The following is a 65,953-nucleotide window of genomic DNA, read 5'->3' on the forward strand; positions in this document are numbered from 1 at the left end:
CAGTGGTCCTTTCGGGAGTTGTGGTTTTTCACTCAGGTTCACTTGGCCTCTTCAGGCGATATTAACTCCACTCTTGTTCTGCTCTTATCCTGCGTACACTCACACCAGACGTCCTTTTCTTTCACTGCAGACAGTTCAACAGAAATTATTTATTTTCACGAGTGTTAAATGTGATTTTAAAACATTTTTTTTAAATCAAAGGCATGTAAAAGAAACATATTTCCTGCTCTCATTAGTCTCAAGTCTTTCGTAGTTAGATGTTTATGCTTATCCAAACAAAGATAATAAATGCTAGTTTTTTTGCAAAAAAGGAGCCTCTTAATGGAGGAGTTAAGACAAGTGCCTTCCTTAAAGGCATTTCAGTGCATGACCTCTTTTTGCTCTCTCCTCTTATATATATATATTTATATATATATATATTATATATATATATATATATATAAATATATATATATAAACACACACACACACTCCTGCCTGTGACACCACTCCTGACAGACTCAGCGGCTTTTTAGATGCAGGACAAACATGCCGGGCGGGACCTTAAAGCCAGAGATTCGTGGGTTAATGGGACATACAGAGTGGAGCAAAAATGTTTGAGGACTAATCTCCTTCATCTTATCTCATTTCAACTTTACACTCATAAAAGAATCTGTTTTAACTGCAGGTTTCAGATCTTCAGATTTTCATCTACTCTTCCTTGACTGAGTAATCTTAAATCTGCAGTGAAAGATAAATCAACAGATCTGTGTGATGTTGAATGAAGTGTTTGTCAGCCATGTATTTGACTCCCTGAGGCTCTACAGGTCAATTCTCTCCCTCAGGGCAGTACCTGATACCTGGGAGATGTTATCCACCTCTGTGTGTGTGTGTGTGTGCTTTCGAAGGTGCGTTTTTCTTGATGTCTCCCAGTCAACAGTAGCTTCCTGCCTCCGGGGCCTGTGTGTTGTTTAATAGGCCGATCTGACACAGGGCACCTGTTCAGGCACAAAAACACCCTCTGTTTGAGCATTTTGCTGTGTTTGAGTGGCACATTTGTTTCAGATGCTTTATGTTAAAATTGGGGGTGAGATTAGATAGCCTCTTGAAATTTGAGAAAGGTGCCATCGTTTAAAGTTTGCTCAGGTGTTCTCAGGTCTTTTTTATTTATTTTTTTTACTGTCCCTGGATAGCAATTTCTTTTAAGTTTACGCTGTATAATCTAGGTTCTAAAATAGTTACTATGATAGAAGCTTTGAAAGTCCATTTTACAACATGTCTGCAGTTAAAACTCATGCCTACCTCCCATCTGAGAGGTATACAGGCTACTTCACTTCCTGACACTACTGAGAGTTTGGTGTGTCTTTCCTGCCTGGTTTCATCACTTTATCTGAGCATCTTCACGACACCCGGCTCATCTTTTAAAATAGTATGCTATAGCTGTTAATACCTTAACATAGCCAGGCTGTACAGGCACCAAAAACCTCCTGCCAAGAGTTAACAAATTAAAAAAGTAAAGCTGAAACTTAAATCACAGGAAGCACAAGAGAGATGGGGAAAAAAAAACAAAACAAAACATAAAACCAAGGACTAATGACCTTCTCAATTCACCCTAACAATTTATAAACTGAAGACACTTCTTTCTGTAATTTTTTTGTCTATTGACATGAAATTTTTAAAATAAATACAAAAGTCACGTCCAATCAATGGGCCAGCTAATCAATAAATACTATACAGTGGTTTAATGAACTATCGGAGTGGTCGGTATCAGTTCCTCACTGTAAGCGTGTTTGCACAGGCAGAAACTGCTAGGTGCATCAAACATGGCGGATGCTGGGAAACTGTGTTGCAACCTAAGAATGAGAATAAATATGTGTATAAGTAAAATGCTGTTTAGTTTGAGTAACGGTTAGATTTTCAGAAGATTATCAAACCCTAAAGTAACCACCACGACTGTTAAAACAAATACAAGGGGAACAGGGCTGGAGTTGCTAACATCAGTAAGCCAAAGTAAAAAAATACATGTGATGATGCAGGCGATCATCGCTTGAGTGTCGCCATGCCAACTCATTTTCATCTTTTACATTATTTATATTATTTCTTTATTGGTACTAAAACAGTCTTGATCATGATACAGCATTTAAACAGCCCAATCAATCCCAGGTCCAGGTGCCAGGTCCCAGTAAAAAGACGAATCTGACTGTTTATTTTTAATATTTTGAAGAATGGAAATTTGTAATACCATTGAATGTGAGAAAAACACCAAATTAATTGGTGTTAACACTGATAAAGCTTCTGATTGATCTCAACCCCCTTTATTAAACATGTAACATCGCAAGTCTTTGCACAATAGCAGTTAATAAAAGTCTTATTGTAATAACTGTTGAAGTCATACTTAGTATAGTAAGTTAAACAGCTGGATTCGAGGTTTTAGAGATCATTTACATGTGCCGCACTTTCCATGGCCTCCCTTTCTACACACACCCCTGCTTTTTTCTAATATTTAGATGAGTGTAGAGTGGATGAGAGTATGATGTAACTACATTAACATTTTTTGAGGCTGCTTTTGTAATGTTTACTGTTGTAACTGGCTTTAAAATGTCACGATGCCCAGAGAACAAATCCTAATGAGATTAGTGTTCCTTTGACACCTCTTGGATGCTCACCTTGATGGTCCTAAGGGTGTGAGGGTGTGAGGGTGTGTGAAAAGCTGAGGACAAGCTTACAAACATTTTTTTTCATCATGTCAATGAGAATCAACGTAGGGTTTATTTTAAAAATAAGAACACAACTTTAAAACAGACGGTCTTCCTTCAAATCAGTTTATGAACACAATCTTCCCCACAGGCAAAATAAAATCCTGTACCGGGTGGGGCCGACACAGCAGTGCTGCCATTCACGGTAACAGTTCTGCAGCTCATTTGGATGCCCAATTTCTGTCAGCCCACATAGTACTTATTTTCTGAGCTGAAGTGCTTGGCCTGTATCTCAGGCTCAGACATGAGTGGAGAACTTTCCAGATGACTAGCGCAGGACAACCCCGACCTGTCATACCACTGATTGCCACACACTCCTCTGTTGCCTTTTTGGCAGCAGTTTCTCCAGGGGCCCCTGATACTGTCTTTTGATTTGTGCCCATAATGGTGATGGGACACATGCCTTGTCCATCACACTCACACACACAAACTAAATCATCACACAAATACGCTCATATAGTAGATAGATATTCTGTCTTTCCACCTCTCTCTCTCTCTCTCACACACACAGACACAGTTTTAGCATTGCTCTGTGGTAAATGTATAAGTCCCAGTCGCCCCATCCTGCCAGCTTTGTCTGCCCTCAGCTGTTCCGGCCCGTTGCCTATATTGTGCTGCTGGGCTCATTACCAGAAGCACTGTGGCCCGAAACCTCCTCACTAATAGGCCCAGAGAGAGACAGAGAGGAGTTATTTCTACTATGGCTTGTGTGTAACAGCATGATATATTTTTTTTAACTCTTTTAGCAGTGGAACTGTTTATGTTTAACACTTATTTATTTTTATATGTGACTAGCTAACAGTTTTCTCATCTCTAAACAGCTAAAGCTCCTCTGTACGTATGAATGTATACTGATGTGTGCGTCTTGTCATGCCTGAGCAGGGACCTGGAAAAAATGAGTGTCCAGTCAGTTAACTGGAGAGAGCTGGGCATTTGGACAACAATGGGATGAAGTGCAGCTTTTGTTTGAAGTTTACAGGGCAGAGTGTTGAGTGTACAGCAGGACAGCTGGAGAAGGAGGGGATAATGAAAAGAGGTGAGCCAGAGAGATGGAGATTCAGACAGAAAGAGAGGTGTTAAATTTCAGGGTTTATCAGCAGATCCAGCTCTGACTGAACTGATGAAAAGCACTTTAGGTGTATTCAAGAGGTGAGTAACTCACTTAACATTTCTTTAAGAAGATATTAGTGCATAGTTGTTTGTTTCATTCCAGAAAAGAAAAAATAAAAAGAATTAACGACATAATATGTTAGATGTTAAAAAAAACATTAAAATAATATTAATCCATATAATACAATACCACAGCTAAATGTCTTCTTCTATGCAAACAAACATATTTGTAAATTAAGAAAATTGAGACTTAATCTAACCCACACGCCTTTCTGGGTTTGTTTGAACGCAAGCCCACCGCGGTGTCCCGCGTGGTGGGCACCAGGTGGCTCGCGGTACCGCCGAACCGTGGCCTCGTTAACGCACAGCAATAATTAGGCTACAATAAAAGAAGACGAAGGAAAAAAAGGACCGAAATGATTGCAAATAAAACTACATGATGCAGAAAATAAAAACGGAATTAAGCAGATGCGCGCGCTTTCAGGATCATTGATCTCGTCCTTTTAATATGTTGAGAGCTGCACAACAATGGACAGCATGTCAGGCTGTGCAGAAAACTACGACCCTGTCAATAATAATAATAATAATAATAATAATAATAATAATAATAACATCACCTATTTAAGTACAATGGAAAACAACAAAACAGCAGCATTCATTTTGTCATGCTTTAATTAAAATAATTCTTTAAAAATTCCATATTTACATTTGCAATAATATTAATAACAGTATAAGAAAAAATAGTCACTGATTTTTACTTTCTTTTTTATTACCAAACATCAGAACTTCAGCATGACAACAAACTAAATTTATCTTAAGCAAAAGAAAATGTATTTCAAGCCTTGTTTAATCACTTGCCCCCGTTTTACCCCTCAGCTCATCAGTCATTCTCTGAGTAAAACTGCATCACCTCCTCATAAGTAAATCATCATATACAGTATGTACATTTTCCTGGACTTAAAGTTTAATTGTCTTTTTGGGGCAAAATTTTATATGTGGTCAGTTTTTGCTGTAACTGTGATTCAATATGTTCACTAGAGGAAATCTGAATTTACATAAAAAATAAATCACAAATTCAACTTGCAAGCAGATGCAGATCAAGATTATAAATGAACTATTCATGGTTGGAATCAGCTTTTCTTTAAAAGAAAAGAATGTAAACAAAACAGGCATAGTTTAGTATAAAGAAGTTGCATATCCCTATTCACTCAGTCAGTGGAGTCAAGTTGCAGATGTGCCAGAAAAAAACAACAACCAAAAACAGTCTTTGGCCCAAACAGCTGTAAAGATATTTAAACAGAAAGTATGCACCATGTGAGACATCAGGCTGAGTCTGTGAAAATCGACTCTAGAGGAGCATGTAAACGTTATTGAGCCACCCTGCAAAATGCTATTAGTAATGACAAATAAATAACATAGAAGTAAGTGCGGTGGACCATGAGATTATGTAAAAAGAGTCTCAAGTTCACATTGAGTTTTGACTTCACTGCCTCAGTATGTGATCACATGTCTCAGCTGATGTTAAGTTTTCTGGTCTTGTTGGGTCGAGTGAAGGTCCTCTCGCAGTGAGCAGGTCGCTACAGCAGGGACTAGAGGTGATCATAGGCGGCTGCAGATGGGGGACCTGTACGGGAGGCTGAGCTGTAATAGTAGGGTGAGCCTGTGCAAGGAGGATAAAGACTGTCACAAATGGAAGGTGCTAATAGTTGCATCCATCACATACAAAGATTTGGAGCAGCTTAAGACTGTGGTTAGAGTCTGAACTTCTGCTCATCACTCTTAAGTCACCAAACAATTTCAGCTATAAAGATATTGCCTTTGGGAGTACCTCAGCTGACTTTCCCCTGCACTTAAATATAACTCCCTGTTCACAAAGCAGCATTCACTCACTTTGGATGTCAGTTTAGTTAGCCTGTAACCATGCGGTGATGACATAAGTTACATTTATTGTCAGACTACAGGACACACACAGACACACAGATATATATATATATATTCTAACTTAAAAGTTGATTGCAAATTTGGCAAATGTTCTTTGTTCACTTTAGCCTTTTTCAATTTTGCAACTGTCATTTGCCTCACCTTTGTTTTGTTTTGTCTGCAACTACTAAAGTCGTGAAGCACATTAATAAGAGTTTAATGATAAAATTGAGGTTAAACAAAATTCTGTACATAAATGAATGTCATGTGAAGCATAGTGCCTAAAGTAATGTTACAAGAAATAAAAAGTGCACTATATGTCATGTGATTGTGGCAGTTTATGCTCCATTTCCTGGCAGTCATTTATATTCCAGTCATGATTAAATGTTTGTGAATCACAAGGTCAGCAGAGGTGAGTCTTTCTAAATTCACAGAAAAATTTCTTTTTTTTTCTTTTTTTTTGGTAGATGTAAAGTCACTTTTTAATGATTGTTTAATTGGTTGTGTAAAGCAGTTTTCCAAGCAAACAGACAATAAAGTGACTTTTTACTTTTGTTTCAATGTCCTATTCAACTTTCTAATACATACTAAAAGAGATGGGGTGCATAAGCTTGCCAGCAGTAAAAAAAAGAAAGAAAAATGCTGTATATAAACACTGTCACTGATGTCAGTGTGTACTTGTGCTCACCCAGTATGCTTGAGTTGGTGAACCTCCAGGCTTCGCTGTAGGAGGTGTAGGGCGAATGGCTGTAGGACTGACCCGAGTAGTCTGCACCTGCTGCAAATAACCCCAAAACAAAACAATAACTTAGGACAAACATCATAAATTAAACTCATGAAGATATTAAAAGAGAGGCTGAGACATGCTCTTCAGAGTCAGGCTATTTGTCTGTGTGCCAGCATCTGCTCAGCCTTAGCTCATAATTCACCAGCAGTTAGTGCAGCATGTAAACCATTAATATACGTGGCAGGTGGATGGTTGAGGGTAAAATCCCTCAGCCCAGTGGTGCGTGCACACAGCCAGACTCTACGCCCTCTTTCTTCAACACTTGGCCTCTTATATCGTTTCAGCCTCTGCCCTCTTAGATGTCCTCCTCCTCTTCCTTTCTTCGTCCTGCACTTCCTGCTTTAGCCTCTCTAACACTCCTCTTTCTTTCTTCTCTCTCTTTTTTAACATTCCAATATCTAATTGGTAATTATGTTGGCTGGAATGAATCCCTGAGCCCTCCACCTCCTCCTTCTGTCTCACCACCCCACACACACACACACACACACACACTCTTCACTCAGTAATTGTGTATCAACGCTTCCTCACAGCGAGCCCACCAGAAAAATAATAAATCAGACCCTCTCATTTCGCGCTTCGGAGGGCAGACTTCAAATAAAAAAAGCACATCACACACACACACACTCTCTCTTTCTCTGGTCACATACGGGCATCTTAACACACAGGCGCACACTGTTTTCATGTTACCCACCCACCCACACATACACACACACACACACACACACACACACACACACACACACACACACACACACACACACACACACACACACACACACACACACACACACATTACAAAGACCTGCTTCTCGTTCGTATCCAGACTTTACATCCCTTCCCGCCCACCCTGCATCTCCCTCCTGGGCTCCCTGGTTCCCATGGCGATATGTGGTCAGAGGTGTCTGGTTGGGGGGTGTGGGCAGCAGGGCGGAACCCCCAGCCTGTTCCCTGTACCCCCTGGGCTTATGTGCACCCGCACGCACACCCGCACACACACACTTCTCCACACTGGCAAAGCAACTGATTAACTCAGCCTGTCTCCCTGTTAATCTACAAGCCATCCAAGCCTCTCTTTTTCTTCTCCTCCTGCTTTCATCGCCCCTCCTCCCATCTTGTTCTCCGTACCTGTCTGACTCATTCATTGCTCACTAGTTTTTATGTTGTATCCTTCGTTTCTGGTCATACATCTTACCTGCTACCATTCCTGTGATGGCGGAGGAGGAGTATCCTGTCTGGGCAGGGGAAGGGATGTGGGGTGGGTAGCCCGGCAGGGTGGAACTCACCATGTCACGCCCTGAAATCACACACAAACACACACCTTTCACATTATGATAACAGCTCAGTTACTGTCTTAGTGGTAAAAGCTGCTGAAGAGAGACCAGTTATAGTCAGAGGTGGTCATGTTATTATGTTATGAACATGAATGAGATGGATGGCTGCATTACCTGAGATGATAGACTGACCGCTGAACTGTCCATACACTGGTGCATGATGGGAGAATGAGTTGAAGGCGTTGGGGAAATGATTAGAGCTGCTGCTGTTGCAGCTGCTACTGACAGAAACGGGTTTCTGCAGTGCCTGCAGCTCCACAAATGCCAGGTTGGATGCCGCCATGTTAGGGGAGGGGCTTGTACTGGTCACTTCTGGGGACATTTCCTGTTTTAGACAGAGCGGCAGGGTCTGTAGGGGCTCTGAGGGGGTGAGGGCAAGTGTGCAGCAGGAGGGTAAGAAAATGAAAAACAAACAAAAAAAAATGTGAACATGAGTGGAACTACAAACAAAAGGAAAAAGTTAAATGACAACAATAAAGGAGAACTGAGCGGTGGAGGTGAAAGGTAAAACTGTTCAGTCTAAAACAAAGGTAGGCAAGTTTGGTCCTAGAGAGCTGCAGTCCTGCAGGTTTTAACACACCTGATTCAGATGAATGAGTAACTGAGCAGAACTTGATAAGCTGTTGGAACCACTTAATTTGAATAAAATGTGTTAGAGCAGAAAACATCTATAACCTGCAGGACTGCGGCTCTCTAGGACAGAGTTTAAAAGGTTTAAAAGATGCAGAAGCTTCAACTTTTATTTCTGTGGTTGATCTGGATTAAAGAACATCGTCTCACCCGTCACAACAGTGTAGCTCTGGTGCGCTGACAGATTCCGTCCAATGACAGAGCTGGGTGTTGAGAGGCTGGTCTTGGCCTCTTCTAGGCTACCATTGATGAGAGCCAATGGGTACAAAGTCTGGGGATGATAAACAGAATTAACTATTGGTCCAGATCCACTTAGGTGAGATCCAAAGTAAATATGCATAATGTACAAACACTTAAGGATGAATTTTGGTACACTGTTAATAAATAATCAAGAAAAACTCCTGAAATGGACAGTAAACTGGAAAACATAGAAACGTATAACACTCAATAATAAAACTTTCATTTCTACCTGTTCTGTCTTGCTGCTGGAGGCAGAGCTAAATGAGTCTGGTGGATAGTGATGACGATCAAACCCACAATCCAGATGTTGCGTAGCTGCAGAGAAGTGGTCTAATCTCATCTGTTTCCTTGGGACGCCTCCACTGCCCTGAGAGTCCACACTGTGTCGACAGCTCTCCTGATCACCTGGGTGACACATTGAAAAGGGAAAGAAAAAAATTAAGAAAACGCAAATACTTTTGTTAATGCAGGGTCTCGCAGTAGAAATGAGCCCTAAATCACCCTGACTTGTGGTGTCCGTCAGGGCTCTGTCTCAGACCCACTTCTCTTTAGTCTCTCTTGTGGTCATACAGTCAGAAATAACATCAGTTTCCAGAATTAAATTAGGTCATACTAAAATTTAAATTTCTGTGATTCCCATCAACAGATTGTCTTGACTCCTCTGACTTAAAGACTTAACTTTAGCCTATCAAAGCCTGATCCCAAATTTGGATTATGCTAATGTTACTCATGTTTTTTTTTTTGTTTGTTTGTTTTGTTTTGTTTTTGTTTTTACAAATATAACAAAAAACACAACAAACAAAAAATCTCTTTAAAAGACACTCCATTGAACAACAGAAGTTATCAGAAACAGTGAAAGACTAAAACATGATTAAAGAGCCTGCATTACGCTAGAGTGACAATGTTGATAATTTTACTTTAATAAACTTTAATTTCATGTTTAAATGCTTAATCTCTGGACATTTTATGTATGAACTATATGTTTTAGTAACTGTCTTTTTAAGCTCTTCCCCCTCGCCTAAAAGGTACAGTTTGTTCTGATTGATCAGCTGATTTATTTATATATAACCAATTCACAACAAAGTCCTCTCAAGGCACTTTACAAATAAAACCAACTCATTGTGATTCAGTTGTAATCAGTTGTAATTTATAACTATGTTCATGCAAACCAATTCATAAATAAAACAGCCTTGCAAAGGAAACTGATGGATTGCATCGAACCTTAATTTCGATTCAATTTCTCATCCTGAACACTTGTCCTGATAGTGAAAAAGTCTTTATTGTGAGTTTGTGACAAATATGACATACCTTATCTCATATTTGTTGAGAGGAAGATAATCTTAGTATGAGATGTACAGTACCATCATTACTTTCATTAGGAAAATATTTCACCAATGTATGCTTTTACAGCGGCTACATGCCTTTACATAATAAATATCTAACTTATATATACCAACTTTTTGTTCAACCATGGTCATCAGCTTAATGAATCAACCTGTGAGTACTGGATGGCTCTAATACATGTGTTGTGAATTGTGTTGTGTGAGAGAAACAATTTTGAGTCCTGTTGGAAACTTGTCTTCTCATAATCTTTTACCTTGGATATCACTTTTTTCACACTCTGGTTAAATCCTGTTGCTGTGTTTTTTTAAATTTTTTAAATTTTATTTTATTTAAACTCTGTTCTTTGGTGAGATATACAGTGTAAAACCCCTTGTTAAAAAATGCCAGGTTAGATTTATGAAAAAAATAACTCCAAACAGTTGGTTTGGCATTAAATGCATGACTTACTGTACATAACTACACATTTCTGAAAATCCATCACTGAGTCATGTGATGACACACAGAGGGGACTTTTAGTTGAAAAATCAACATATGACAAATAAATTTTCTTTTCGTAAAGTTAAAATAGCAATATCTTTTTCTGTTCATTAAGCTGAACAGTAGCCACTCAGCAGGTGTTACAGAAAAAGTGTTGCATGGTGATGTACATAAATACTACTGTAGAATAAGCAAAGCATTGTGTTCCTTCACTGATAGTCACTTGTTGTGTGGACATAAGAGTTTGCAGCCAGGCAGACTTTTTACATGCATGAAAAGCAACATGTCACATTAATCCAAATGAAACACCCAGAGATAATAAAATGGGTTCTTTAAATAACCTTGATGAAATTGTTATACTTAAGTGTGAATGGCTGCAGATGTCAAAATATCCATACAACATATTTAGCAAGAAGGCCAGTGTTCACCTTCAGAACTGAAGGAAAACACTCTCTTCTAAGAAACAGTTAATGATTCAGCTTCAAAACTGCAGTGATTCATATACACTGCTTGGTAAAAAAAAAAAAGTCTCCACCTGGATTTAGCTAAGCCTTAACGATTTAACGAGCCTCCTATTGGAGAATTACTACATGGGCGATTTTTTTTTAGCTGGCAATAAGTCATTTAACCCCAACTAATGCAAAGAATAGCTTCTCATTTCTTAAACAACCCTGTGGAAAGACACATCTCGTTAAGGGTTAAGTCATTGCCATGCATCAAGCAGAAAAAACATCTAAGGAGATTGCACAAACTTCTAACTGTACAATGTATTATTAAAAGTGGAAAGATAGTGGGGAAGAAATGAAAGAAACATGGTGTTCAGCAATCACTTAAATTTTGGTGAAATCAAATCAAAGAAAAACAACATTAGAACTCAGGGCTATGTTTAAAAGTGAAGTAAGAACATTTTTCACATAAACAATGTGAAGGAAACTCGAGGTTGTATGAGGTGAGGGATTGGGAGAGACATCATTTTCACACATGGATTGACCACCACAGAGTCCAGACCTGAAAGTCCTTGAAAACAGTGCTGCCGTAATCAAAGCTAAAGGTTGTCCAAATGAGTGTTTGACTTTTTTTTTTTTAAACAACTTATTTTTTTTTTTTTTTTATGGCCGGGTAGTGTATCATGTAATCCTTACTGTCATCGTGGCTCCTCTTGCCGTCAGTGTTGGGTTGGGGGATACCTAACAAGCCATTGATTGAGTAGGTGGAGCCCAAAGAGTCTGACTGTGGAGATTCTGGAGGGGTGACGGCTGAGCTGGGGACTGAGAAATAGATAAAAAAAGAAGAGATTTTAAATGGAAAGCAGAAAAAATACAGTATACCTCAGTGGTTCTGTTCCTGCAAGTGCATGAGTTTAATCCAGCAGAACAATCAGCAGATTTTAAACCTTAATCCTTCTGCCTCCTATGATGATGCTGGGTGATACAGATGATAAAGTCTATTGAGAATATTGTAAAAAGTAGAAACTTACTTAATGTTTGTCCAGGACTCAGACCTTTTCCATCCAGAGGGAGATTAAATGGCTGCTGCACTTTTGTTCGAATTATTCTAAATGAGAAACAATATTTTAACACTTAATGACACCTCTAAATGTTTCGAGGAGTGTGTAAGCATCATCATTATCAAGTCAGGTATTCATGTATGGGGAGTCATGGAGGCATACTTATACATGATTTCATTCATGATTAATTCTTTTTCACCTGTTAATGGAGCTCACGCTGGGCACTGTGTCGCTGTCGCACACACCCTCTGCCAGCAGTCTGTCTCTGATTTCCCAGGCAAACATGGTGGGATTGTGCCTCTTGTACTCTGCGATCTTCTCTACAACCTTTGGGGTGGCCACTTTTGGTTTGGAGCCACCAATCACACCAGGCTTGATGCTGCCTGTTTCATAGTAGCTGAAAGAGGTTGTGTGAAAAGGAAGGGTTCATTAAAGTGTCCCTGATAAGTAAACAGGTAAAAGAACAACAAGCGGCTGATTTACAGTAACAGAAAGTTGAGCAAGGCTCTAGTCGGTGCACTCACCGTCCCAGGATCTTGCTGACGCAGCCGTGACTGACCCGAAGCTGCCGGGAGATGTCACAGGGCCGGACGCCCTGGTGGGCCATGTCCACGATGCGTTGCCGGATCACCTCCGGAAGCGGGCGGCCATTAACAAACATTCCACCTAGTTGGTTAAGACCCCCATGACCTGGGGGGGGAGGGGGAATGAACACTTATAAATGTCATGGAACATGAGACAACTCAACTTGTATATACACACCTGAACACACACACATACAGGGCTACTCATTTATAACTTTTGGGAAAAGACACAATAAGCCCGCTCTTTCATCTGAAATTAAAACCTTCCAAAATCAATGTCCAGATTTCTTGCAAGAAGATTACATATGCACACTCACAAAAGCCTAATTATTGTCTATATAAATTTATTTGAAATGTTTAAATGAAGTAATTGAAGATGTGGATGAGAAAAGTATTTAAATGTTGCAGTGACACATAGTTCAACCTCAGCCTTTTTTTTTTTTTTAGCTAAAAGTGTAATATTTCTCTTTTTCCTTTAAACATGCAGCATTTATCAATAATTTTTTAACAGATGGAAGATTATATGTAGCTTCATAAAAATACCCCAACAACATTAAATAGATGCAGCAATTAAGTGCAGAAGCCATAGGAGAAAAACCTCATTCAAATATTTGTTTAGATTTCATTTAGAAAAATTAAGGTCAAGGAAAACAAATCCCATTCCTTCAAAGCAATAATTATTTGATTATTCTTGCAGGATAATCACCTCATTATGAATAATACCTACTGGCTTATTCTCCTACTTCTCATTTATATGCCACTAATGTGTTTTGAGGGCTGCAGCCTCAGTGGGAGAGACTGATGATAGTTTACCTTTAATTAAAGAAAACATTTATTGTGGATACTACACAATCATTTTAAATACTCAAATAAATTCAAAGGTTTAAAACAGTAAGATTTTATAATTTTTATTTTTTACAATAAATAGAAATTTGACTTCTTAAAAATAGATGATCAATGTGATCAGATGTTTAAATATGCCAGCTGAATTTTAAAAATGGATCCGAAGCGGATCATTTTCATGCTTTTGAAAATATTTCCACTCAAAAAACATCTTAAATTAAAACTCTTTGTCCTTTTTAAATTTTATTTTACATTAAATATATAATGATTGCTCTCTTTTACCGATCCGTCCACAGATCTGAGTCACTGCTGCTATAACCAAACAAAATCAAACAGCTGTTTTTCCCGGTAAACAGCGGCAGAGACGGCGGTCCACGCGCTGCTCCTCTCCACACAGAACTCACTGCTTCTAATTTAACCCATTGAGATGCTCTTTTCTCTCAGCCTTTTCCCAGCTTTCATTTCCACTTCAAACGGCGGCCGGACGAAGGAGGGCGGCCTCTATTAACGCTACCAGCGAAGTGTGGAAAAAATCTCCCCGCCAAGCTTCATCAACCTGCAGGATATTAAAGCCGAGTGACCCCAGGGGGGATGCGCGCGCGCCATCACTCGCGTGGTGCACAGAGATGCGCGCGCGCGCACACACGCACAAAAAAAACAACACAAGACTAACCACAATTTATATATATATATATATATATATATATATATATATATATAATGCAAATAGTTGAAAAGTTATTATTTAAATGTTAAATGATGTAATAACGTATTTCATGCACAGATTTAACACTTTTTTGTGACTAATGAGAGACACCTTTTTCCAGTGTGGCTTTTGTGTGTGGGGGTGTTTGTGTTGATTTTGCAGTTGTCTTCAGTATATATATATATATATATATATACATTTAAAGGCTACAAAGATTTAATAAATGGCTTATAACGCACTGTCATAGCTACATATAAACAAGAATAAGTTTGCAGTGATGTGTTAATATTTGCCTATATTTTACAATTTCTTCTTCTATGAAACTTATTGTGTAATATATTATTATGTACTGTATAGTCTTAATGTTTGTATGACGTCTACCAAACACTGACAAGTAAAGACCCACTGTTAACAAATTCTTTGTTTCCATATTTAAAATCAGAGGAGAAAAGTCTTATTAGATAGATAAGTCTTAGCAGATTATCGTCATGTCATATAGAGTAAGATGCCAACAAGGCAAAGACTGTCCAGTTGAATGTTTTTGTTGCAGTGTTTTATTATTGCCAGAAAATGCCAAATATATTCAAATAAGCTGATCAGATGGCAGCAGAAGGAAGACAAGACAGGCATCTGAGGGGAGCAGGTCAGCTTGTGTTGCTTATTTACCTCTTCCAGAGTTACTGGACATATCCCTGAGTTTTTGGTCCTTGCTCCACCAGCTGAACGTGATGCTGTCCTCCTCTACTGTCCCAATTAAAGTGCTTTTACTGTGCGTCCTGCCTCGTCTGGCATGAGTGTGCCTCCCGAGTACACCACCAATCACAAGCTGCTGGAGGACAGGGAACATGAAACTGGCTGTCATATGTGATGCCTCACAATACACAGCTGGTTTCCACACATCACATGTGTCTTCTCATGAGCTGCTTGTCTTCAAAACACATGTACCTGTCTAGTTGTGTACTAATTGGCCAGATTACAAACAGCAGAAACCTGCAAGGCCTGTGGACAATTTGTGTAAAACAGTAAAAATGTCCTACCATTGCAGATATGTTAGTGTTTTCCCTGTTCAACAAAATAATTCCTCTTCATTCTGGTTTTGTAATTAGAATTGATTGGTCTCATTATTCACAATGTAATTATCAAAACTAATAAATCTGTTTTAACTTGGGTCATGAACTCTAAAATCAATGAGTGATTTTCATGTGTGTGAAAATGTAAAGTTTTGCTTTGGATGGAAAAAGTTAAAGGACATTTTTGGGATAAGCAATTCAGGGTAAATATTAAAAAAAGGTATTTGTTATCATCCATTAATGACATTTTTAAACAAAACAGCCAATCAAGTTAGGAGGTGAACAGTTAAAGGATTTCCTTTAAAGATCAAGAGGCTGCTTTTATGATTTATTACTGCGAAGAGTCAACAGCATGTAAAAGAGGAGATATGGATTAAGTTAAGAAATTAGACAAACTGTCAGGCTCTTAACTCTTCACCTAAACAAGTCAAATCTGTTGTGAATGTGGTGGCCATCTGCTCTCCATCTGCTCAGCTGCTGGTGCAAGAAGACTCAAAAATTAATGTAAAATGAGATGTCAAAGCAACTCGATAAATAGACATAACCAAAAATAAATAAATAAATAAATAAATAAATTTTTTTTAAAAATACCAATTCACTTTGATTAAAAAAAAACTTTCTCAAAGTATTTTGTGCTTAACAAAGCTGAACAATTCTTTGGGAAGGACACGACGAGTGAATTTGTCAAGTTTGCTTTTTCTTCTATAATTTCAATACACTATTAAGTCTAATGTTAAAAAGCACAAGAAGCAGAGTTAAGGATTAAAATAATAAAAGCCACTGTTATATTCACTGTGTGGATGTGTTTAAAGCTGTTTATTTCTGTAGTGTGTCACGTTACTGATGTCATGTCCTGCTGGGTAGCAGCTTAGATAAGTAGCAGGCTGTCACATCATTTATTGAATGTGAGAAAACATCATGATTCTGAATCATTTTGGCTTCTGGCTAATCACATTGTTGGATGTTAGCAAATGTCAAATACAAAAAGTCTCCCTTTGTTTCTGATGTTTCAGTGTGAATTATTTTTATGACACTTATTGGGGTATGTAAATAGTTTTAATATTGTTTAACAATTAAAAAAATAAAAATAAATATTTAATTAGACTTTTATTTGTACACAATGGACAAAATTAGTCAATATATTTTAAGAGGAAAATTTATCTGCAGAGCATCTGAATAAATTTAATTTACTATATTACTAATGTTTTTCTTTTAAAGTAGTAGTTCAGAGTTTTTTGGTTTTTGTTTTGTAATATTACTGTCTTAGTGAATTATTTAGGTTATCACATTTTAGTTGATTTGCTTCGGATTTGATATTTTGGACACAAATGCAAACAATAAAATGTAATAGATAAAGCTGCTCAAAATATGTTTAATACGGTAAGCTGTGTTAGTAGCTAATTACTGCTATTGCTGCTTGTCTCTTCCACTTTTGCTAAAGACCGTTTAAATCTAACGAGTCTTACACATGGGTTCAAAAATAAAAAAGAGTCATACCATAATGTTACATTTCTTCAGTAATAAATTATGATTTACCATCTATATGATAAAATATAAATGAGATATAACTAAGCTTTTACATTAAAACTGAGTCAGGCATTTACCAATTTAATTATTTTTAGTCTTTTTTTTATACAGGGAAGCTCAAACTATCCATAAAAATGAATAAAAATTATCCATTTCAGTTTGTGTTACACCTGGATAATCTCTGTTCTTCGCAAAACGTTGCCGCTTATGCGCTCACATCTTTACATCTAATTTATAATAAACTGATCTATTTCTCAGAGCCACATCCTTGTCGCGGTAGTTTTTTTTGGGTTGGACACTTTAAGATTCAACTATAGGTAATCCTGTTTTTTCAGTATTGTGATTCACTATTTTCTCATTCCCCACTTCTTCTCATCACAGAGATACACACGACAAATTCCAGCGAGAGGTTTTGAGGAGAGCTTACCTTTCCACGATGGAGCTCCAAATAAAAACGCTCCTCTGCAGATGTTTTTGTACTATCCAAATTATGTGGATCCTGTAGGTTAAACGCGGTGTGCGTCCAGGCTGTACTGAAGGAGGGAAGACTGGACTGCTGTCGTGTTATGTTGTATGGTGCGTTTGCAGCCAACACTTGCAGGTTTTATCCAACAGGGGCTGCGCAGAGGTCTGCGCGCTGAAGCCATTGGACAAATAGGATGGAGGAGGCGTGGCTTTGTGGAGACCAACAAGAATACCTTCTAAACTATATATATATATATGTATATATATATATATATATATATATATATATATATATATATATATATATATATATATATATATGACTGACTCTGGACTCTGTTTTGGAGGTAATGCACCCATTGAGTGACTGCACGGAAACGCTTGTCAAGGAGACGGCTTGTTTCCATTCTGCGCTTTGATGAGCCTGTTTCAGGCTTATGACGCCGTTTCTAACATACGCAGTTTAGTTTCCTCCTGACTGATAAACTGCATCTGACCGAGGAACAGACCTGCAGCTTGGCACAGGTTAACCACTATCTGAAGGTTTCAGAGCTCTTTTTTAAAACTGAACACTCAGGTAACAATTACGCCAGCCGGGTTTTACGCAACTCCAAACATCGCGTGCAAAAAAAAAAAAAAAAAAAAAAAAATCAAGGAAAAAGCTGACTGACAGATAAGTCCTTGACATACTGCTGTAATTATATGATTATTGTCCCATAATCTAACTGATGTATCTGTTTGCAAAAAGGCATATTCTCACCCATGTCTTCATATTTCAGCTGTTGTCATTGTAAACTGTGCCGCGCAAAGAAAATGTATAACAAAATTTAGTTGATCTAGTTTCAGTTAATCAATCTTAACCGAGTTTATGTTCTACAAATCTGATCCCTCTTTTTTATTATTATATTTTCAAAGTTGGGCCTTATCATTATGGCACTGTCTGCATTCTTTTCCATAAAAGGATTTGTTTAAATGTCTCAACTTGTGAAATTTAGGTGGACTTATTAAGATTAATGCAAATAATAAAAGCAAATAGTTGTAGAAACTTCATGAGATACGCACAAAAGTGTAAAAATAGTTGAAAAACTGCAGCTCTATCATTTTCCGTGAATTTTGCAGTTAATCAAAGCCCCATCTTCCCCCTTTGACAATCTTTGGATCCAGCACAAAATATTTGTGTTAATGAGACAACATGTTTAGAGATGAAAGTAACTTAAAACTTCTTGGTTTTTGCTCTCTGCACCCTGCGTCACGCAGGCCTCATGGTGTGCGTGATGTCACACCAGGGTGTAAGGATCCCTGCGAGTTTAAAACGTTGTTAATGTTACTATTACAAGCCTGTAAAACAAACACAACACCTCTAAAGACTGTCTTCCATGGCACCCTGTCGTCTGCCATAAAACATCCGCACTTGTTTAGCCACGTAGATTTAAGAGAAATAAAAGAAAAGAAAAAGGCTTTGACAATTTAAAAAATACAGTCACCGATAACTGTGGATCACCGACTGTTATTTGGTGAATAAACAAAGCTACAGAAAGATGGATGCAAAACTCTTCGCAATGCAGCTGCGCTCCTTATCTCGTCCGTTTGTGGTTCGACGTCCTTCATCAGAAGATCTGCCACTTCTTCAGCGCCACTGCAGGACAAAAGGAGTCTGTTTTAAAATAAATAAAACTGTCAAGAGACTAAAAGGAATCATAACATTGGCTGGAAACAGAGGCAGTCCTCTGTGAAGAGACCAGAGCGTAGAAAAAATGAAAGGTGCCTGCAGGGAGAGGAGGCACAGGACAGGCTGAGAGGTTACCGAGAGTTGAACAAGGGATTAAAACTCACTGATCGGTATCTATCACCACGATAAAGAATGTGAATTAAAATAGTGCTTTATTATATGGGCTCACTTGCCAAGGGGCAACGTTCATCAACGCCCCAAATCGGACCTTCTTCTACAAAAAAAAACCCATTGAAAAAAAAAACCACTGTAATGATGGTTTTCCCGTATTTAAGTGAACCGTTCAATACAAGGCTGTCAGATCATTTAGGGTTTGTTAGGGATACAGGCTGTTGATTTTATGATCAAAATGCTCCATTTATTGTCCATAGGTGTACTGACTGTATAGTGAATTACCTTTTTGATCTTCCGCAGGGAATTCGGAGGAGTTAAATAAAGAGAATTTCTTTCTTTATTATTTTTTTTACGAGAAACACATTTTCTAAAAAGCCATCCCTAATATCTAAAAAAAATAACTAAAATGTGATAGACAATTTTATATGTTTTACCACTTCAAAACTTCTTCTCTTTTTTTGTTTGTATGTTTATTCGTGTATTCAAGTAATATGAACTTTAACCGAAAAGAGATGTGGTACTATCAAATAGAAGATGGAAAACTGGGTCGATATCTGGGCAGCAGTCACAAATATTTACAGACACATTTAATTTGTTTATTTTTGTTATTTTAAAAAAGTGCAGGCTTCTGAAGTTTACTCAGAGTTACAGGGGTGCCCAAATCCGGTCCTCAAGATCTCCTAACTTTTAGGTGCAACCCGTCTCCAACACACCTGAATCAAATGGCTGAAATCCCTGATCCTGTTGTCATTCAGCTCTGCAGAGGCGTGATCACGAGCCATTCATTTGATTCAGCTGTTGGAGAAGGGATCCATCTAAAAATGGCAGTATAATAGCTCTCAAGGACCGGACTTGGGTGCCCCTGAAGAAAGCTGACTTCCTAAAAACAAACTGCCCTTTAATGCACTGTTAATGAGTTTCATCCTATTTCCAAGTCTCAGAGTCACTCATTCACCTTGCAACCCCCCCCCCCCCCCCCCCCCCCCAAAAAAAAAAAGACTAAAAATGAAAAAGGCATATTTTGGTCTTTCATATGTCAGCGTAACAGGCGGGATCATTGTTGTATTTTCTTCGGGCGGGTCTCGCTCGTTTATCTCTGGGTTTACTATCAAAAGCAAGGCACAGTAAAGCATAGTAAACCTTGCTTTACTATGCTTTACCTTGCTTTTTCGGGGAACAAAAAGAGCGGGTAACCTGCGGCGACAGGTGGCAACCAGAGCTGAGTTTAAAAGGTCAGAGCAGGAAGCATTTCCGACTCCAGAGATAAGACATCTGCATACCCTCACTGTTTTCCTGTTTACTGTAGGGCCTAAGTTTTAGTTTCTGTCTACAAGTAGAAAAACTTGATTTTCCATTAATAGTTTTAGGTTATAAATCGATCATCTTGATGAGCCTTTAAGAATAACACATTTTTAATTTAAGATCCTATTTGACAAAATCCAAACATCAAAAGGAAACATAGATATTTCAAGGAGACCATAAAATAGTTAAAAGTTTGTTGGTTAATAGTTATTGTAGATAAACCAAAAATCCTGACGACAAATTTAGATGATCAGTGACAGTCTCTCTCATCCTACAGGCCTCACTCAAGCAGAGGTGCGATGTGCACGCTCCCGCAGTGGTGCCTCCTAATCGCTCTTTAGCGCGTTCTCGTAAACATAAAGCTTTCAATAGAAATGCGCCCGCTGACAAGTTTTATAAATCTTGTCGAGCCAGCGCATGTCTGTTTGAGGTCAGCGGGTCCAGATGAGACACATAATTAGGTCATAATAACTGGAGAAACAACTCAGTATTGATAAACCCATTAGGGTAATGATTTTGCACAAGTGCTGAACGGACGTATTTTCTACTCTTCTTGGTTAAAAAAAACTCTCCCACTCTGCTGTTTGCTTGATGTATGAAGCATTTCTCTTGGTGATTGTTGATGTTAATTCACCTGTGACACTTTGCTGTCCAGTCGTGGAGTGAGAGAAACTATGACATATTTTTTCTCAAAAGAGAGTGAAATTTGTACAAGAGAAAGATCCAAACACTGTGGGGTTGCCACACGGGATCAGGTGTTTTTTTTAGGTGCTGAGTCTGTCTTCTTCACTGTTACTGTCAAGATGAATGTATTGCCAGTAACTTCTCATCCTTATCCTCCCGGTGCCGCCCCTGTCTGTTCGACCTGCCTTTACCATCTGCTGCTGCTCCCCTCCATCCCGTCCCCTCATCTTTTTCTCCTCATCTTCCTGTGTTTTGTGTCCTATCCACCCTCCCTCCAGCTTCGTCTGCCTTAGTCCATCCCAGTCTTTTGTTACCCCTGTGACCCCCATTTCCGCTTTGGTGTTACCCTCTGACCTTGCTCCTTGCATCCCCCTTCTTTCCCTTTCCATCTTGCTACCCCCCTTAACAGCCACCCCCACCCTTCAACTAGGACCCCAAATCTTCTTGTTCTTCTCTTGACTGCTTCCTCTTTAGATTTCTTTTGGGGGGCTAATAACTGTTACCAGCAAGCCCCACACAAAATCCCAGCATGATTGCTATTGTGAGGCCCACAATGGCATACAGGCAGTAATAGCCATTAGCAGCTGAGGGGTTTGGTGTGAGCATAATGTTTAGTTGTGTTTAGCCCACATGTGACCTGGATTGGTGGTCAGAAGTGAACTCTTGCTTTATCACACTTAAGTTTATAATTTCTTCAGACGCTTGGTGTCTGTCACTTTTTATTTGTCTCCAAAGAAATGATGGAATATTTCAAAACGTGTGGCCATTGCTTCAATGATTTACATGAGTGAGCTCAGTGTGGGTGATACAAGCTACAAACACACACATACTCTCTGATCCACACACACTAGTAATTGCAGGAGACTTTGATCAGAGCGGCTGGTGGACCTTGTCGTCATGCCTGCCAGTTAGAGGCAATCACCATGGAGACAGGCATCACAAAGTTGGCCATTGGCTATAAGGTTTGGAGGGTTGTGGAGTCAAGTGTCCTCATGGGAACTCAGGTGGTACTCTTACAAGTCGATGGACAGAAAGCTGATCAAATGGATGGTAAAAGAGCCTCTTTATCAGCAGAGAAGTATGGAGCAATAATGCAGAAAATTAAAAAAATCTGAACACTGTCATATTCCGGATTAGTATTTTATTTGTCACTGCTTCTGATGAACTTACTAAAGACTCAACATCATGAATGTGGTATGCTGAGACCAATTAAACAGAAGAGATTTTTTTTATGCTGATATGTCCTTGAGAAAAGCTCTACATTTACATTTAAAATCGAATCAGGCAAACTACAACACATTTTCTTTCTTACCCGATCAGCTTCACTGTCAGTTGCACTTAGGGAGTCTGCCATTTTCAGCAGAAAGTATTGCAAGTGAAGACCATCAAAGCAAGGTCTGTGGAGAATGATGAAGAAGTTGTTTCTGGAGAGAAGTTGTTAACTTCTTTCTTTAATGTCAGTTTTTATTGCTGCATGTGGCGAAATTGAAATTGTATTAGCTCGTTTGGTATTTAGGCAGCAGTGTTAATCCACTTTGATGTGTATTTGTTAGATCAGACTAAAACTGGAGTCCTCCTAGGCAATTCTCCAGACACTCGAGGAATTGCCAAGAAATTGAACATTTTATGATACAAGAAGATGATTGTTAAAAGTTAATTTATTTTCTTTCAATGAAATGTCCTGAATAGTTTCCATTGTGGATTGCTGCGGTTATTACAGTTCATTTAAAGGTAAAGTTAACACAAACCTCATCATCTGGCCAATTTCAGATTCACCCAGCAAATAATCTACATGACTATGACATCTATTTGTCAAGACAAGTCAATTATATTTGTAAAAAATCAATCTCAGTTAACCAAAGTGATGTACAAGACAAAAAAAAGGAAGAAAAAACATGCCTAAGTCAACAATAAAATAAATCAATAAAATCAAACAAAATATAAACAGTACTATAATAAAATAGATAAAATAAAATAAAATAAATGCGTATAAGAACAGAGGCACATTAAAAAGCCAAATGAAAATGCTGACCAAAATAAAAAATCACACCAGGTTTTTCACAAAGTGTTGACAGTTTAGAGATAATGGAACAACTACACTGATATGCCCATCTAATAAATGTGACTAAAAACAATGACTTCTGTATTGTCCTTATTTAAACTTAGGAAGTTTTTCCCCAAAAATTAATGAACTTCCACAAGACACGTCAACGAGGTGTCTATAGACCCACTATCTTGCCCATGTGGGCAGATAGATTTGTAGGTTGCAAAACAATGGAAGGCGACGCCATGCGTTCTAAAAATGGAACCCAGTTGAAGCATGTAAAAAGAATTGGACCCAGAATGGAGCCCTATGGGACCCCACAGCTAAGTGGGCATGCTGCTGAGGAAAATGGCCCAGACAGGCAGAGTTCATACTTCAGTCATAGCTGGCAGACTTCTGTCTGCCAACATGTGTCAAGATGAGATAATAAAATTTGATGCTCAACTGTGTCAAAGGCTGAAGTAAGATCTAAAAGAATCAGAGCAGAAGAACTACCACAGTCACTAGACAAGAGCAGGCCATTAAAAACTCTCAGCTCTCAGTTTCTGTGCCATGAAACAGTTTAAAATCAGACTGAAATTTCTCAGAAAACAATTAAAATCAAGGTATGACTGCAGCTGGTATAAACTGTCTTTTATAAAACTTTTGACAAAAAAGGGAGTTTAGAAATTGGTCTGTAGTTTGAGAGAATAGATGTATCAAGATTTCTCTCTTTGATGAGAGGCTGCACAACAGCATGTTTCAAGGCAGCTGGAACACAGCCAGACCTCAGACATGCATTTTGTGTGAATGCCTGATTAAAACTAAAAATAAAACAAGTCAACTTTACACTGAGCAGATGTTAGCATATCAACTTTAGTAAAAGCAGTATTGTGCATGGGGACAGCCAGCATTTCCAAATATACATATATTTTTTCTTTTGTATGATAAAAAATAACAATGTCATAATGTTAGACAATTTGGCCATTTTGTGACTTTTAAGGCTCATTTATGCTTGACGCAGAAGGCGGACACACAGTTGGATGAACAGTTTTGTCTGTCTAATGCATTGGTTACACGCGTAATTTGGTCCGTTTTCAGGGAGCTTACCTATCCGAGCATAAATGGGCCTTTAGTCAGCAACTGTAATTAGGCTGTATCATTTTAGCTCTGGAAATCATGGATATCACATCTGCCTCCATCTCACATGATTCATGTTGACTATTCTTTGGGTTGTTATGAGTAGGTCGATGCCAGAATCCACCAACATGTAGTTATCAGAGGCTGTCTCTATGTATGTTATATTGTGCCCGAATGAAATATGGCCCTTCAAGTACATTTTACAAGGGTCAGTCTTTTGGATAATGTATACCTGGACCAAATTTAAATGCAATAATAAAGCTTTAACATCATCAGGTGATATACAAACGTGTCAAGTTTGGAGCAGTGTTCCAAATATTGACATTTGGCTGCATGTTTCTGAAAGAGATTTTGTCCCTGTGCAAGTACAGTGTTGTGTAAGGCTGTTAATCTGATGTTAGCTTGAAGCTACATAGCAGTGTTAATCTAGTTATACAGTAGCACCAAAAGAGTTTTAAGATACTGTGAGGAAACTATGTTATACTGAGTTTTCAGTGGATATAGGTGAACCTCAGAAAATTAGAATATTGCAAATCTTAATTCATTTCAGTAAGTCATCTTAAAAAGGGAAACTAATATATTATATAGATTCATTATAAGCAAAGTGAGATATTTCAAGCATTTATTCATTACAATTTTAATGATTATGATGATGATTATAAACCCAAAAATCATAATCTCAGAAAATTAGGATATTACATGAAATCAATTAAAAAAAAGGATTTAGAATACAGAAATGTTGACCATCTGAAAAGTATAGTCATGCATATGAACTCAGTATTTGGTTTAAGCCTCTTTCGCATGAATTATTGCCTCAATGAGGTGTGGCATGGATGTTATCAGGCTGTAGCACTGCTGGGGTGTATGGGAAGACCAGGACCTTCAACTCTTCTGCATTGCTTGGTCTCATGCGTCTTATCTTTCTCTTGGCAATGTCTCATAGATTTTCTATGGGGTTCAGTCAGGAGAGTTTGCTGGCCAATCAAGCAAAGTCATCCCTTGGTCATTGAACCAGGTTTTGGTTCTTGTGGCAGTGTGGGCAGGTGCCAAGTCCTGCAGGAAAATAAAGTTAGCATCTCCAAAAAGTTTTTATGCTGAAGAAATTACAAAGTGCTGGAAAATCTCCTGGTAGACGGCTGTGTTGACTCTGGACTTAATAAAGCACAGTGGACCAACACCGGCAGATGACATGGCTCCCCAAATCAACAGACTGGAAACTTCACGCTGCACTTTAAGTATTTTGGATTGTTGCCTCTCCATTTTCCCTCCAGACTCTAGGACCTTGATTTCCAAATGAGATGCAAAATTTGCTCTCATCAGAAAAGAGCACTTTAGACTGCTGCTCAACAAACCAGTTAATTTTTTCTTTATCCCAGGTGAGACGCTTCAGATGTAGTGTTTTGGTCAGGAATACAGCATTTGAAGTCCATGTCCAGGATCCGTCTGTGTGGTGGCTCTACCTCCAGCTTCAGTCCACTCCTTGTGATGCTCCCCCACATTTTTGAATGTCCTTTTCCTGACGATCCTCTCTAGGCTGCGGTCATCCTTGCTGGTTATTCCACCTTTTTCTTCCACACTTTTCTCTTCCACTCAACTTTTTATTGATGTGCTTTGATGCAGCACTTTGAGTGCATCCACCTTCTTTTGCAATGACCTTTTGAGGCTTTCCCTCCTTGTGGAGATTGTCAATGATGGTTTTCTGCACAACTGTCAGGTCAGCAATTTTCCCCATGATTCTGAATTCTACTAAAATAGATGAGAGACCATTTAAATGCTCAGGAGTCCTTTGTAAGTGTTTTGGATTAATTAGCTGATTAGAGTGTGGTACCTAGAGACTGAACCTTTTTATTCTATTCTAATTTTCTGTGATTTAGATTTTTGGGTTTTCATAAGCTGTAAGCCATAATCATCAAAATGAATAAATAAATGCTTGAAATATCTAACTTTTGTATATAATGAACCTATATATTAGTTTACTTTTTAAGTTCTATTACTGAAATTAATTAAGTTTTGCACAATATTCGAATTTTCGGAGTTTCACCTGTACCACATCAACTCAGTTAATCAAGATATTCCCAGTTGCAAATGATCCAGATTATTGGTGTAAAGATTATTTATTTATCTATCACATCTCTAATGTGACCACAGTTATCACAGCAATGTATGTGAGTGTGTGTGTTAGAGAGAAAAACACAGTCATTTCCTTTCTAAGCATACGGCTCCCCTGATAAAGTCTTGACAAGGAAAAGTAGCAGACAAGCCTGTGCAAACCATGTAAAACCTATAAACAAGCTGTTAGGGAGTTCTGCTGTGTGGTCAGTGGAGGCAGAAATGTCCTGGGACAGCTCTAGGTGAGTGATGCAGATAGTTGCATCCTATGCCATGCAACAAATGGACCCACATACTTCCATTCAGAAAATTTAAGCAATAAAAAGTAAGCATGGCTGACTTGAATTTATTTTGGTGCTTCTGTTGTCAACAGAGGTTAACACAGTAATGATAACAGGCATTAAGAGAGACAGAAAGGGAGCCTGCAGATTTACTTCTGCGATGTCCCACTGATGCCTCATATTTGACGATTATGGATGGCCTGGGGTAATAGCAATGTAATTATGCCTTTACTGTCGTGTAATTCTCCGTCAAGCACTCTGTCGATATCTTGGTTGATGAGGTTGAGAGTGAGATTGGAATCCAGTGACCCGGGCCAGCTGCTGCAACACACATTCATGCGCACACACATGATGAGGTGCCAATGCTGTGATATTTGCTTTTGTCCCAGTGTTGATCTAAGCTGACATTATGCTGTATGGCCCTGATCGCTGTTTGTCTGAATGTTACATTTGTCATCTGTGGGAGGGCAAACGAGGGATCAGGAGTGTGAGTGGGAGGGAGGCAGGTGAAGAAGGGAGGAACTGGTATGTGTGTGTGTGCTCATGTCTTGTGTTGCAGATCCGCTGGTGTGAAAGCAGATCTTTTCCCTCAGTGACTCTATTAATTTACCTCATTTATCTTAACCACCTCCCCCTCCCCCCAATAAATACTGGAGATCTCACAAGCGTGCGTGTGTGCGCACATGAACAAGCGCACATCTGGATGTGTGCGTGTGATGGAATAAAAACACAGCAGCTCCCCTTTTTATTCCCAGAGGACAAATCCGTGGCGGAAAAACTCATTTTCCTGCAAATAGTTTGTCAGCCAAGCTAGGAGGAGTGATAAATTATCTCAGACGTTAGGTGAGGGAGAACGACTGAAAGAAGAGGGAAGCCCCCTCTCCCTCTCGCTTTCTCTCTCTCTTTCACACACACAAATTTCTCTCGCTCATCACTCACACCCTCTGTAAACTCCTCCCTCTGTTTCTTCCTATCATCCCTATTTACTGCTGATTTTACTCATCTCGGTTCCAGCTTTAAACACAACAGGATACATGTGTTTCATACCTATACTCACATATACAGTACAGGCAGGACACACAGTACACATGGCAAGTTGGGGGAATATGGTTGCTCCTACAACTCAACTGTGACTCCCCATTCCAAATGATGAATTGATGGCCAGAAAAATGGATTTGTTTTCAACTAGTAACACATCAAAGAAATAATAATTCTGTGAGGCGGAGAGTGGCGGGATGATGAATGGGCTGGACAGCTGGATCACAGGGGAGCAATGGAGTGAATGACTGAGTGAGATATGCAGCGGTAGGATGCAAAAGAGAAACTGCAAAATCAACACATACACACACACAAAAGCCACATTGTGGAAATAGGTTAGTGTATGTGTTTTTTAAACAGGCTAAATCTCTCATTAGTCACAAAAAAGTGTTACCAAGCTGGAAGTATATCTTTGCATGAAATACGTTATTCCATCATATAACATTTAAATAATAACTTTCAACTCTTTGCATTTTATATATATATATATATATATATATATATATATAATTTTTAGTTGGTAACAGGTGTGAAATAAAACAAACATCTCTCTCTCGCTGAGCTCATGTAATTTTAAAATCATTTGTAGTCATCTCAGATCAGACTCGTCACCTGCTGTTCTGCTGCTGCAACACATTTTAACTTAGTTTTTGCTCCCACAGACTGAGAAAAGAATGCTTTCAGGCACCACATATTGGTGAGTCAACAATATTTGACTGCCTGCTACTCAGTACAGTCAGTTAAAGCTTAGTTCTGATAAATAGTGATGATCAAAATAGCTTTTATCATTGTCCCATAGCTACCTAAACTACCAAGCAGCCGCTTAGTTTACTTATGCCTTGGGCCGACTCTGCTCCCTTCCAGCCTCCTTTTGCTTTGAACATACTTCTGAGGGGCCTGTAGGTAAAGACCAATGCTGTGATTAGACGCCACTCCTTTAAATTAGGCAGCATGTTAAAGAGCTAGAAAGATTTTTCAGACTTTGTTGACCTTTATTCAACAACTGTAGAGACAAGAAAGTGGGCAGAAAGGGTGGACATGTAGCTAAGGGACAGAGGTTGGCAGTTAAGATACCAGTCACTGTAAAAGTAAAAATTTTAAAGTTGCCAGAACAATGAGTCAGAGATTTTGAATGCTCTTCTTTATAAAGTCACAAGAGATAACTTATTTTTTTAGTGTAACTGTATATTTTGAAAACAGCTTGCACATCCCAATGTAGTCATTTTAATGGAGTGTAGGTTCTGCTAGAGAAGCTGGACTATGCAACATTTGCAATAATTTATCAGTAGAAATGCAAATCTAGATGTTCATACGTATATTTGAATTAATCAAGGGAATTTGTTAAAGCTTTACACATTGTTTTTTCCTGAGATTTCTCTACAAATCTCTCTGGCAGGAGTTGTACATCTTGACTGAACCCAAACCAGATGCTGTCACTTTGACATTGATTTATTATTCTGATGGTTTTCTTGCTGAATATCTGAGTTGAACACTTACTTTTTATGTCTTTGTTTATAGTGGACAAATGGGGAACTTGAAAATATCTTTTGAGTGTAACAAGTAAGTAATCCAGCTATTGATTGTTTTGTGCTAACTCCTGTATGGTTACTTTAGCTATCACTCTGGAGAAAACAGCTCTATATGAGAGTATTTCTACATTCAGAGTAAACAAATCTATAGCTTGACAAATTTATTCTTCCAAGTTCAGTTATGGCTGACTGAGAACTCAACTAAACTGAAAAATTGATCTAATCAGTTTAGGAAGTGATTAAATTTAGTTTATTTTGGCAAAAGAATCATTCTCCTGAAGTAAACTTTCACACTCTAACACTTGTTAGAGAGGGTGCCTTTCTCCGGAACCCAAACTGGATCCATAAGAGAGGGGCCTGATAGCAGATGGCTCTGCCTCCCATTGTACTCTTAGAGACTCTGGGAACCACAAGTAGACCTGCAGTAGAGAGTGAAGTGCTCTGTTGGGACTATATGGAACTATGAGATCCTTGATATACAATGGAGCTTGGTCATGGAGAGCTTTATATGTGAGGAGAAGAATTTTAAATTCTATCCCAGACTTAAAAGGGAGCCAGTGAAGAGAGCTTGAACTTGAGTAATATGATCTCTCCTGCTAGTTCTCATCAGAACCCTTGCTGTAGCATTTTGGATCAGCTGGAGACTTTTCAGGGCATATTTGGGACAGGGAAATGCAGTGGTCCAGTCTGGATGTAATTAAAGCATGACTTAGTTTTTCACTCTGTGACATCATGTCCCTTCTTTTAGAAATATTACGTAGGTGGATGAAGGCAGTTTTAGAAACCTGTTTCATATGCAAGCCAAAGGACAAATCCTGGTCAAAAATAACTCCAAAGTTTCTCACTTTGATGATGCCATCCTAGTTAGTTACATAGCTAGACAGTTTTATCTGCGGTTTTCAGGTCCAAAGACAATAACAATCTTGTCTGAATTCAGACCATGCATTTCAAACTGTTCACCATAATGGACAACACTGCATTCCTTCATTAACAAGGCTCTAAATTAACACCTATACCAACCTGCCAAATGTGATCAAAAATTAATTTTGGTGTGTATAAATGAAAACTTACTGGCTAGTTTGGGAGGTGGTGAATAAAGCAAAGTGTTGTCCTGGCAGTGCTATCACTACATTTCCCATGAACAGTATCACACGATGTCTCATACATCCATTGGCTGCATGCTTATGTTTGCATGTGTGGTGTGCACAAAGTGCAGCTGAATAAGGAGCGAAGTTTTAATAAATTAAATGATGTGTGAAACAAAAAATAGAAATGTGAGGATGGTAGTACGGTGTAAAGAACTACCTCTTAGCTACATGAAAAGAAAATAGGTAGGGATGAATGTTGATGAAGGAAAAGAGCTGAAGGACTTTGAGATCTGGCATGCAAACCAGAGTTTGTGTGCAAACACCAAGCTAAAGAAACTGAGAATATCCAGAGTGGCACAGATTCAAACATAGCTCTAAAGATCATAGTTCTGATGAAAGCTCTGAAGTCATTTAAACGTATCAATTAAATAACAAGCTAGGATGAATATTTAGTTAAGACTATTGTTTTATTTATTTATTTTTTTAAATTTGCTACGTCCTGTTACTTTATTCTTTATTCTTTTGCTGCAAATGAGAAAGAGAAAATCTTTTTGTTTTTTTTAAAAAAGATTAAGAACAATTTAAAGAAATATGTACAACTAAATGTATTTAGTTGCAACTAAATACATTTAGTGATTATCAGCCAAATATTTGGCTAATAGATCATCTGATTAGCTGGTCAAAGCTGGTTAAGAATCTACCAGCCACATTAACTGGTGATAAAAATAAAAATTATTTAGATCTTTATTCATCAATATACTGATCAAAGAACCATTACAGAAGACCATAACCCTTAATAATAAAACAGTGCCACAAAAGGGGGCTTCTTTTAGACAAAATACATGATTTCAAACTTTATATGTTCCTTTTTTAATTGCTTGTAGTGATTACCAGATTTTTGCATTTATACTACAGCAGTTCAGTGTTCTTAGGGGTTTAAGAAAGTACTATTCACCTTATTCAACGCATTGCAATTCAATATTTTTGTAATTAAAATTCCTAAAACATTGTTTTCCACAAGTATCTGGTTTTAATTTAATGTGTGATCCAACTATTATTATTTAGATGACAGATTTTCTTCATGGTTCTTTAATAAAATTTGTGTTTCCTTGACAGTATAGGCCCTAAACTGTGCTAAGGTCGAAAATGACTATTCAGTGAATGGAAGTTTATGGGACTACAACAATTCTTTGATTGTTTCTCATTTTTGTTTGAGAAAGAGCCCTCTTCCCCTTTACGACGTGTTGTATTTTCAACATGACTTTAAAAACCCAACCAGCGAGCTTTAAATGTCACAGATGTCTGCAGGACCTCTAGGCAACATTTAAAACCCACAATTATCCTGTAATCAAAGCCTTAATGGTGAATCGAGTCTTCAAGTCTTCTAGTTCTAGTTCAAAGAAGACAATGTTGATTCTTAAAGCAAGTTTTTTAAATAATAACAAACAGCAAACAGACACAGGCAACTGCAGTCAAATAACACAATATTTAGAAAGAAAATCATTTTCATTTCTATTTATTGCAACTCATCCACTACTGCAATCCTCCAGCCCAGGTAGTCATCTCGCTCAGGTAATAACTGTTAACACAAGCATTAAAATCACATCATCATAATCATCATCATTATATTATAGCACAATAAGAACCAGAAAAACACCATTGCACCATATATAGACCCAGTTATTTGGACTGGTACTGTGCACAGTGGATCATTAAATGTAAGAGGTGTTCTTCCCACTCATTGTTCACTTCCCCCCAGGTTTCCAAAAGCAGTCCTTTACAATATCTATGCCCACTGTCTGTTTTCATCTCCCTAATTTCTCTCAACCATATCTTATTCTTTTTATCGCATCATCCCTTACACCACACACTCTCCTCTCTCTGTTCACAGTGATTGATGGAGTTAGGCAACAGAACACGAGGCAACGTGTGGCCAACAGTCCAAGACAGTCGGCATTGGAGAGAAAGAGAGAGGCCGGTGTGGTGGGAAGGAGGAAGGAGGAAGAGGAGGAGGAAGGTGGAGATTAAACGAAAAGAGAGGTGAGAGGGAGGGAAGGAAAGAGGAAGGGAGTTGGAGAGTGTGTACGTGTGTGAAAGAGAGGAGGGAGAAAGAGGAGTGTATGAGAGAGAGAGAGAAGGGAGCTCAGCTGAAAGCCACAGACTTAATTCTATGCATCATTAAGCAGTCTCACTCAATGCAACATCCCCTATACATCATCCACGCTCAGTAAACACAACGATGACATTACATTAGCAACTGCAAATGAATTTTCTTTTTAGAAGGAAATTGAGAATACTCTCCTTCTCTCCCTCTGTTTTACCCTCTCTGGCGTTCGCTAAGCTTGAGCGTAGGGCATAAAAGACAGGGAGATATAAACAAAATAAAAACACAAACAATTTTTTCCCTGCATTCGCTTGTGCACACACTCTCACTTTGTTACCCTGAACAGTGCAGAGATGGGTGTGTGAATCTGTCTGTGCATTCTTCTGAAATGTATTTATAGAATGAAGCCACCAACATAAAATGAGCATTTTATTCACTCTGCTGCAAGAAATATACATTATTTTTATTTAAAGATAAAGTATATTTGAAAAGCTAAACAAAGTGTTACTTGTTTTTGGTTTGTTAAATCTGATCTGGTCGTGACGCTACCTAACATCTGTGTTTGAGTGGATATTTCTGCACCACTAAATGTGCACAAAAAAAACTTGTTCTACCAAAAGTAACTGACAGGAATAACAACAACTGACATATGTTGTATTAATTTCAATGCAGATTTAGTGTAGTCATTCAATGAAAATGCTAAAGCTAAACAAGGGATCAGCACAGCGCAGATTCTGCTAATGATAATTTCTAATGTAAAAAAAAGAAAGACTAACGTTAATTTACTCTATCTGGTTGCTGACTGTTGGTAAACAATAGTTTCATGTTACCATTTTTTAAATGTCCACCCTTCAGGAAAACAAACTGCAGGACTACACTTTTGAAGCTTAAAGTGTATCACTTACCCAGGACTGCTTTGGGTTTTCAGAGGCAAAAGTGATGTGCAGAGCATTTATCTCCCTGATAACCAGATGATTTTCTTCTTGCCTATGTGGGTATTGATCACAACACGTACCTGCTTTTCAAAGCCTAAATTATGTATTATTTTGTGCCATTATAAATACTAAATGGACAAGTTACATATAAATTCACCCCCTTCATAGCCATCACAAAGGGGTAATTTAACTATGTACCAAAATAGTTTTCTGCACCAGCCAGTAAATACGTTTATTCCTGCTATAAAGTTTGGCATTATATATATATATATATATATATAGAGAGAGAGAGAGAGAGAGAGAGAGAGAGAGAGAGAGAGAGAGAGAGAGAGAGAGAGGGAGAGAGAGAGAGCGAGAGAGAGAGAGAAAACAAGTCATTTTGATATAACCAGGTGACATTACTGTCATAACCCAACCAGGAGTTGTATGTAACCGTCAAACTCATGTCCCATCATTGAAAGTGTGTACAAATAAGTGCTGTGCACCATTCACTCTACCTCTTTTCCACCTAAAGAGACTTTTTGTGGTTTGCTTCAATGTGGAAATGCTTGTGTGAGTCGTATTTCCTTCCTGGTAGTTTACAGGATGTCCCTATAGGTTGTACTGACCAGTTAATTGTGGCATCTTTCAGCCTTGGAGGTTGCAACTCATACTGCAAAAGCAACAGCCTTTCAGCAAGACATCTGCTTGGGTCACACTGTAGGGAGGACTTCTGTGTTAATTTGTATATAGCTGTGCTTATTTACAAATAATATGTTTACAAAATTTTCCGCCTTACTGAAATTTTCTTGTGTGTTTTGCCATCATCTTCATGTGCATGTAATAGATCTTTCTTAGCAACTAATTTGCAAATTAGTAGTTATGAAATGAGGAACATAATGTATTAATAGATTTATGACTGTTGTTGGTGAACACAAGTATACATACACACATCAAAACACACAGACGTACACACATTTATCTTAATGCTTTAGAACACAAGAGTAACATAAATTATCGAGCAATTTGAATGAATAATTGTGTTTTTATTGTGCAGATTACATCCCCTTCCCCTACACTAGCTGGGCTCTGGGGCCTGGGAAATCTATTAAGGCAATGCCATAGATCATCCCATCCACTGTGGCGTGTATATAGATCGGTCGGCTCATTTGAGAAATATTGAATCGGTTACAGTAAAGTAAGCCGCTGGATTGAGTCAAATGTAAAAATCCAAGCATGTGTGAGGAGCTGTCAGCGTGTGCTGTAATGACGGATGGGGCTAAGTCTCTGTTGCAGCAAGGGGTGATAAAAAGTCAAATTATGAGCGCCAGAGAGAGAGAGAGAGAGAAAAGAGAGTGTGGAGAGCAGAGGCAGAGGGAGACAATTGGACCAGATCTGTTAGCTGATAAGCCAATCAGTTAATTTGGGAAGGTTTGGAACGATGGAAAGTGTCATTTCCTCCCAGTGATAGGGTCGGTCAAGGGTCAAGAGTAGGACCTCTGACCTTATGCGTGGGCAAAGACACCAGCTTAGAAGTTATTGATTCCTGGTTTTACTTTCTCTCCCTTAGATGTAATTGATGTCTAGATGCAGTAACTTGCAGTGAATGTACTTGAACACAAATAAGCGTTACGCTTATATTAAAAACCTTTTTTGACATGTTTAGGTTTGTAATTAGAAAAACTTTCCCACACTGACACATCACAAGTGAACAATAAGCAACTTGAGATTGTTCCTGAGATGTTGATGTTTTTTTTTTCTTTTTTTAAGACACAATTACTGATCCTGAATCTAAAGGTGTCAGGGATGTCCAATCAACATATTAAATTAAATACGGGGCATCACATAATTATGTGAACTCTGAAGCAAGACACATAAAGAATAGTACTGAACATGTATTGGTAATTTTTTTGGTTGTAGGGTCTTCACAATATCTGGGTTTGTCTTGACACAATCTCCCTTTCTCTGCTTTCTGTCTCACAAGTATCAAACAAGAACCACAGACCCCCTCCCAGGCCGACCCCTGTGCCGACCCCTTGCACACTCTGAAACTGACCCACTCTAAGGTGTGAATTTCTGTCCCCCCTCCTTAAGCTGAAAGAGCTCCCTGATAATTTTTATAGACCCCATCTCTTGCTATTTATGACTCTGAAGTCTGATTATAGCAAAGAGGAACTTGGAGAGTTAAGTGTCCTGCAGAGGCACACACACATCAAAGGAGCTATGAGAGGAATGTGGGCATTTGTTGTTTGTTTTATCATCCAGTACCAGTACTTATCTACTTATTCATAAAGGACTGGTTTAGGAATGGGACAGGATGGATGCTGTGCTAACCTAACAAACTATTCTGAGTACTGTAATTGCTACTTGAGGGATGTGTCGTTCTGCTTATATATGGGAGCTTAATTTCAAGGAAAAAAGCACAATGTAAGAGGCCAATTGAACATTATATCTTGGAGAAGGATTGTGTACTGCTGTTAGAGTTAAGCTGCATCTGAGTGACCTATTTATATGAGTTTACTCTTTTATTTTACTAGGCTGAATACGATAGAGGAGGCAAGCAGCTACATGTTCTCTGGAAATACATTACTGATGTATTGTTTACTTATGGTGACACATTGTCAGTATACTGGCAAGTATCTTTAAAAAAAACTGTGAATGGGACCAGAACAGCAGGTTATTTATTTAATCATTAATCAGCCTACCTTATATAGTCTCAATTTATTCATTAATTGTTCGGTATTTATTAAGGTTTTTAATAGTTAAAAGGTAATAAAGCATTTATAAGTCCTTATAAGATGCTAATTATATATTAACAGGACCATATAAGATGTTATGATAATATTATAATCCTAAATATTGCTTTTATATTAAGAAATTTACAAGCACTTAATCCAGAAACTTAAAAACATATGTATGCATTGTTTTGCATTTGAACACACACACACACACACACACACTAAGACAGACACTATCTGACAACCTACTTGTAGGGCGTTTTGAGGAGCTGTGCAAATACTTTTAAGTGCCAATTACAATAATATAAAACATATATTAAAAACATCTATCCAACAGCTAAGGCTTTATTTTGATTTTACATTGGGTAAGCTACAAAAACTAAGACTTGCAGTTAATCATTGCATCTTTGTTGCCAGTGAATGCACATCAAAGTAGGTGTTTACCTTAATGCAACAAAAAATCCCACAGTTAATATTTAACAGTATTCTAATAAGCTAACTCAAACACAATACATTCCCCCTTTGTTCAAAATAATTATAAATTTTATTATGATTTTAATAATAATTTCATAAGAATGGTTAAAGGTCTTTAAATAATCTTTTTGTTTAAAAATCCAGTATCCACAAAGAAATCTATCATATATAAAAAGTCATACTAACTATTTCTTCTTTATTTCAGACACATTACATGTGTCACTACTTTATCATCTGACACTTATTTTGATTAATTCAAATCATGCAAATATTTGTTTTATTCATAACACCAAGAGCTACTACTCTATTGAAAATCTTTTATTTAAAGCAACAATAATGCAATGACCAGAAGTATAGTAGTTCCAGTTTCTGGACCATTACAAGATTTCCTGTTAAGTTGCAAATGAGAATATTTTGACTGACTGCTTTGTGAAATGCTAGTATGACAAAACTACTGTGTCATGGTCTCAGAAGAGAACGACAGCAGATCATGAAAATTTTCAGGCTTGGTTCACTTGTGATCTTTCCCCGATTACATCAGACAAGAGGCAGGGTATGTCCTGAGCTGGTTGCCAGTTCATCACAGGACCAACACAGCTCACATGCACGCTCACATGCACTCCTAGGGTCAATTTAGAATCATCACTTAATCTAATATGTACATTTTTGGACTGTAGGTGAAATTCAGTCAATTACCTGGAGGGAATACAAACATGCACAGGGAAAACATGTCAACTATAAGGTAATCAATTTTAAGTCCGTGGTCTGTGAACTGAACTACACAGAAACTTGCCTTCACAGCCACAGATATTATGCTATAATTCATGACTACGTAAAACAGATTTATCTTAAGCCAAAATACACTTTGAAGAGGCTTTTTCCCTCATTAGCTTATGTTTTTACTTGACATAAAATGTGGTCATAAAGACTATTTTTTCTTTTTAAAGTCATTTCAGTCTCATTTTGAATTTAAACAGTTTAATTAAGTCACAGGATCTCCCTCTCCCTGTGTCATTGGTCCGGTGAGTCAATCAGACTCTGCCCTTCGTTTCCCCTGTGTGGGAGGTTGGTGTGTGGCCTGAGTAGCTGGGAAAGTCCCGTGATTTATGGCCTTTTGCAGGCCTGACTGCCTCCCTGATGATGAAGGCAGAGGTAACGAGGACCGGTCGCTCCAATCCACTCTTCTATTTGGCAAATCCAATTTTATTCATTTGGGATTTAAGGGCACTTCACAGCCTTGGTGATCCAATTCACATTCTATTGGCAGATAAAATGAGAAAGATTTATCAGATTACTTTTATGTGCAATGGAGTATGTTTTTACAGGTTGAAAGATTATTACATAGATAAGATGTTAATGATTAAGCAATCCAGAGGAAAAGAGAGGACCTTTTATCGCCAAACTCACATGGTAGACTTTCATTTCCTTATTTATCTTTCTTTTTTATTCTGAGGATGTATAGTTGAACCTTGTAAAAGCATTGCATGAAACTTTACTACAAAAAATAGAGCTGCTTTGCATAAAAAATGCAGGGCTCTTTTTTCAGTTTGTGCAACAAGATCTGCTGTGGTTTAATATTTACCTTATAAGTCTTTGGCCTGGTCAAGTGTCCCACACTGCTGTATCAACAAAAAAACTAATATACTGCAGCACAAAACATGCACACAGAACACGAGACCAAAGCCCACATTCACAACTGAGTCATTATGAGGTGCATTCCAAGGGGTTCTGCACTTGTTCCAGTCTCCATCAGAGGACCAAGCAGCTCTGACATATTAAAATCAGCCAACCTTAAATATGAAGAGGGACACACAAGTGCACACACAGCACCAGCACAGGGCAGTAACTCAAGGCCAAAGGAGGAGGTTTATTTCTATCATGGGCAAAGGTGCCAAATCATGTTGGTATGAAGGGGACTATATAAATGCAAATTGTACTGGAGAGCTATTAGTACTGGAAAAGGTTTGTATGTAAATGCCCTATAGGACCAAAGTGGAGCACTCATCCAGTTCAGATTAGTGGGGTTTGTGGCAAATGTGCTACCAAAGACAAAAGAGAAAAATAGACAGAGAATGCAATTTCCGTGTGGTAAATCATGGCGAACAAGGTTAGAATTTGAGTAATTGAATGGCCAAGGTGTTTCTTTGTGGTTTGCATTAGCAAGAGAGATGTGTTAAGGTCTGTTTCTTCGTGCATATGCAGGCGCTCATGTTTATGGTTATTTTGTTCAAGACGTAGAGTTTATCTGTACCAAAGCATGCAGTGGGAGAGGTGTGAATGAGCAAAATGTTCAAGAGTCACTTAATGGATCTTGGTGGATTAATGCCATGTGTGTTTGGCCCTGAATCCGTCTGACAGTACGCTAAGAAACACATTATGGTTGGTAATAAAGACAGGTGCATATTATTGAAGGAAGGGAAAACAACTTGATCATGAAATCAACCAATCAAACATGGTGCAGGTCGCCACATTACTGATAGAAAACAAAGGATGTATTTACTCAGCATGAATAATGATAGAAAACTCTAGTGCAAGGTCGCCTTCTAGTGTTCACAAGCTAGACTTGCAAGTCCACAACACCTACCAGTCATGACCCCACCACTCTTCTGAATGTTTATTCAGAAAGTTACTACCTTGGATTAAAGAAATTTTACAAAAATTGCATGTAGAAACAACAATTTGAACAAAATAGCATATAGAAATAATACACATCAATTATGCTAAGAAGTTAGCATGTACAGAATGAGTATATTAACAATAAATATCTATGAAATGATTTTTACTGCCAAATGCAGATTAAATGACGAATCCATAGTGTTAAAGAAGAAAAATCAAGACATATTTCGTCCACAATCAAAAATATCTCAATGAATCGAGTTTAAAATGCAGCCGCAAGTTTTCTTTGGCTCCTGTCTTATTTCTTCTGAAATTTTATATTTCTGCAAACCCAGGTCATTCCATCCTATAAAACAAACAAACAAACAAACAAAAAATTACACAAGTAGTAACTGTGCTTTAAAATATAGAGGCTAAACTGGTGTGTTGGTTTAAAAGAATTTCTAAAGGCAGTATGTTATTGATTTTTGAGCATCTTTAATGCTTAAACGTTTGTCATCCCTTTAGACCTAAAATTAACTAAGATAAAACAAATCTTTACAACCTTTTTCAGATTGGTAAGCATCAACAAATCTGTTTCTCATGTCTCAAAAATCTTCTTTCTTTTTGCCATGATGCCCTTCCACAAACACTAGATAACATTTTAATGGATCCCCCTTTGTTAAATAAAACAAGATGGAAACTCGCACCTGTTATCATGAAATTGATTGAAAATACCAATGTGATCATAGTAATTTAAAATGAACTGCTATTGCTAGCTGATACTACTACACTACTACGACTGCACAAACTTGTGACAGTGACAGATAATTTTTTAAATGAATGATGTATCACAATAGCTATATATATATATATATATATATATATATATATATATATATATATATTACCTCATGTATTCAGTTTGGTTTGTCTGTCTGTCTGTTAGCAACATAACTCAAAAAGTTTTGGATGGAAAAAGTAACAAGGTACTAGATTTTGGGAGAGATCTGGATCACAGTCTGGATCCAGGGATTTTTAAAGGATTTTTTACTATGGGAAGATAGGGACAAGTTTGCCTTTAGAGCTTCTAACTTAAAAGTAATGCCCACAATCACTGGCAATTTTTTTTTAAAATAATAATACATAAATTACAATGGCTTGGTAGAGGTCAGCACTCTTTGAGTACTTTTAGTTTAATTATTAGTATTCTCTAAACTATTTTTAATCACGTAGAACTCAGATTGTTATTTTTATTCAGAAGCACTGACATTTTTAAGAGCATCAGTAGTATTTTCATGTGGCAGCAAACATATCTGTTAAAGAAAAACATGCCATATTATAAACATGGATTTATAATATGGTGTTTATACTGTCATTTGAATAGTACGCAGCATTATTTTTGGTTTCAGTCAGTAGTCATTTAAACACAACTGGAACGCTGATGGCTTGGGAGTTAACACTAATGGAGGTAAATCGGTAAACATTTGTAAAGGGATTGCCACCGAGTTTAGACATGATTAATACTCTAAGTTCAAAAGCTGACCATAAATCCGGTCGTTGCCACTCTGCAGCAAACTGCCTCAATTTTTGCTGTGTTTTGCAGACTGTGTGAGCTGCATTTACCTGCACTCCCTCAGCAGTGAGCGCTGAGCAGGCCTGCACCTGCCACATGCGATCCCGGATGGTGTGCAGGTTGAGACTCTCTGCCAGCTCTGAAGCAGGACTAGCTGTCATCAGGTCCTGCTTGTTGGCAAAGATTAGCAGTGGCACAGCAGCAAGTTTTTCCTCTTCCAGTAACTCAGCAAGCTCCTAGAGGGACAGATGAGTGTAATCAGAAACACTGTAAATAAATATTGGTATGTCATATGGTCATCATTTTAATTTATGTAATTATTCTAAGTACAGTTTTTGCTTTGCCAGCACTCCTTTATAACATGTTTTCTATTTTCTAGACTGATATCTAATGGTTGTGTGTAACCACTTGTAGCAGAAAAGAAATCTATTTTTTCTACACGTTCTTTTTAGAGAAACTGTTCATCATATCTTACCAAACTTGTCTCTTCAAATCTTTTTCTGTCTGAGCTGTCAATCACATAGATCTGCAAACAATTCAGTCATACAAAACTCAGGCAAAACACTATACAGTGATGATGATCTGCAAAAGTGCTATTTATTTACTACTAGTCATGTTCACCAGCATGTTAACTTAACCTACTAGCACATCTGTGTTCTCAAAATAATTCCTCCAGTAAGGACGGATCTTGCGCTGCCCTCCAATGTCCCAAACATTTAACTTGAAGCCAGAAGACTGCATGCTCTTTATATTAAAGCCCTGTTAAAAAATAACATACATTCTTAATATGTCATTCAGTGTTTGCAAGGAGTGAGTTGATGCATAACTTGAATGGCTGTTTGACTAGAAAATAGCAAAATGAGGTGTGAAAAATAGATTTCCAGTGTGTGAGTAACCTGTGTATGTGTGTGTGTTTATGAGTGTGCGTAATTGTACTTGTGTAGGGGTGATGTGGCTGATATCTTCTGCTGCTAGCTGCTTTAGCAGAGTGGTCTTTCCAGCATTATCCAATCCTAACAGCAGTAACCTCACTTCCTGCTCAGGAGACTGCTTCAGTCTTCGAAGAATGGACAACAGGCCCTGCAGGAGCATTACACCTCATTTGGACAGTAGTCAACAAAATGGCATGATGCTGGGAAACTTGCATGTTCTTGCTGACATGGGTCCATGGAACTGTATCAGGTCAACTTGAATAATCTCAGAGACCATGAGATCCTATCTTGGAAGAAACTGGCTCACTGAGTCAACAGTTAGAGTACAAGGATTTACTGTAGCTGCTGACCCCTAAAGTCACTTGTAAATGTACTAGGTCAAAAGCGCTCTGTAGTCAGCCAAGATTAGGCATCTGCACAGTGGCCTGTGTCCAAATGGTGGCAAGGAAGGCTTTGGCTCAAGCTATTTACCTAGCAGTGCATTTTGTTCAGGTAGAAATGCTCACATATCCAGCAGTATCAATACAGTTTTGAACTTGTACATTTTAGCACACATCTTTAAAATGAATCTTAAAATTCTCCTGTTTTTCCTTGATCTACCTTTTTGATTGGTACTTGTACTTCCAATGATTAGCTCTGTCTCCTTTTGGTTTACTTTCTCATCTGAAACTTATTTGCTGTTTTTTTAAAGTTAAATTTGAAATAATGCATTTTTGTTCTAGCCTTCCATGCTATAGGTTGTCAACTTTACTTTGAACAAGACACTGAATACAAAAATTAAATCGTTATTTTTGTTAACAACCAATATCATCATCATAGGCCTCAGCAGTTAAATTAAGGGTTGCAAAATAAAGACATTATTAAGCTTCTTAGAACGAAATCGCATCTATCATTCAGTGTATATCAGAAACGTCGTTAATCGCAATAACTTACCATTTTTCTCCTCAGGTGCTTTTAGTGGTTGCTGTCACGGCTGAGTGGATTAACATCTCACCATGTGTCTTTGGGCACTGGTAAACAGCGGGCAAGTTTCCGTTGCTACGGAAACTGTGACGTAATTATAAACTGAATCAATGGAAGAGTTGAAGTCTCTCTTGCTTTATATATATATATATATATATATATATATATATATATATATATATATATATACATTATTCCACCTTTGCTAAGAACATACAAGTTATTTTATTTTTTTTAGTTTGTTTGACACAAGTTGTTTTTTTTTTTTTTTTTTTGGCATCAATCTTTCGCATAAACTTACCTTTATTTTTCATATGGTTGTCACACATGCCCACACAGCGCCCTCTACAGTTTAACGGTCGTCTTAGATCATAGGGGCCACTAGTGTTTCTCGGTCAAATCAAAACATGTCTGAGTTCGACAGATTTAGCCATTAATTGCTACGGACGTCTGTTATCACCACAACAAATCGTCGATTGGACCGACTGCTATATGGTTCCCGCCGTATTAACGGCCGACAACCCAGAAAGATGCCGCAGAAAGCACTGGGATCCATTGTAGGGCTTCTTTGTACTGGGACTTGTCTGGTGCAGGTAAGCCTGCGATAGAGCTCGCGAGTTCGACATAAGCTTTCAGCCGAGGCCGAGGCTTCTGGGTTGGTTGTAGGCCCCACTTACGAATCTTTTTTTGTCTTCTCCACAAAGGAACTGGGCACGGTTCGCTACTGTATACTATGGATGACGTCAGTTAGCAAAAGTTTTCCATTATTTCTCTTTTGTTAATTTGGAGGCACATCAAACTCTTGTATGGAAAAAGCTTTACACACGTGTTTTATCAGCTCAGTTTTACTGTTTAATTTGAGGGTGTTAAGATTAACGTTAGCCATTGCTAACTGGCACCCGGCAAATCGTCGTATATATTTATAATTGTTGATATTCGCTGCACGGACGGTGCAGCTGGCGTCAGATCATCTAGTTAGTTTCCCAGGCTGAATAGCTGATATAAATGTTGTAGAAACAATTAGATAACGAAACGAACCCTTTCAATGTGGAGAGAACTGCTAAGTCTTTTTTTATTTTATTTTATGTCTTTTTTAAAATACAACATTTTAAGATTATACAGGGCGTTGTTCGTCTCTGACATAAGATGATCTCCTTTGTCGAACATTTCCTTCGAAACATTTGCATTGATATGAAATACAAATTAATACATTTATGCTACATATGTTTTTGACACCCACATTGGGTTGATTCGGATACTGGCTAGATCACAATATGCTGTCATACCAACCAACCCCCTCCTTTTGGTAGTCTGACTTCGCAATTGTCTGTATGGTTATTATTATTATTATTATTATTATTATTATTACTATGCTATCTGTAGCTTTGAGCTTTTCTCATCCAGGCATTTGATCGAAAATCGGGGTTGAAACGTCATTGTTTTCCATCTGTTTTTAACATGGTGTCAAAGAACTGTGCAAACACTTTAAATGACATTGACGTGATGATGGGCACGATTTAGTTTGCTGTGCATTTCCTTGTTTACTTGTGTGATTGAATATTGACTCGTGCGTTGCCTGTGTGTACCTCCTGTGTGTATTTAAGGGGAAGGAGTTCTGTTTTGGGGTAAACAATGAACAGTATCGCTGCGAGATGGGGTACTGCTGTGGAGAGACAGAGTGCTGCACTTACTACTATGAGCTTTGGTGTAAGTATATACTTGATTTTTTTTAAACCCTAACTTTTCATTAAGATATGTTTGTGCTCAATTTTTCCTTTTAAGTTTTACTTTTGTAGGTTTAATTCTTGAAACAGACTTTTGTCTGTGGTTTCATACTCAGATTAGTTCCACTTTCAGATGTATTCCATTAACTCTGTGTGGTTAACAAGTTATAGCTACACATACAATAAAGTTAAAACAGTTTCAGTTTAATGTGAGAAAAATAACTTTTTATTAGCACCGGGCAATATGACCTCAAATCAGTATCATGATTAAGTAAACATGTTACATCGATTACAATTAATTAGCAGTGATTTTAGATGCATTTTATTTTTAGCCCTCATAGCTAACTGGAAGTTTTTGTTGCAAATATTTGCATAACGCTAGAGCAGATATTGATTTTATAATAATTGAAAGGGAGTTTAATTATGTATGGTCATTTATGAATATTTTTAAGACCATCCACTGATATGTAGATATTTTATTATATTTACGAGATAATTTAAATAATTGACATGAGAAAGATTACATTGATTACTGGTTCTGAATGTCGGTTTTGATTAATTGCCCAGCCCTACTTTTTATATAAATTAATTTAGCTATATAAGATTAGCTAATTTACTGAAGACCAAGCTTAACCTTTTGGAGTTTTTGGTGTTTTTGATCACCCCCCTACATTGTTTATAAAAAGTTTAAATTGAGGCTGTCTCTTCTCATAGGGTTCTGGTTGGTATGGACTCTTATCATAATGCTCAGTTGCTGCTGTGCCTACCGACACCGCAGAGTTAAAATGCGTCTGCAGCAAGAGCAACGTCAACGTGAGATCAGCCTAATGGCTTATCAAGGAGCTTCCAGTTCCTTCATTTCCCCCCCTCCTCTCAATTTAAGTGAGTATTCTCAGAATCTGTTCTTTCAGGTTTCTATTGCCTTGCATGTTCCCAGTTGTTATATTGTGCTGAATGAAGCTTAATGGAGCTGCTAAACTGATTTATATTGTTCCTGTAACAATGCCAATAAAGATCTATATCTTTCTATCAATCTGTCCATCTATTGTAGGCAGGTCCTCTGTTGCTTAGTGCCCACTTTGTTAAATGGAGAGCTTTCTCTCAGACCTCTATCTAAATACTGATTACAGCCGAGGAGCTGCAAAGATTGTTGTGGCAGATTGTTGTGGCAGTGTAAACATAAAGGCTCAGAAAATCTCTTCTTTTTTTTTGCAACTTTGTTGCTTGAAGCTCATGTACATTGGTGAGGGTCACGACAGTGAGTTTAGCTCATTTTGGATCACTAAGGTCCACACCACTCTGCATTACTACAACAAATCTCCCATTCTACTTTACTCCGACTATTAAAAATGCCAAAGGTTCTCCCCTCTTCTTAAATGAAGCCAGAGCCTTTCTCTGGGAGAGTCACAAACTTAAAATTTGAGGTGCAGTTAATTGCTTTATTACCTTTTAATCAAATAATTATTTTAAGGTTATTTCGGTTTACAAATCAAGGATCAATCGGATTCACTTGCCTTGGAATTTTTTAAATTTTAGTCAGCATGTTGCTCAACCCACCCAAAGGTCAGATTCTAGATATTGTTTAACTTATGGTCTGTCATTCAATATCTTCTGTCAATAAATTAGCTATATCTGACTACTGCTCTGCATTTTTAGTATAAATGGTTCTATACCCCAGATCATTTCTGAACATACAGTAAGGAGGCGCCGTCTCACTGATAAAGTGACAACAAATTATATTGAGGTTGTAAAGTGTAACTACACCCCCTACTTTTTGCGTAACTCCACCCACTGCCAAAGAGAAGGGGGCAGAAAATATTGAATGACAGTCAGCAGCTCAGTGGCCACTAGCAAGATGGAAAGCGATATCGTTTCACAAAGCACCTACACCACAGGAGCAGTCTTTTGAGGTAGAAGACTTTTCCCCTTCAGAATCCCCTCAGCTAGACATCGCAGTGATGGAAGGCGGTGGTCCTGAACTGCATCAGTTTGGGTTGTCTGGCAGCCTACTTCAAAGCAGGCTGTGTCAGGTGCCGAAAATGCCACTGCAAGTTGCCGCTGCTAAGATTTGAGCTTGCTGTCTTTTGTCAGATGAAGATCAGCAGGTAATGAGTAAAGTCAGGTGTTACTTTTAAACCCCTTAAAAGCAAAATCCCTTCCATTACAGCAATATTTCCCCAAAAGCGTTGTGAAAGTCTAAAATCTGAAACTAGTGAATCAACGTTAGATAACAAGTTCACATTTAGTGGGCACGGTTTCTATGTCTGCAAGGCGAGGACCCACCTTTTTTGCATCTGGAGGGAGGGGGCTGTGAGGTTTTTTTATTTTCTCATTACATAGATTAGCACAAAGTATGGCGCTACATCATGTTTGAGTGTGAAAAACAAAACTGGTTTTACCCTGTAGGGGGCAGTTTGAGCCTATTTTACCCACAAAATCCACATTTTAAGAACAGTATCGGGTGTTTCCATCACAATAAAGTAATACTATGTTGTTTACAGCTTAAAAACACACTTAAGAGTGCACTACCCCTTTAATGGGACAACATTGGTAAAAAATATCAATCTGGATTCCACTCCAACCACAGCATAGAGACTGCATTAGTTAGGATAGTAAATGATCTTAGAGTCCACATGGTCAAACAAACCCTGTCTTTGATAACAGACTGGAAAAGCTTTTTAGCTTCTGTGGTTTAGCTTTAAATTGGTTAAATTAATATCTTTTAAACCTATTTTTTCCATTAGTATTGAGGATCACAAATCTAAAAACTATTAAATAAATTGTGGTGTCCCACAGGGCTCTATTTTAGGCCCAACACTTTTTAATCTTTACATGTTGCCTTTAGGAGATGTCATCAAGAGACACGATATCAATTTCCATAGTTATGCTGATGACACCCAACTTTATATGGCCATGACTCCTGATGACCCAGAGCCTTCAGATCAGGGATCACTAAATCTGGACCTCTTGGGTCAGTGTCCTGTAGGTTTTCAATGTGTTCAATGAATTTCTTCACAATAGCTGTGTTTCCATTTCCCCAAGAATTGCACAAAGCCTAAATAAATAATGACACAGGGGGTCACGTGACCAGTTCATTTCAAGTAAAGATGTTTGGATAGAGAAGAAGATGGAAATCGTTTTACAAATATTTAAAAGAGAAAAATATAACCATCGTCCTTGATAGCAAACAACAGCGAAATGCAGAGTTTTACAAGGAATTAGAAATATCCGTCGTCCTCAAAGGGGAGTCTCGTGGGACAAGCTTTTACAAGAATTACAGCTTATGCACTAAACACCATTCAGTGGAAACGCCTGCAAATCACAATTGTACTTTGTCAAAATTTTAGAAATATTGCTTGTAATTTGCAAAAAACTGTAATGGAAACAAAGCTATTGACTTATTAATTTGAATGAAGTGTGTTAGATCAGGGCCCCGTTGAAAACCTGCAGGACACTGCCCAAAAGGTCCGGATTTGGTGATCCCTGCTTAAGATCCTCTTTTAAATTGTGTTTTAAGTATTAGACAATGGGTGGCAATAAACTTTCTCCAGCTCAACCAGAACAAACTGAGGTTTTAGTCAGTGGTAATAAAGCCCAGAGAGGGAAACTGTCGGCACAACTAAAATCGATGGTAACAACCCCCTCTACTATAGCAAAAAAATCTGGCTGTTACCTTTGACTCCCGTCTTAGCTTTGAGCAACATATTAGCCTGGCTTTTAGTTACTTTAATTCATTTTTCTTTTATTTATTTATTTTTGGTCGTTTTAATCTATGTTTTAGATGGTTTTATTGTTTTACTGATTTTATTAATTTACTTATTAACTTTATTTTACTTATTTTTTGTACTTATTTTTGCTCTTCTTGTTTGGTTATGATTTTTTATTTGTGTAACATCATTTTTAGGTCTCTGGTTTTTCCTCACAATAACCCTTCCTTATTGTGTCGTGGGTGGGTTGGGGTAACTTGTTAACGTAACCTTTTTTGTTTTGTTTTTATTTTTGCACAGCACATGTATGAAAGTGTTATATAAAGACTGATTGAGATACTGATCATTATCTTATACACAGTTGCAAATTGGTTGAGTGTTAATTTATATTCTGAACTGAAATTGCAGCATTGACAGCAGACAGCAAAGATTCCACCCTAATGTCAGTTGATAGTGTGGACCTTAGCTAGAACAGGATATCCACTAATATCACAAATGGGGGTTGGACAAGTTGCACACTTGACAGAGTGTGAATCTCAGAGTGAACATGCTTGATTAAAAGTCAAGAATGAGAACACAACTCTGTGTGCATACTTAGACGGTGACTCACTCATAGACAGACGAAATCTATTCTTGTAGGGGTCCATCTAGATATCAAGGGCAACATGGAAATAAGCTGACTCTCTGGTAATTGATCAAGATATTATTGCAATACATTTTGGCACAGGTATCTAAATAGGGCGCCATCATTCCAGGATGACTATCAATTCTCATGGCGTTTACACTATGTTTTGAGATTGAATAAACTTAGATGTGGAAAAGTGTGTATTATTGCTTTAAAAAGTTAATCATCAGTTGATCAACTAATCTATGAAATGATTATTTATCAGGGTTCTGGAACGACTGCAAGCTTCCTGACTATGAAGAGGTTGTAGGCCACCCTCCAACTCCACCGCCTCCTTATTCGGAAAACCCTCCTGAGACAACTCCAGCTCTCCCTTTACATTTGAGCCAACCAGACGCTGCCTCCGTGCCCCAACCCCAGCCCGAGGTTGAGCTGAGTGAGGACTGTCAGGCCTCAGGCTCATCATCAGATCAGCAGGCGGTGTTGCTCCCAGTCCAAGCACAATGTCAGTCAGAGGAGAATGTAGAGGCTTTGTTGTTGGGAGCTGCAGAAGAGGATGAGGAGCTTGTCACTCGACGCCGGCATGTGACCGGCGACTCAGGGATTGAGGTGTGCGTTTGCCAGCTGGATGTAGACGAGGGCTCAGGTCTCGAGGAGGAAAGCGATGAGGAGCATCGCGTGTGCAACGTTACCCACAGGGATTGCTGCTCCAGCCACCAGCAGGAGAACTTCAGAGAGAAGGAATGCACCTCGGAGGTACCCAGCCAGACCGCCAACACCAGCACTGGAGACCACATGGTGTGATCCACAGCGTAACTAACCGGCCAAATCATGCAGCTTTCCAGCTTCACATACGGTGATAAAACTGTTGCCATCATCATTTTCACAAGGACTGTATGGGCTTTAATTATCTGACCTAACACATAAATGTGACCTAAAGATGATCATGATAACTAATCTAATATGGCTCCTTTTTAGGACATAAATGATCGTGCGGACAAACTCTTGGCTTTTTTTTTTTTCTTCATTTATTTATCTTGTCTTATTGGGGGAACCAGCAAACACATGTTGCTCCATTTGGCATTGATTTTCTTAGGATTAAGCATGACAGCATGAGTGGGTGGTAACAAGACAGCAATCGATTGTGACTGAAAACAAAATTGACTGTTTCCCTTTCCCTCTTCTTCAGCACTGCTGTCATGTGTCCTTTTCTGTCTTGTCACTGTCATGGGTCAGAACATTTCTGGCCTTTCCTCCAACTGAAATTTTACCTCCAGTGGGATGGTCACTCCGAAGCATACCAACATGGTCAGCAACATTTCTCCCCACTGTGACTCAGTAGACAAGTCATAAACAAACTTATTAAAAACTCATCGTTATCTTGGATGAATTGAAAAGAGATTGTTCATTTTCGTCAAAGCTGTGAGCATGTAGCACCGAGAGAGCGTTGTGAAATGTAGGACACAGCTGCAAAGTAATGTCAGCTCTGAGGAAATGGCAACTAGTGTTTGGTGAAGGCTGTGGAAAATGAGGTTTTTTTTGGGGGGGGGGGGGGGGGGGGGGGGGGGGGTTGCAGGGACTAAACACTTAAGTAGAGTAGAGATCAGTCTGTTGTTTGGTCTTTTGATTTTAAATGTCATGCTAACCCCTTCTTATATTTGATATCCATATTGTCACTGCAGCTGTGCGGTCACTAGTTAGCATGATGTAAGAGGTGCTCAGCATTTCTCTGATGTATTGATTGTGTGCGTGTGATCCCCTCCCTTCCCCTTTCTTCAGTTTCAGACTGCAGTAAATTCATAATAATGACAAAGCAGGCTTTTCCACCATTTTTTTCTTTTTTGTCAATGAAAAACCTTGTGGTGGCTCAAAGTTGGAGTTTTATTTAATACACAATGTCTGAGGGAATTTATCACTGAGTTTCTAGTTTGTATATTAATGTTGAAGGATGTACTTTTGCATTTTTTGGTTAGATAACCAGCTGTGCTTCAGTAAATGCCACAGGTGTCACCATTATTTGCAACAAAGCTCCTGGCTGGGGCTGCAAGAGTGTGTACCAGGGACTGGGTGTTTAAAGTGCAGTAGGGGAAAGGTAAATTTTGTTTGTGTGTGTGTTTTATTTTTTTTAGTGCTGCAGCATCTGGTTGAACTCACTTGGGTGGAGTAACAATTAAAAGCACTGGTAATTTGCATGAGGCATAATTTGATGTTTATATTTGAGATGATTGGCTTTTTAATTTTATTTTTTTTTAAGCTTTTGTTACTTGGCTTTGCTCATTAGTTACAGTCCAGAAGTTTGGGGTCAAGATCTAAGGTTGGACTTTTGGATGTTTGGATTTAGCTTCATGTGCTGTAAGGACTGTGTAAGACATGTTATTATGCAATGTTAGTGGCTATGTGGCTGTCTTGGGTCTCTGTTGCCCATGTAGCTCTTGGCAGTGTGAAGGATTTGAAGTGGTATTTTCCACTGGCCGCAGAGAGCTATTGCATTAGCAAGTTGAGATGGTTGCAAGCTCTGCTTTGCAGTTTATTTAGTGTTGGCATGGCCACAGAATCTATCGTGAATAAATGCATGCTCTTCAGCGTTGCATGTTATTGTCTTTATTTGACCGTATTATGCGCTCAGAATATAAAACAGCAGTCATGAAAGATCTGAAAGCCACAGCAAAAAGAAATTCTTTCACAGATCTGACAAAAACTGAGCCAGTACATATGCCTATGAGGATTTAGTCTTGAACAATTATTAACAGCATTTTATTTGATTGCTTCAATTGTGTGTTGCAAAATGGGCACAGTGTAAAAACTCAAGTCACTCAGCTTCACATAAATACACACAAATTACTGCTACTGAATGGCATTTATTACAATTTTGATGCAACCTCCATGCTGAAATATTCTGTATTTAAGGCAACCATGCTCCTTACAGCCTTTACTGTATCAACAGATTAAACTTAAAGCCACTCCAAGCATCTTGCAGCTTATTTTAGTCATAGCTTAGCACTGGTTTCTGCTTTCTGAAGTGGGGAATAAATGCCAATATTTCATGCTTGCCTGAAATTAAACTTTTTCACTGGTTAAACTCTATAAAATGTTGTGCATAAATATGTTTAATTTCAGGGGTTGTGCACTTCAGTGGCCAATGTTTCCTCTTTCCCCCAGTTAGCAGCTGTTTGCTTTGGTTGTGGTTGTCCCAGTTAGAGAACTTTCTGCTGTAGCTAAAGTGTAGCAAAGAAGGTCGATGCACAACACAGGTCAAGAAAGAAAAAGAGAGGAAAATGAATGAATGCACCACAATCTGAGGCTTAAACTGTCACATTTAGCAAAGAGTTCCAACCAGACATTCACTATTATGAGGTTTGCAGTTGCTAGCAGGTGCATGAACATGAATTCATACTAATATGGCAATGACCTTTTTAGAGGAGCAGTTACACTGTGAGCATTAAGTACACACCGATTAGCAAAAGTTGTAAAGACATGTTCTTTAACACAACACCTTAAGCTGCCTTGGTGCATTTCTATAAAGCAGATGTTTAGATTAATGGAGCTGCACAATAAAATATAACCTCTATGTGGTAAGAGATGTGATACTGCCTTATTAGAGTATATGTAGTCTAGTGGCTTCTTTTTTTCTTAAAAAAAAAAAGGGTAATTTGTGTAGGTCAAAGCATGGTTGTATTAGAGAGCAGAGGAGTGTTTTTGTAGTAGAAGATAGCATTTGATGTCCTGGGAAAGTGTGCTTGTTTCATGAGTAAAGGATGTGGTGTATAAACAATTTAAAACCACTGAATTGAAACTTGCCACACTGCAATTTTACTTACAGCTGTGTTGTAAAAGTGTAGAAGTGGTTGTGATTTATTAAAAAAAATACTGTGTCTAGTTGTGGCACTGATGGAGTTTTTCAAGACCAGACTGTTGAGTTTGTTGTCAGTTCTTTTTTTTTCTCTCTCTCTGCATTTCTGGGTGCAGTACGCTTTTATGAATTAACAGACTTGAAAGCATGAGGAAAAATTAGGAAGAAAAATTTTTTTATGGCTTTGTTGTGAGTCTTTGTCTATGTGTTTAGAGGACATAAACTCAAACGATATTTCTCTACAACCTTTTTTGCTAAGGTGCATCTTTCCTTATTTGTATGCTTGTGTAGAAGAATAACACAATATGGGAGGGTTGTGAGGAGTTAGAGGAGGACAGGAGTTATTTTGTGCATGACTGAACTGGCCAAACAACTACTATGCCTCCTTGGTTTTCATGTGTTTACTGAGAGTAAGGGCTATATCAGTCATGAATTGTTGATACAACATCCATGCATCTCATGTTTTGGGACTTGTATGTGGTGTGCTTTTCATTGATGCCACAGCTGCCGAGACTCATTCTCTGAACCCAGAGATAGGCTGTGTTTGCATGGTCATTCTTTAAACTTGGATGTCGCTTGACTTTGTGCTGGAGCTCATATTTATCTAATAGCTGATTGTATATGACCACATGTGTGTGTTTTATAGGCTTTAATTATGCCTTTTTGTTTAACCTCAACAGAGGTGCGTGATGCATTATGACCACCCCCTTCTCCCATGAATGCATACATATGTACAGTAAGTAGCTGCATGTGTGGATGTGATAGCTTTTGCTTTACCCCTGTTGGCTCTTTATGGACCATGATGCCACCCTCCAGCTGGCTGTATCCTGGTAACAGAAACTGCAGCCAACACTGTAGCTGTTTGTTTTCCTCAGCTGCATTGCTCCAAACGCGGATCCCTGGTAACAAACAGGTCGCATCCACCCATGCAGGAGTGTCGATGGAATAATCTACCAAAGTCTTTACCGTTTCCACACTCAATGGACCATCATACCATCATATCGCTCTGCGTGCATGTGGTTGTCATGATGATGGTCTGGTTTCTCACACTCAGGTTTATTATTAATAAACAGTGCTACAACACATTTTTTTGACCTAACATCTCAAAAAGCCAAAGCAGTTGTTACATGATTGTTGTCAACCTGTTATAAAACTTAAGCATCATGCATCTGTGTAAACTTTACTCAACTAGGCTATGCAAAAACAAACTTAGTTATATGCTACGATCCCTCTTTCTCTGTTATTTGTCTGTGGGCACCAGTACAAGCAATATAACTCTCAGTACTCACGGCACTGCACTGTACTGTAATCTATTTTGGTCTATGTTTATGTATTTGTTTAAGAAAAATATACTTGTAAAGCTTCTACGACATGGTGACTATGTATGCTTGAGTTAAAAAGCCATCATAGCTTATATATGTATATAGTTTCCCCCCCCCCTTTTTCCTGTCTGCTCCCCTCAACCACTAACATATCCTACTCTTGACTTATGGATAAACCACATTAAGTTGTGTATGGTGAATTAATTTTAATGGATAAACTATTATTTGGTATCTTAAGCCTGTTTTCAGTTTAACTTATCCAGCGCTTGTTTTATTGTCCGTTGCAGCTTTATTTGTTTTCCATCATGAATTTTCAGACTGAATATTTAATCGCTGCCTTTAATCCTCTGTTAATACAGCACCATCAATTTTCTATATCATACACATGAAAGACCTCAACATGGCACACAGTCGGCTTCCGTTAGACCAGCACATATTACGTTAACGGGTTCGTAAAGTATCACTGCTTTAGCAAGTTAGAGCTACAAATTATGCCCCCCTAACCATAGATGCTTCAAATGACATGGGGGTGCCATGGTTAAACTGTCTTTTTTTTTTTTTTTTTTCGTTTCCAAAATTTGTGAAATCCTATTTTAAAGCAGACATCTACTAACACAAACTCCACCATTTCTACTTTGTTGTCCTGTGAACTTCAAAAGAAGCCAAAATGAGTAAAGTAGAAAAAGAAAAAAATATATTGGAGCACTGACTGACAGATGAATTGCTTTGATTTTGATAACAAGTCTGCTGTGTACTGTCTGGGTCATCATTTGTATTTTATTTTTTTAATAAAACAAACATTGGCGCTCTGCTGACCGCTGTAGTTTCTTTATTTTAAGTAGTTGAATTTATTCATTTAACCATCTTTTGTACACGTTCTTAAACAGGTCTTTTATTTTTAAGTAAGGAGCTTCCTGGAACAGTGGGATGAAAAAATTGCCTTACTGAAGTGACAATGCTGAGATGTCAGTCTGGACTGTCATTGTTAGTGATGGGAGATCTGTCTCTTTTAAAATATATGGTTTTTTTTTTTTTTTGGCTTAGCTCTTCATCTAGAATCATTGAGCTTGTATTTGAGCATAATTTTGTGATTATGAATGTTTTGTGTGTTGGTTAGCAATAGTTCATCCAGTGTGTTAATAAAACCCAAATTTCTATTCTTTTTTTAAAAGAATTGTTTAACATTTTAATCAAACTTAAATGAGTAACTGAAGGCAGAACAATAGCAAACAATAAAGACCAAAATCTTAACATTCTGACACTTTAGGCTCTGTTCATATTGCAGTGACTGAAATCTGATCTTTTTTTTTTTTTTTTTGCCCATATGTGACTCATATCACATCTATGACAGTCTGAACAACACAAATTAAATTTTTTTTTTAAATCGGGCCCAGGCCACTTTCATATTAGTTACTAAATCGGAGACATGTCTGATCTTTTTCAAAGTGACCTCGGTCTGAACGGTCATGTCGCATTTCTTCTGATTTCTATGTCACAGAAAAATTTCCTGCATGAAAATTGTATTTTATTACTGTGATGGATTGAGAGTGATTTATTTTGTGCATGTGTGAAATTATTTTCTGATGATCAAAATTTGGATTTAGATGATGATAAAGGAAATTATTTCACACGTGCATAAAAATAATCCTGGCATCCCCTGGTGGCCCCACAGCTCCATAATATAACTGGCATAAATACCAGGATTCCCTGCATCTGTCTACAGTGGGAAACCAGTTAAATCAGGTGGAATCCAGCAAAAATCTCAAATATCACTACTTTTCTACCATATTAAATGCTGACATTAAAGAACTAATTATTTTAAACTAATGTCTTAAAATGATTGAATGTTTGGTAGTTTTGAGCAGGTCTGGAGGTGTTAAAGTGATTTCTGAAGAAAAACACTGATGTATGAAGTTTTTATAGCAGCTTTTTTCTTGACAGTTCCCAGAGGGAGTTTCTGACACTACATTAAAATACAAATGGAATCTGATCAATTTTGTAGCTGATCTTTGACATCCTTCTAATATTCTTTATATGGAAAATAATAAAAAAAAATTTTGTTTGTTTTTTTCTAATGAATGAGGCAGTAATTTGAATATTCAAACGTGCATTTAATGAGGTAAAATCCTAAATTATTGAATGTTTGGTACTTTTGAGCCATACAGAAGTTGTTTAAATGAAATGAAGAGCAGAAAAAAATATCGATGTATGATTTTATAGTATTTGTGGTTGGACACTTTTGGCCATGAGGGTCACCAGAGGGTACTAAATTTATCAACAGAGTATAAAAGACATGATAGAAAAAGACACTGGATTTACTGCAATGTGTACGTTGTCTTAGATAAAATCATTTAAATGTGGTTCCCTGTTTTTCTCTGTTACTCTGTATCTCTAGCCTGTCCTACTACACTTGTTGTCATCAAGCTGTCCTCACATGTGAGTGGCCACATGGGGTGCCCATCCAAAAACAGTCCTGCTCCTCCCTGCATGGATTCTTGGCAGAGGTGAAGCAGAAGAATCGGCTCTCCCTAACAGGAATCAACTCTTTTAGTTTGCTACAACGAATCAGCTCTCAGTGCCAGCTTGTTTTTGAATGACACATCAGTAGTTATTGCATGGTTGAGTGAGAAGCACAACAGGCACTTATCCTAAATAAGACCCACCCTGAAGTCTAAGACTTGGACCACATTGCACCTTTTCTCCACACAGGATCTGATAATGAGGGTTATGTAATTTCAAAATGGTCTATTATTAGTTTGTAATGTCAATAAGGAACGATTATTTTGTTCGAGGTTTGAAGTACCCTTTCCATGACAAAGGAAAGGGTACTTAACTGGGTTGGTTGGTTACAAAGCAAAATGAAGAATTATTTTGATGAAGAATTATTGTTTAAGTGCATAAGAAAAAAATTACACTGAAAAAACAAAAAGACCTGGCAAAAAATTATTTAAGAAATTTTTATTCTTTAGCTTGCCTTTTGGAAATCAGGAAATTCTCCATTAGTTACTTTCAGAATTATAGCAATCTTATGTCCCTGTATGAAGTAATTTGTGTTGCAGCATGACATACATGTATCACCTTAATGCCCAAATCTTGCACACACTTTCAATGAGCCAACTCAAATAAGTGAGGACAAACAAATAAGATATGACTTTTACATGTGGAAACTAATTTGTGGCTCACTGGATGAATGAGGCACAAAGGTTTCATACAAAACAAACAATAGATAAACAAATAAGGTAAAATGACAAAGTGGTTACAGGAAACAAGGAAGTGCTCATAAATAAAACATCTCTAAAGATATATGATGCTGACATTAACCTTGCAGTCATTTCCAGAACATGTTTACACAAATATGAAGATGCAGCAGTGACAGCGTGTCAGTGGCCGGATTTGTAAAAGGCCGTCAAACCTGTATATGAGTTGGGTTCACTGCAAAGAACATTTAACTGTGATGTTTCAACATGTAACTAAAGAAACACAAACCAAAGGTCATTTCAGTATTCACTGTGCAAAGTAAAAAAAAGTCATTGTTAACTTTAATAAAGCTTACAGGATTCAAATTTAAGATGAAACCCATTAACAACTTTCAATAAGAAATTTTAAGCTATTTTCTTAAAAGTGAATAAAATATCAGTGGAAAATATTCGTAAATGATTTTTAAAGACCAGTTAGAATAACTATATGTTCAGAATGACATTTTCCTGAAAGCCTGCTGATTCTTCCCATCTTCACATGCAGCAACAAGCATTCCTGTTTTTCATATGCTTTACATAAACACACTTTGACATGATGCAAATAATAGTTAAAAAAACCCTCTTCCATGCATACTATACTAACTTGCATACAACACAGCATAGTATACAGTAAAGGCCTTTATGATGCACAGAAAGGTGGAGATGCATCTGATAATTTGCCAGAAAATGTAATGGACATAAAAAATAAGGTGTAATTATTTAAAATTAATAATTGATTTCAAACAGTGCAAAGACAACATATCAAATGTTAAAAGTGGGGTAAAAAAATACAAACAGGGATTTTGATTCGATTCTGCAACACAGTGTAAAGAAGATGGGACAAGAACAACAGAAGACCGGCAGTGCTTTATAATGTTACTTCAGAAAAAAAAGGAGACACAACAATATAAGATCACTATTTCAAATAATACAATTTCTCCATTTACAACCTTTCATGTGTGTTTGTACTATTTTTTTTTAAATTTGTATTTTAATTTAACTGAGTTTTAAATGGTGTGCCGGCCACTGCAACCTGTTGTGTTTTATAAATGAGGCTGTATTTCTTTATTGTTTCATATGAAATAATGAGGAAGGACTCTTCAGATACTTGTTTATATTTCTCAAAGTCAGTATTCAAAATCAGTGAACTTGAAATTGGTACAGGAAATATGCAAGAACTTCATTAACTGTATTGAACTACAACAAAAAAAACTTTCATGTTGTTTCATGTTCTGATGCAGAGTTGGAGATGGTAAGGCTGAGTCGGTGTGTGTCAGGCAGGGGTTGAAGAAAAAGTAAAGTCAAAAAGTTCCCCAGCTGGTTCACAACTACCAATGGCAAAAAGTTGGAGTATGGCTCTTGCAGCAGGGGAAATGTGTATTCCATCTCCTGTCTGTCAAACTGTCTGTCTGTGTTACCATGCCCACGGTTATAACAGCTTGCTCCACAGACCACAGCGGGTATAACCATCATTATCTCCTGTCATATGGTCCTCAGTAGAAACGTTTACGTCGGCTCTCATTCCAGTGGCTGTAGATTACCAGGCCAATGACAATGAGGAAGATGCAACCCAGCATGGAGAAGAGCACAGTGAAGAAAATGGCTATACCACTCATCCCCTTTTCATTGTCTCCCACTGAAAGAGAGGGCGGCAGTCAGAAAGAAAGAAAGACAGAGATAAATGATGAGCAGTAAAAGTAAACAACAAATAAAATCATCTAACTTTGGAAATAATTCAGGTTTTCACACTGAAATATGTGTGTGTCTTACATCTGAGGAGATCCATATTATCTACACTGGGTATAGTTATTTCATCTTCTTCCTCTTCCTCCTCCTTTTTACTCCGCAAAACCGTCAGTTGGTAGAGTTTTAGGGAAATTACATCATGGTTATCTGTTGATAGAGAATATAAAATAAATTCACAAATAAAAAAAAAATACAGTGTAAATGAGAAGTGAGGATATGTTGTTTTAAGAGTCTCACTCTCCACCTCTTGACTTGGGAAATAAGATAAATCAGACACAATATACCATTAGCCTGGCTCTCACTCAAGGTCTCACTCATGGTACCAAAACAGCTCTGACCTGTGAAAGCATGAACCCAGGAACTTTGGATCCTGTGCAGAGTCCAAAATAAACTCTTAGGCTCATCTGTCAATCACATCTGAGCTGATAAAGTTTACCATCCAAAGCTATTTTAATGAGACTTAAGTTTGCATCACGCAGCACTTCAGTATGCATGATTACTTTCAGTTGTTACTATGGTGACTCACCTTTAAGACAATTTTAATTCATTATTTTTTAATTTATTAGTACCTGCAGGTACTGACTTAAATCTCTGGGCTTGTGTGTTGGAGAATGAGGCCTCCATGGAATGAGTCTCTTCTGCTGAAAACTATGGATGTCCAATTAAACTGGAATATAGGAGCTCAAAGACCAGGTACACTCCTTGGGCTCTTTGTCTTGTTTCCTGAGCTGCTCCTGGGCAGTTTTTTTCTTGCAGCAGGAACACTGTCCTGCATGGGGGAGGCCACTGTTGTACTCGAATGCCAAGGGTTGTCACCTTTGTCTGCATTAGTGATGGTGTAATGAAGCCCCATGAATGTGTTGAGTCTTTCTACCCAATTGCATCGCCAGAAGTATTATCACACGAGTCCCCATTTAACAGCTCATTTGGTAGTACTGACATCTGCTGGTCATTTAATGTTCAGCAGTCCACCTATCAATATGTAAACTACATACAGGTGGATATGTAAACATAATGATGAAACTGTATTATAAACTAATCTATAAATATATTAAAATATATGAGTAAAGTAATATATTTTTATCTATCTATCTATCTATCTATCTATCTATCTATCTATCTATCTATCTATCTATCTATCTATCTATCTATCTATCTATCTATCTATCTATCTTTTCAGAAGTTTAAAGTGTGTCATATCAAAATATTCCCAAACTGCTCACTGTAACCTTGAATTTCGCAGAGCATTTCTTTCATTTTCTGCAGCTTTTTAGCAGCCTGAATCACGAAACGAGACAATATGGACCTCGCTTCAGGCTTCATATGGACACACTCCCTTTACTCAATGCAGGCTTTGGGGCTTTTGTGTCATGTAACATGACTAGTTTGCATTTGTTTTTTTTTTCCCAGCGTTTAGGTTGGTAGTGCATGTCAAAGCAGTGTCCACATGGATGGATTGGTGTATAAAAACATTGTGTTACTTCAGGCAGAGATCAGCAGTGTTATAAAAAAAATTTTTGACATCCCTACTGTTTATAAATAGAATGCCCAAAAATATCATTATGTACATAGCTAAACAGCTACAGCACAAATAATTGGTTGAAATATAATATTTTCTTTTACTATAAATCTCTCATTTTTAATAAAAATGATTGCATTTCTGCACAAGTTTATTTATTCTTGACTTATTCTTTTTCACTTGCAACCGGTTTTAGTCATAAGTAGCTGGAAGTGATGCAGTTTAAGGTTTTTCAACACATTAAGGCAAAGGATAAAAACAACACTGAGGTAATGCTTTAACAGTGGATTACAGAAACTGCCCATACTACTAACTTTGAAAAGCACCCAAAGGATTGATATGCTGGCGGTAAATACTGTTGTTATGCTGCAGACTTAATGTTACACTATTTGAACTTTTAAAGACCCTTTCAATTGATTTCTTGAAGTCATGGATGAACATTTTCACCATTAGCTTACCAGTAAATCTTGAAAAGGCAGATTTAAAAAGGTGTGGTTCTATAATAAACAAACTTATGAAACCAATCCTGTCACGCTGAGGAGTGACACTATTTTTGTTTTTTTTAATTAGCAAGTTGAATCATGGCTTGTATATTGTTATTTATGTTTTACATGCTGTTTGTCAATGTAGTCAAACCTATAATATCGAAATTTTCGCCGGGCTTGATGTGTGTGCCAAATTTCACAACTTTTCATGGGTGTTTAGGGGGTCATATTTGGGCTCAAAGTCCTTAGAAGAATAATAATAAACATTTCAACAACAATAAAAAAAAAGTGTGTAGATGAATAAAAATCTCTCATATTAATGGGTCATTAATATTTACTTCAAGAGAAAAATAAATCCAAATAAACAGCAAGTGAAGCACTGGTATCATATACTGTATATCAGTTTGTGAGGAGTTCACAGAGATGTGGTTAAAAACAGTTCCAGCAGTGTTTGACATGGTCACGTCACCATGTTTGGGACACTAGGAGGCGTTTACCTGACAGATCTCCTGTGATTGCTGAAGCACCAAAATAATACCCTTGTGGCAGCCGCACCCCAGGCAGGTCCAGGCAGTCCCTCCACTCATGCTGGCCATCGATGTCTATCATCACCTGCTCAGCAGAGCAGTTAAAGAACAACAGTTACTTAGTTTGATTCCCTAAACAAGTTACAACATTTTTCAGCATATGTCAGCAGATAACTGGAGATAAAGATCAAAGTGTGTATCTCTCACCGTAAGCCTGCGACGGACATATCTGATGAAGAGGAAGGTGTCGTGTTTAAGGTTGCGCACCATGGCGTTGCAGCCACCCAGCTCCGTGGGCCGACCGTCGCGCTCATGGTCGTAGCTGATGCTGCCGTTCCCCACCATGGCAAGAACGAAGGGAAAGATCCTCTTATGGTTACAGAAGGAGAGGATAGACATGAGGAAGAAAGCTGACTCGAGTTGTCAGTGAACGCTGTTTTAGGTTTGAGAGATGTTGATCATAGAGAAGGAAAAATTGTAACATTACATGTTCACATTTTACTGAGCCATGCAAAATGAAGAGGAATCTCATTTATACTTTTACGATGCCTCACCATTTATTTTCACACTTGCAATCGTAAAACGTAAACAAAAATCAGAATGCAATGAAAACAATCTACCAGTTGTTTAAGCCCTCCATTTAACTGAAGATAGTACAAATACATCAAGTCGAATAGTGATGCAGAAATTTGTTATTTATTGAAAAATGTATGCTATTCTCTATTTAATGCCACAAATTTGTTTTGCCCCTTTCTTACACAGAATGTCTTGCTTATTTCAGCAAAACAATGTCAAACCAGTATGAACAGTATTCACTGGTATTAAAGAATCTGGGCAGCTACTATGTAAAGCAAAAGTGGGAAAACATTTTGCCGTCAAACTCGCAGGAAACAATCTCCTTGGTGCAGTCATGCCCGTTTCCCGTCTCTGAATGCCGTCTTCCTGCTGGTTTTAGATGTTTCCTGTTTTAACACTCTCAACTAAGATTAATGGATCATTAACAGGCTTGGGCAGAACTTGACAACATGCTGTTGGAATCCAGTTCCTTTGAATAAGGCTTGTTGGAGCAGGGAGACATCTAAAACAAGCAGGATGGGGCCCTTGAGGGGCAACATTGGACATCCTTCCCTTAGAAATAGGCATCACAGATGTAAATGAACCTGTCCTTACTATGTTGAAACATGATTTTCAGCATTAGTTGTATTGCTTTTGTACTATTTTCAGTGAAATGTAGGGTTTAAATGACATCAATGCATTCTGTTTATATATATATAGTTTGGAAACACCCACCCATTCAAATTTAATGGGTAGGTGTGTCCAACCAAATTTATATTTAACACTAAACATTAATAAAGCAGTTCCTGTTTGCACTCCACACATGCCACTGATAAAACACACAACAAACAATCAATAGGTGAGTTGACAGTGAAATCAGAGGACAATGATGATTTGCATTGATGATGTGCAGGCTTTGTAAAACACAGTATAAAGAATTTTTTCTGCTTATTATTATGAGTCTTTAAGACTCATCATATTGCCATATGTAAGTAATTTTACGTTATTTTAAATTAAAGTTGTATAAAATAAAAAGTTTGATGGATGTGGTGTGATTTTTTAACCTTTTTTTTAAATACTCTGAGCACAACAGCCAGTAAACCACACAGAAAACCATGCAGGAATATAAATATCACCAATAGAAATGTTTCAGATACCAAACGTGTTCAGAGAACCATGCGTAAGAGCCAGAGGAGGCTGTATAATGAGGTTAGACAGAGGGCCAGGTTACCTGTGTGCGGGGAGTATATCTCTTCTTCTGTGCCTTTCTCCAAATGATTGCACAAAAGAACAAATAAAGCCCCTTTACACAAATCTGCAACAACACCTGCCAGTGGCTGGAACTTGTCTAATAAACACACCCCACATTGTATTCACTTGATGGCTGAGATCTTAGCAGAGTTGCTGCACCATACCTCTATGTGTTTCTCCTCATTGGGATACGTATCCACAAAAACACCCAAGCCAGTGAAGTTGTCCATGTTTCCAAATACAGGACCTGCAGACACACGTCAGTACAGATGTTAAAATTTGTGGTAAAGCTTGCCACTACTGTTAATCAACTTTACATTATATCCTATCATGTATACCTTTCTGCATGCGTTCCTTGGTATACCAAATGGCTAGCCCATCACCATTCAGGTTCTTCTTTCCTTGCCCATGAATCTTAAAGTGCACTTGCATCTCCCAGTCCTTCAGATTGCATGGCTAAAAATACAAAGCCACAGAAACACAATGTTCACCACAAAAGAGGTAAAGATATGAGAGTTACTTAGAAGCACCAGACCCCCCTAAAAATATAAATTTGTCAATGAAATGTCCTCCAACTGACATGAACCATATCTAATCCTTACTTACAAATTGAGCACTATCACAATAACAACCAAAGCATATCTAAATCTAATCTCTAAACAGTAAAACAGCTGTAAATATCGGCCTCCAAATCTTTAAATCATTAGTAACAAATACACCCAATATCATTAAGGTACCTCGCTTTCATATTCCTAATCCAAGTGTGTATCAGGAATTAAAAAACTACAAATTATAAAATACAATTTATAATAATAAAAATCAACCCAGCTGACCTGCACAGTTCAGAATAAAGCTGAACATTTTAAAAGGTTCATTGTGTGGGATGTAGTGACCCACCATCAGTTTTTAACCTCAAAAACCCACTACTCTGAGTATAACTCACTGCTAAACCTATAGCTAGAAGAATTATGTAGATTTTCAGCAAAATAAATAAGTTATAAATGCAAACTAGCTAAGTTGTATGTTACCACCTAATGAAACCTTGCAGGCCCTGACAGATATTCATTCACTTGATGTTTCAGATAATTAATAAATCATATCTTTAGGTTTTGGTGTCTTTAAGGATTTTATGATCATTTTGCTGCATTATGGCACAAACTCAGACCTGAATGTACTCAGGAAGCATCATGAACAAATATGAACAATTTATAATCCGAAACTTAAACAATTAATTGCTGCAGCCCAAAATACAGAGGACACTGACGCTCATGATTCGCAAGGTTTTCAGAGTGCATACTCACAATACGGCTCCACACCGCCCCCTGCCTGCTCTGCATGTCAGGTGTGAGTCGTACCTGGTCGGTGGTTACCATGGCATCCCCCATCAGCTCCCAATGGGAGGAGCTTGAAGATCCTACGCCTGAGACCACAAATGACACCATGGTCATTACAAAAGCTGACACAACTTCACAGCTCGATTAACATAACGCCAATGGGCCCTGCTTTGACAGCAGGGGCTGGAAAAGGTGACATGAAATAAACATAAAGGTGAAAGAACACAGAAAGGGGTATACTTGCTCTGGGTCACTATAACGAAATGACAGCTGGATGCCACGGTAAGGTTAGGTTAAAAAATAAAGGTTTGGACTATTTTAAAAATAACAGATATATTAATCTAATTTAAAAAGAAAACAGAACATCAATCTGGTTTTAATGGCTTAACGCATCATTCTGGAAACATCTGTCTCATCAGCCTGCCCCGGTGCACCACAGCGACTGTACGGACGAGATACCTTGGTAAGGCTTGGACAGGGAATATTCCCGCTTCAGAAACTCTTCCATTTCGTGATCGTCATCGGCAAAACACCATTTTATAGTTAGCAGAAGAAAAATGTAAGTGAAATATAATTTTAAAGGCATTGTATTTCCCCTGGAAATAAAAACGAACGGTGATTTGGAGTCGCAGTAAACCCTTCTGCTGCTGACGGGAGCCATCGTGGATCAAAACTCATCCCACCACATATAGACATCTCCGTTCCTATTGGGCTACGGTGTTGTATGGCTTATTCCTATTGGTTAGTTTGACTGTCAATCAGAATATGCAATTATTATTGGATGTTCTTAACAAAGGTTTAAAATGACAAACTAAGCCCAATTTAATAAGGATATTATAATAATTATAATGATATAAAATTTCCTTATAAAATTTGGAACTTAGGTAATCTCAATTATCTGCAAATTTACTATACAAGTTTTTAAAAACATCTATAAACTCCATTCTCGCATTTGTAGCATGTTAAATGGTAAGTAGCTCTTAATACTTTCTTGCCTTGCTATTTAATCTGTTTTGTATTTCTGAAACCAAAAGCAGACAGTAACAGTAGCATCACATTGCATGCAACAACTAGGGTGCAGTCATATGCTCAACATGTAAACTTTGATGAAGGGACCTTGAGATGTAAAATGCACTGTTAGACAAAATACATTTTTTTACATAATACATAAAATACAAAAAAAGAAAAAAAAACTGACAACAACATACAAAATAAACGATAATTATAATTGTTTTTGTGTTTTGTCAAACAATGCACTGCTTTTTGTATTTTTGTGTTATGAAATTATTTGTTTTCTCGAATTGAAATTGTAATTTAAACGTCTTTCTTTATTAATTGCTGTCGTGTGTTAACTCTCATGGCGACTAGAGTAAAGTAAAAAATAACAGAATAAAGTTAAACTGAATGAGATTGAGATTCTGTATGTATAGCAGAGGATAAACGGACAGTTGACTATATTAGAA

The 65,953-nt window shown here is 37.8% G+C and overlaps 4 protein-coding genes across 12 annotated transcripts; 1 reads left to right on the forward strand and 3 right to left on the reverse strand.

The window, feature by feature from the left end:
• Nucleotides 1-4,594: 4,594 nt before the first annotated feature.
• Nucleotides 4,595-17,363, reverse strand: pax8 (paired box 8). Of its 6 annotated transcripts, none has more exons than XM_041970528.1 (12): nucleotides 17,239-17,363; nucleotides 14,881-15,040; nucleotides 12,606-12,771; nucleotides 12,281-12,478; nucleotides 12,052-12,128; nucleotides 11,717-11,842; nucleotides 8,983-9,158; nucleotides 8,664-8,784; nucleotides 7,998-8,243; nucleotides 7,745-7,846; nucleotides 6,454-6,543; nucleotides 4,595-5,505 (listed from the first exon to the last, which is right to left on the reverse strand). In XM_041970528.1, exons 2-12 carry the CDS (start codon nucleotides 14,900-14,902, stop codon nucleotides 5,435-5,437), a joined length of 1,395 nt encoding a protein of 464 aa, XP_041826462.1. In that variant the 5' UTR covers nucleotides 14,903-15,040; nucleotides 17,239-17,363; the 3' UTR covers nucleotides 4,595-5,434. The 6 variants fall into 6 exon arrangements, with proteins under 6 accessions (XP_041826462.1, XP_041826461.1, XP_041826459.1 ...); XM_041970527.1 differs by having other exon boundaries at nucleotides 14,881-15,043; XM_041970525.1 differs by lacking the exon at nucleotides 14,881-15,040.
• Nucleotides 17,364-18,862: 1,499 nt separating this feature from the next.
• LOC121630313 (ADP-ribosylation factor-like protein 3) lies at nucleotides 18,863-42,966 on the reverse strand. 3 transcript variants are annotated; one of them, XM_041970552.1, is made up of 7 exons: nucleotides 42,911-42,966; nucleotides 42,580-42,693; nucleotides 41,651-41,794; nucleotides 41,357-41,473; nucleotides 41,190-41,240; nucleotides 40,765-40,950; nucleotides 18,863-18,912 (listed from the first exon to the last, which is right to left on the reverse strand). In XM_041970552.1, the coding sequence occupies exons 2-7, from the start codon at nucleotides 42,580-42,582 to the stop codon at nucleotides 18,904-18,906; spliced, it is 510 nt and encodes a 169-aa protein (XP_041826486.1). In that variant the 5' UTR covers nucleotides 42,583-42,693; nucleotides 42,911-42,966; the 3' UTR covers nucleotides 18,863-18,903. The 3 variants fall into 3 exon arrangements, with proteins under 3 accessions (XP_041826486.1, XP_041826485.1, XP_041826484.1); XM_041970551.1 differs by lacking the exon at nucleotides 18,863-18,912 and adding an exon at nucleotides 37,568-37,800; XM_041970550.1 differs by lacking the exon at nucleotides 18,863-18,912 and adding an exon at nucleotides 39,076-39,505.
• Nucleotides 42,967-42,983: 17 nt separating this feature from the next.
• On the forward strand, nucleotides 42,984-50,210 carry wbp1 (WW domain binding protein 1). Its single transcript, XM_041970544.1, has 4 exons — nucleotides 42,984-43,202; nucleotides 44,214-44,316; nucleotides 45,048-45,215; nucleotides 48,931-50,210. The coding sequence occupies exons 1-4, from the start codon at nucleotides 43,140-43,142 to the stop codon at nucleotides 49,467-49,469; spliced, it is 873 nt and encodes a 290-aa protein (XP_041826478.1). The 5' UTR covers nucleotides 42,984-43,139; the 3' UTR covers nucleotides 49,470-50,210.
• Nucleotides 50,211-58,502: 8,292 nt separating this feature from the next.
• Nucleotides 58,503-65,151, reverse strand: lman2la (lectin, mannose-binding 2-like a). 2 transcript variants are annotated; one of them, XM_041970538.1, is made up of 9 exons: nucleotides 64,950-65,151; nucleotides 64,458-64,576; nucleotides 63,495-63,612; nucleotides 63,321-63,403; nucleotides 63,137-63,169; nucleotides 61,558-61,719; nucleotides 61,321-61,435; nucleotides 58,844-58,966; nucleotides 58,503-58,709 (listed from the first exon to the last, which is right to left on the reverse strand). In XM_041970538.1, exons 1-9 carry the CDS (start codon nucleotides 65,149-65,151, stop codon nucleotides 58,567-58,569), a joined length of 1,098 nt encoding a protein of 365 aa, XP_041826472.1. In that variant the 3' UTR covers nucleotides 58,503-58,566. The 2 variants fall into 2 exon arrangements, with proteins under 2 accessions (XP_041826472.1, XP_041826473.1); XM_041970539.1 differs by lacking the exon at nucleotides 63,137-63,169 and having other exon boundaries at nucleotides 64,950-65,142.
• Nucleotides 65,152-65,953: the final 802 nt, after the last annotated feature.

This window comes from Melanotaenia boesemani, chromosome 19 (genome assembly GCF_017639745.1).
Source record: "Melanotaenia boesemani isolate fMelBoe1 chromosome 19, fMelBoe1.pri, whole genome shotgun sequence".
NCBI classification, from domain to species: Eukaryota; Metazoa; Chordata; class Actinopteri; order Atheriniformes; family Melanotaeniidae; genus Melanotaenia; species Melanotaenia boesemani.

Excerpts from the sequence above, each read along its gene's own strand:
- pax8 (XM_041970523.1), bottom strand. The coding sequence starts at position 15,076 with ATGACAGCCAGTTTCATGTTCCCTGTCCTCCAGCAGCTTGTGATTGGT. Across the intron at positions 12,479-12,605 it reads GTCAGCAAGATCCTGGGACG|CTACTATGAAACAGGCAGCA; the intron begins GTGAGTGCACCG and ends AACCTCTTTCAG. Across the intron at positions 7,847-7,997 it reads CGGTCAGTCTATCATCTCAG|GGCGTGACATGGTGAGTTCC; the intron begins GTAATGCAGCCA and ends GTGTGATTTCAG.
- LOC121630313 (XM_041970550.1), bottom strand. Across the intron at positions 40,951-41,189 it reads GATTTGAAGAGACAAGTTTG|GAGCTTGCTGAGTTACTGGA; the intron begins GTAAGATATGAT and ends CTGTCCCTCTAG. Across the intron at positions 39,506-40,764 it reads TCACTGCTGAGGGAGTGCAG|GATGGAATGACCTGGGTTTG; the intron begins GTAAATGCAGCT and ends TTTGTTTTATAG.
- wbp1 (XM_041970544.1), top strand. The coding sequence starts at position 43,140 with ATGCCGCAGAAAGCACTGGGATCCATTGTAGGGCTTCTTTGTACTGGG. Across the intron at positions 44,317-45,047 it reads TTACTACTATGAGCTTTGGT|GGTTCTGGTTGGTATGGACT; the intron begins GTAAGTATATAC and ends CTCTTCTCATAG. Across the intron at positions 45,216-48,930 it reads CCCCCCTCCTCTCAATTTAA|GGTTCTGGAACGACTGCAAG; the intron begins GTGAGTATTCTC and ends ATTATTTATCAG.
- lman2la (XM_041970538.1), bottom strand. The coding sequence starts at position 65,151 with ATGGCTCCCGTCAGCAGCAGAAGGGTTTACTGCGACTCCAAATCACCG. Across the intron at positions 61,720-63,136 it reads GATATACTCCCCGCACACAG|AGGATCTTTCCCTTCGTTCT; the intron begins GTAACCTGGCCC and ends TGTAACCATAAG. Across the intron at positions 58,967-61,320 it reads AATCACAGGAGATCTGTCAG|ATAACCATGATGTAATTTCC; the intron begins GTAAACGCCTCC and ends CTCTATCAACAG.